Raw genomic sequence first — 54,618 nt, 5'->3', positions numbered from 1 at the left:
CTGACTGCTTTACCCAGAACTGCTCTGACCATACCTTTTCTGTTATGGTAGTCACATATTCATGTGGGTAAAGAAAGTTGTTTCTTTATAATATCTGATTACATAACTGAAAATTCAGACTATACATCAAACTTTTTGGTAGACTTTTAAAAATGCTACTGCATTGGGTGTGTGGGAGAATAGACTGCGTGAACAGCATTTCAGCAAAAAGGTAGGACCCCCTTGAAGTACTTACAGCTGAACAGCAAAAAAAATCATTGCTGCTGATTATAGTGACTAAATTGAAGTTTGTCGATTTTACAGAACAGCTGGCAAGTGTTATTGTGTCTCATTTTGTGTCTCCTGTATGCTCCAACGTGGGATGCACCACTCTAGCTCTGCACCCAGAGACAGTGGGTTTAGGCTCAGTCCCTTTGCCATGCTTAGTGATTCCATTATGTACTCTTTATTTTTTGTTGTAGTGTCATTGGTAAAGATAAACAGCAAAAGTCCTTGCAGCCTGGCATTTTTCTGGTTTAAAGGTAGATACTCAAGATCCCTGCACCCCTATTTAGAGTCTTTCTCTTAGGTTCTTTCCTTGTTTCTATGCATGTGGATGAAACAGTGCACCTGCCTAGAGCAAAGGATGCAGTATCTTTGCAAGAGAAAGAAAAATAAGAAAATTGCTTCTTGGTTGTAATTTGGTTTATCTGTTGGTATTTGCTTTTGTTCACGTTCTGGGGTGGGCTGCCAACTTCAACAAGGGACTGGGAGTGAGGGAAGAGGCAGAAGGTAAGAGGAAGCATGTGCCTGAGCCCAAATGCAACAGCATGCAGTATTCCTCTATATGCTGAGCAATTACAATGAGATTAGTATAGCAGCAGCAGCAGCAGCAGCACTGCCCTAATGTGCTCCATTTTCCGTACATTTCCCTTTCTTGCTTCTCTTTCCCTATTATGGCCTCTTACACTGTTTTAGTGGTTCCCCACACTCCTTTCCAGTGGTTACAGGGTTTGATGAAGGCTCTTGTGGCTGTCCAAATTGAAGTTATAACCTCCAAACTGGTGAATACCCCAAAGTCTTTGCTGTGTTTTCCCAAGTGATATCTTAATCAGTGGCAAGCCCTGGCAGGTATTTTATTTTGTTAAAAGAGATAGATAGGCTAGGGGATGTATGATCTGATTAGGATTCAGTAACCTGCTTGCCTTTGTAATTAGTGAACTCTTTTTTGTTTTCCTTTTAAGTTTTCGTTTTGAGATGCCTAAGAGCTTATATGCCTGTCATTAACATTTCTGCTTTTCCCACCATAGCTCTAGATGGGCTATGAAAAAAATACTTTTTATATATATGTATCCGCAAGTATTTGCAGGATGGAGTAGGGAGTTGTTCATGCACATGTGCCTATACGAGCAGGAGAAAACTGAAGTTAGTGTTGATCTGTCCAATTGTATTAAAGTGGCGACAGAGAGTTGCCACTTTGAAAAGTTGATTGCATTATACAACCTTAGCTTGGGCATTGTTAAAATAGGGACTGTATATTTGGAACAGGGAAGTTTTTTAGGTCTTTTTATCCACACACTTGCCCTTTGCAAGGTGTACCCTTGCAAGTTTTGCATCAGATGACTTTGAGTAAAACCACTACTGATCTTTTTTAGCTGTATTCATTTAGTTCTCTCTTCTTTCTGCAGCCCTAAAACAATGGCTTGTCTCCTTTTAGATTTCTGTCATTTGACTTTGTTTTTAATAAATGTCCTATCTGTTAATGAGAACTCCACATTGACTGGGAGGAGAGACAATGAGGCATGTGAAAGTGTGGCTGGGAGACTGCAAATCCCCCTTTGTCTAGGGGCATTTATGTACTTTTACTGAGAGCTGATTTCTTGGGGGCTGGGTGGGGTGGGGAGGGAGTTTGTGCTTTTTTGGTCTGGATAAGGCTTTTTATTTTTGCACTAAGTATGACTGCACTGCACTGCACTGCATTGCACTACTGAAATGTATTTATATGTGTTGGGATTGGAAGGGGCCAATTAAGCAGGAAGGGAGAAGAGAAAGGGATAGGCTCAGAAAACAGGATGTACCGTAAACCTGACCAGGTTGAAAGAGAAGTGAGGTTACGTTAATTTTAAGCAACTAGTCAGACACTGGACAGCTGTATTGGATACCTTCTGCTTAAATAAAAAAAATAAAGCACTATAATAGAAACTGAAAAGACATCACAAGTTTCTGGGTGCTACAGATCTTTTCTCCCCTTTTTGTAGAGAGTGTTCTTCGAGGCTGTGAGAAAGTTAAGGGAACTGCTCATTGTGTAAGCCAGTGTAAGGCTTCACTATAAAGACACAAATTCCCAGTTCCGATGTCAAAACTTGCATTGTTGGATATAAATCTCTTCCAGAGGTTTGGCTATGATTAGCATCCCTTCAGTAAAAGCAGGATCTCTGAGCTCAAGAAGTGAAGTCACAAAGCAGACTTTGCCGAAGTGGAAGGTCACTGAAATAAAGCACGTCTTTCCAAGGCTGTAATGGGAACAGTGCAATAAACAGTCATCCTGAACACTCAGTTACAGGTGTTCTAGTCAAGCCTTTGGGGTAGAGGAAGCAAGAGGGACATTTGGGCAAAAAAAGTGTGATGTGGAATTCAGTACATACAGAAATATTCCTGCTTAGGCAAAGGTGCTGTCTAGCATTTTAAGTTCTTCTCTGGTTTTTTTCCTTAAACAGATAGTCTAGCATTGTGAAAGCTTTCAGCTGGAACCAAATGGAATCCTAAGATGGAAAATATTTTTACAGTCAAGATGTCTGTTGGCCTATGCTTTGGTCATTGATTTTGTAACAAGCATACTATGAGAAAAACTAAAACAGTAGCAATGTGCAGCAAGATCCACCTCTGCTGTAGCTGTTTGTGATCTGTGAACTCTCATAAGTTTGTCTCGAATCTCTTCAGTAAGACTATAATTGCAACTTTAGTCAGATAGTAAAACAGGATCCTGAAAAATGTTCTGTAGAGAAACTGGGAGAAGAATGTAAAAATGAAGGCATCTTCTTTGGTCCTGTAGTGGAGGGATTGCCTGTCTAATGTACCACAGTGTTTCATGGACAAAAAAGGAGAGTAATTGGGGGACTAGAAATCTATTAATGCCCTGCATTTCGGCTTAGATTTGAAACTAAGGTATTTTGGCTTCTTTCGTACCAAGACATGGGTAGTACAGACCTTTCACAGAGTGCACAATGCAAAGCAGATTGCTGCTGCTCAGTCTCTTGGGCTGCCTCATTTGATAAGTGTCAAGAACTAGAGAAGGAATGGTATCCAAGAGGCAGGTGTTGGGTGGGAAGGAATAAATCTGGAACCAGGGGAGACTTTGGAGTTAAGGATGTGTTGTTCTGGTGAGCTTTGAGATTTCCACTCTTAGATTCCAGCCATCCTGTCTTGAAAGGACTAGAAGAGAAGAACTGGAGAGATGCCCTGATGTACTGTTAGATTAACTACTGAATGATTCTTCCCTTGAAAGCAAGTGGGACAGTGGAACATGCAGCCTGTTTCTTTGCCATCTGCAGGAACCCTCTAAGATGAAAAGCCTGGAAGGTCAACTTCCAGTAATGAGTCAGTGGACGCCCAACAAAAGCACAGTTCACTTGAGATCCAGCATAATACAGAGGCAGGAGAGCACCTTTATTTTGTAAAGTGGCATTTGCTTCCATAAGATTTGTGACAGCTACAGAGCTTTGATATGGGAGGAAATGAAGTCTGTCTGCTGGAGTTATTTCATGTAATGACCCAGTACTCCTGTTCTTTGTTTAGGTGAGTTTTTCTTTGTTCCCTTGTTTAAGGCAGCTGCATATATTGCTACTGTCAGAGTGGATTTGTGCTGTCAATGAGCAGTAGTGGATTGCTCCGGAAAAAAAGTGAAGCTGTGGGTTTACTGAGCCTGCTGTGTCCAGGGTGCCTTTCTTGCTGTGGTAAAATAAAGAACTTCTGTAGGTTGAGCTATTCCAGCTGACTGATTGCTGCATATTCCTCCCTTGTGGTGTGACCTGATGGCAACCATACTTGGACAAGGAGAGGAATACTGCATGTTTGCAATGCTGTGATAAGATGTCATTTGCACTAGTTTTTCAGAAGTACTGCAACCTGAAGAAGTGGGCTTTGAGCCATGCTCCAAATCTGGGTTTGAATTCAGCCTGTTTAAACCTGATTCCAGCTGACTCAGTTTCAACAGAGCTGTCTAATCCATGTAAACAGGAACCAAACCATTTTTTAAAAGCCAAATTCTAGTTTATGTTCCCACTCAGTTACAGTACTCAACCACACCAGTTCCTGGGCATAAGTGTGATTGTATCATTTCAATGGCTTTTAAGTAAGTTGTTCCTTTTTACATGGTCAGTTTGAAACTAGTTTAACTGGAACTACATTTAAATATAGCACAAACTCTTTTCTTATTTTCAGCATGGTATTATAGCCCCATGTAGACAGTGCTTGACTGAGAAACCAAGGATAACTTGAGGTTTATTTGAAGAAGCCAAAACATATGTTGCTGACTAGAGATGCCGCATAACTTAATGCCCTACTTTTTCTCCAGATGGAGAAACACTAACTTCCATAATTCTTCTCCATTTGTCATCCTGCTTCATTGTTGCACCTTTTCTCCTGAACAAAAATCCCTTTGGCCAATGGGCTAGATCCAAAAGAGAACTTCCCTGTACTTTTTGATCATCTTGTTTCTGTATGTTCCTTTCCTCAACATTGACAAGCACTACTGAGGATCAACTTGAGTTTTTGCTGGGAATGTGGCGTAGTTATGGTTCAACAAAATGCTAGTGAAATTTTCAGCATTATAGTAATTTCACAGCTTACCCTTGAGGAAAATTTTACACCTTAAAAGTTCCACAGAAAAAAGAAAATGCAGCTTCACAATGGAGCTTCAGTCACAGTGCTGTTGCCACTGTAGCCAGCTTGCTGTAGCCAAGTTTGTTGGGAATGCATTTCTGATGGCTGGCAATGCTGACATTTACAAAGGCAATTCAAAAGCAGCAGAGAACGTATCCATTCTCGTCCCTGCTGAACTAAGAGAATTTACACTAGTGGAATGATCCCAGGGTAACCTGTCAGTGTTCATCACTTTTCCCCTAATGGAGGAGGCAAAGCAACTGTCACATCACCTTAGACAGTCTGAGTTTGCTTCGAAACTGCTCCCCAATGACCTGTCAGCCAGATGCCCTCTGTCACTGATCCTGGTGTCCCACTGCTGAGGATTTGTCACATCAGCCAAAGTGACCAAGACATAGAGTTGGTCTCACCTAGGAGCCTTTTACCTTTTCTTTTTGGTTTTCCATTGAACCAGGTGTGCATTTAGTGATGATGTATATATCAGGTTAGCTGTTGCTCCAGATGACAGGAATGGCAAAGCCACATTGCAACTCAGCTACTGTTGTCCTTAAGGACATTGGTAAAGGTGAAAGACCAGGCTCTGGTTGGTAGTGTAGTTGTAAACCTACATCTTCTGCTGCTTGCCCATCCAAACTTGTTTTGGTCAGCTATGCTGTTGGCCTCAAATACACTTTGTGCGTGAAAAACTGAATGCGGTTGTTCTGTTGTCTGTCTTCTTTCTTCTGCATCATGGATGTGGCACCAACTTACTCTCACAACAAGCTTGAGTTTTGTTTTGATGTTGTTATTAACATGTAATTCTACTGTAGACCAAAAAATATGAAAAGGAAAAAAATCAGTTTCAAGACATAAAAGACCAGTGAGTGAAAGTTGAAAAAATTTAGGAAGTGGGGTGTGAGAGAAGCAGTGGTTAACTGTGTTAAGTTAGAAATCTCAGAATAGCCTTATGTATTTCTTAACCAATGCTTACCAATCATCCAGTAGTGGGGTTAGATAGCTTTCTTGGCTCATTTGTACCTGTATCCTAATATTTTTTTTAATTATTATTTTTGTTTCTTTGGTATTGCTGTTGCACATCATGTTGTCTTTTATAATGCTTGATTTTTATTGTATTGTACTTTATTGGTCTGTTTTGGTTTTGTTCCTTTTGAAGGATGGGAAAAGTAATGTTTCCTTTTTGTTTTGAATATTTGAGAAAAAAATGCACTGGAAGTAAACACAAACACATTTTGCCATTTGAAAAAAGGAAAACACACAGCCACGCAGTGGAAAAGGCTAAGAAAAGGCTCCTCTCTTCCTTCTTGTTATGGAAGCATCCTTTAAAAGATATGCTAGAAAGAAAACAATCTCAAACAGAAGAAGAGAGAAGCCTTTTTGATCCTAGCTCTGCCATCTGGAGTATTCTAGCACAGTTTTTTACAGGGTTGGTTTCCTACATGGCCAACAGGCATAAAATCCAGAACAACATGGGACAAATTCATCCCTGGTGCGAGCAGATGTTATTGCGATGAAGTCAAAGAAGGTACACAGAGGATGAATTTAGCCACATGCATGCAAGATACAGCTGCCTTCCCCACAGTACCCAACCCCCTCACTGCTAGAGTTTATTGCTGTCAAAACAGTTGGTCTTTTGGCTGTGTTAATCACATAATATCCCTTGAACATTGTTCAAGGTAGGCAAAACACTTTCCCACTGAATAAATCAGTTCTATATGCACCTTGGTGTGACACTTTTTGCCTACCAGCTTTCAGCTGTTACCCACTCCCAGCCATGAACTGATGTGATCTATCTCTGGCTTGCCTTTGCCAGAAAATGGACTTGACTATTAAGCATTGTAAAACTTTTGCATATGTAACTACTATGATCCAGAAATGGCCCTTGCACTTTTAAGGCATATGGAAACATCCTCTCTGTCTTTCAAAATGGAAAGAGTTCTTTGCAAGTGGAGCGTCATGTATGTGCACACACCCACATGTGGTCTCTGGGCTCCTGACCCCAAATTCTTCCCAAATCTTTCTGTGCCCGGCAGTGTCCTGTCTCCGTAGTGCCTGGTAATTTGAGTACAGTGGGGCAGAGACTCGTGTTGAGATGAAAGCAAAAAGCATACATTTTAAAAGACAGATGATTTTCCTATTATGCCCACATCTTCAAAACCCCATATCACCTGATGGGTTTCCCTAACCTGATGACTTTCAATCAGTTGTTGAAACATTGGCTTTTTCTGTTTTGTTTTCTAAGGAGGGAATGTGGTGTGGGGAGAATAATGAGGTGTTGTTTATAACTTCATAGTCCTGATAGTTGGTTTTTATCTTCCATATTTTATGCAAAAACAGACATTATAAGTCAATAAATAATTGTGCCCTTGGTTGAAAGTTAAGTGTTCAGGAAAGGAAAAAAATGGTTGGCATTTTTCTACATTTTTGTGAAGACTCTTTTGGAAAGGAAGGGTACATATTTTTGTTGTGTAGTGTTTTCTATTTTTGAATGCATTTTCTTGGTACAAGACTGTTTTGTGGAATTTTTTTTTCTTTCTGGTGGACGCATTATTTAAAAAAAAAAAAAGAAAAGAAAGAAAAAACTAATTGAAAAGTTTGCCCTTAAGGATATGCTGCAGTTTTGAGGTTTAACATTAAAAAAAAAAAACATTCAAGGCGCGTGTTAAAAGTTGGGGAATTGTATTGTTGGGAGTTTTTTTGTAATTGTTACAAGAAGAAGTTTGTAGCCACTGCTGTTTATTTTGTTTCAGATGAGTAAGTAAAGGGATTGTTCTTGTGTTATTCTTTAAAAAAAAAAAGTTATTTATGAAATGTCACAAACACTGGACTGTGAGTTTGTAGGGAAGCATTTTACCACCCTGTGTCTTCATAGAGCTGTTGGTGATCCTACTTCTCATTACTCTGCCTTATGATCTCCTGAGCAGATTTGGAGGGGATGGCAGGAGCAGGAGAAAGAAACTGAATGCGTTTTTGACTCAGAGACTTGGGGGAATATTAGGAAACAGTGTTTTGGAATTGTAAAGCTGCACCATCAATTCTACTCCTTCTCCTATCTAGGAATAAGAAAGGAATGAGAAAGGCTTGCAGTCACTGGAGGAGACAGAAAACGTATGGTACCTGGACGTTGCAGAGTGCAAGGGGAAAGTGGCTGAGAGATGTGATGCTCATAATGACCACTGTAAATGACATCTGTTTCTCAGTCAACAGCTCCCTTGGTTTTCCCTCATCTTGCCAGTGGCTTTTGTGAACAACTCACCAACCCCACTGAAATCATGAGGTTGGTTTCACTGATCAAGCCTACTTGGGTACCCCAGCAGTGGGAGTGACCAGCAGGGAATACTACTCAGTTTGATCACTGGTCTGGATTTGAGGAGGAGTAGAGGCTGAGGGTGACCAAAGAGGTGTGCCATGTTCTCAATGTTTGAAGAACAGGCTTAAAAGACTAAAGCAGTGGTCCAAGTATTCATGGGACTAGAGAAAAGGGAAAGAGGAAGACACCAACAGCCAAAACAGAAACTGGAGATATGTAACTGGGCTACATTTGAGACCAACCAGACTCTTTTCCTTCCTGAACAATAATGCAGCCAAATCTTGAGACTGTCAAGCAGACAGAAAGCTGAATGTGGCCTTCATTTCTCCTGCCTTTCCTTTTTATTCTCCCACTTCCTTTGCCCTGACATTTCTTCTCAGTGAGCACCTGCTCCACTGAGCACTTTTTTGCCCTCCACCCAAACTGCCCTTGCTTTCAAAATGTGGGTTCAGTCAGGACTGAGTAAAATCATGTGCCTTCTTTTTCCCCTTTTGTAATTATACCAGCTTCCTCCCCTTCCCCAGCTGGTTGTGTGAGAGACAACAGGAGGAGGCTCTTTAGAAGTGCTACTTGTCTATAGGTGTCAGGCAAAACAGGTGGTGGTGAGAGGAAGGGGAGCTGGGAGATACTATGAGCTCCTTTCCCTTTCCACACGTAGCAGGTCTTCCCAAGGAGACACCCTCCACCACCACCTCCTCAGATGCTCCTCTATCCTACAGTGCAGCTGTAGTGAACATGTGGTGGCTCTTCTCTCCCATTTCAATCCTCAATTTGTGAAGCACTCACTCAATTTCAATTCATGTCATTTTCAAGCAGTCACATTGACAAGACAAATGCAGTTTGTGGCCTTATCAAGATGACTTAAGTCACTAAAAGAAAAAAAAGGCAACTAATTTCCTTCCCAAGGTTTGTGTCACTTCTAAAAACCCAGTCCATAGCAATCCATAAAGACTCCTTTAATCTCAGTCTATTTTGATGATGGTGACTAAAGTGACTAGTCTAGAACTTAAATGCTGGACTATCTGGTCTCATGTTTTCTTCGCTATTACCCCTACTGTCTGCTTGCTTTTCTCATTTTCAACTACCCTCTGCTTAATGAGGCAGCCTTAGCCTTTGGTGAAAGGTGAGGAGAGCCAGTGGGATCCTGGCACAGGGAAGGTAGTTCATGGACATTTTATCAAGAGGATATACTGGCTGCCACAGCAAATGCACATTATTATGGGTGCAGTGGTTTTAGGGCAAATTAACCCCATCCAGTTACTGGAACATCACTTGTTCCCAGGTCAGAACCGTAAAGAGAAAAGAGCACATTGGCACAATGGAAAAGCAGCTTGCAATCCACAGCTGCTCATGGGCAAAGACAGGGACCCAGCTGCCACCCAGCTTCTCTGTGCACTTGGCCACTGCATAGTCAGTGTCCCTGACTCCACAGAGGAGCCAAATTTGCTGGAGAAGCTTTTCTTTGCACCAATTGTAAGAATCAGTTCAAAGCAGCCCAAGAGGTGTCTGTTCAGCAGGCAAGACCAAGGGTAGGTGCCCACCTGTGCTGTTTCCCTGCAGAGCAGGAAGCTCCATGCAGGCTTTCCTGAAGCTTGCCCTTCCAGAAATCCACCTGTAAAACCTGTAGCACCTGGTTAGTGGAATGAAAAACCCCTCAGTTCCATAAATGATCCAGTAAATGTAAACATTGTGGATGGGGTATTGGAAGTTTGTTTTTTAGGCTCATCTTTAAAGCCTGGGAGGAAGCAGTATGGGAATGGTGGTGTTATTCCCCCTCTCCCAATTAACAAGTCTGCATGTGTGCACACACAAGAGAAAAGGTGCATTCCTACTCATTTTTGGTGCTGATGGACTTAAAACATTTGTCCAAAGCCTACTGTTGACACATTTAAAGAACATAAGAATAGAGTCTTATCACATGCAATATTTCCACCCAGAAAAGGGAAGGAGGGGGAGATCAGCAGTGTGGGCAGTTGGGATTGTTAGGGTTGGATTATTTTGCATCTTTTGTAAAACTGTAATTTTAACAGTGCCTTATTCCTAATAGATGCTGGCACATGGGACACATACATATGATAAAAGACAGAATTAGGGAGAGTCAGATGGGTGCATCCATAAGAGGTCATTAATCATCATAAAGGAAGCTGTATTGGGAATGACATGGCTGTGTCAGAATTGGAAACAGTTTAAATATTCAACCTCTAAAGCAATTTCCCTTCCACCACCTCCTGCCTTCCCTCCTTGCCAATGGTGCTGCCCAAGAATAGCTGCCTACACTGAGGCCTGTCACTTCCCCATTTGCTTTTGGCATTGTCAAGTCCAAGGAGTTTAGCATGGTCATGCTTTCCACTGCAATCACGTTTTCCATGGGGTATGTGAATGCCAGTTCTTTTGCTTTAAATGCACTTTAAAAAACAAGAAATCAAATCAAAGCTCCAGACTGTTTCAAATACATAGGGGAAGACAGTGCATATGTGTTTGAACCCAGTTGACTTTATCTCCAGTTCCAATGTACTCCATGCAGTGTGTATGTATAGAACAATGTGTATGCATACAAACACACATGTCAACCTTAAATATCAGCAGAGTAACCTTTCTCCTTAAGCTCATGAAACCACAAGCACAGCAGCAGTAGAGGAATTATGGTTGGGCTCTTGAAACAGATCACAAAAAATAAAAACAACTATTTGGTCCTTTCTGTACATTCAATAATTACAGAAGGAATTGGGTTGTAACCAGAGTAAAAAGGAACGGTGCTAAATGAATGAATGGGCAAAAAAAAAAAAAAAGAAATTAAAAAAAACCAAACCCAATAACACAGTTAGATTTATGCTAATTCACACATTGGGTTGGTTTATTACTTTTTTTTTGGTTTATATGAAAATAAAATTGCATCTAAACTAATCTACCACAAAGATAACAAAAAAAAAAACCAACAAAGCAAGCAAACAAAAATGCATCCTGCCCTATGGAAGTGGTTATTTATGGAGGATGTTAGAAATCTCAAAACTCTCGGCCTTGCTCTCACGTACCACATGCTCAATCAGTCCTTTTTTAAAAATGTCTGAAACGGGAAAAAAAAAAAAAAAAAAAAAAAAAAAAAAAAAAACAAAAACAAACAAAAAAACCTTTTTGAAGCACCTTATGTGGCTTCCCATTCCAGGAGTGGGGGCTGCCTTTTTTTCTTTGAGCACCTTACTGATGTGTTAATGCTATCTGCTGTCTTTTTGTTTCCCGTGGGCTGCTGTGAGCACGGGCAGGGCTGCAGAACGCTGCACGGGCACACCCAGGTGCATCCATCTACATTCCCGTTGCTTGCGGTGCTGGCTGGGACCCAGACAGAAATTTCTCAGTTGGTCTTTGCTCTGTGGCGTGGATGGGAGCTAAATGTTGGAGTGGGGAGCACACACTCTTGTGTGCGGATGTGAAAAGTAAAAATTGGACATTTTCTTCTCGGGGCCAGAGGAATTCCCAGCAGTCAATAGATGCTGAGTGAATGGGAAGCTGCACCCAGGCCTAAATTCTGAAGTCTTTGTGCCCACAACCAGTGACAATGACCTCGGACATTGTCCTGCCAAGGTGAAGACTTCAGGATTTGGCCGCAACTGGCAGAGGTCGCCGTGCAGGACATGGATCTCTGCCCGTGTGATGAGACAGCCACCCACCTGCACAGCCCTGCACACACCACTGTGCGCACACACACACCCCACAGCTGTACAGGCATCTCTCCAGAAACATGGTTTGTGACGATGTGAAGAGCAGGTCGAAAGTTTTGAGGGGTTAAGTTCCTTTTTTTTCTCTCATTATACTCTGTAAATGGTATGTCAGTTATCAAAAACAAGCAAATAGAAAATTGTTTTAAAAAAAATAACCTTGCATACGCCTTTTCTATCAAGTGCTTTAAAATATAGAATAAATACACACATCCTGCCAGTTTTTTCTTACAGTGAGAGTATCCTTACCTGCCATTTAATATTAGCCTCGTATTTTTCTCACGTATATTTACCTGTGACTTGTATTTGTTATTTAAAACAGGAAAAAAAAATAAAATTAACTGTAGCGCTTCATTATACTATATTATTATTATTATTATTATTATTATTATTGTGACATTTTGGAATACTGTGAAGTTTTATCTCTTGCATATACTTTATACGGAAGTATTACGCCTTAAAAAAATACGGAAATAAATTTTACAAGGTTTCTGTTTTGTGTGGAAGAGTAATTGATGTTGCTAAGAATGATGTTTGTTTTTTTGGGTTTTTTTTTTAATGTTACCAGCACTTTTTTTGTAAGTTTCACTTTCTGAGGTATTGTACAAGTTCACACTGTTTGTGAAGTTTGAATATGAAGGAATAATTAAAAAAAAACAAAAAAAAGGACAAAAGAATGTGGCCGGTGTCTTTGTGTGTTTCTTTGTCATGGAGAACATGGAAGGTGGATGGCAAGTGTGGACCTCTCTTAGCTCTGATGGGGTGTCACAGGAGTTCTGCTGGCACCTGTCTGCAGGGTCAGCCACAAACATTGCCATGTTGGGATCACTGTCAAGGCTGAACATCAACAGTAGTTGATATTGGGGCCACATACCTGACAGTCCGGGGTGCTGGTGTCTGAGATACTGCTCAGAGATAAAATTAGAGTCTTCCCATTCTTCTGATTTTAAGCAACTCTGCACCAAGTCTATGAAAGCAGGACATTCCACTTGCTCAGTCCTTGCCAGCCTCCTCAATACCAGAAATGTTTTCTGCTGGTCAGTTCAGGCCCTGAGAGAGCAAAGTGTTCCTTGGGAGCAGTGGGATCCACACCCACTTTCAGAGGGTCTCATGTGCCCTGGATTTCCACTTCCTGACAATGACCAGTCCTCTGTCTTCCAGTTTCAGTATTTTTCTTTATCATTGCAGCAAGTTTTTAAACTTTTTAAAAGTTACAGCAAAAGTGATGTGCGATGTGAAAACGAGGGCACAGACACTGCCAAGTTTGGGCTGCTGAGGCTGACAATTAGTACTGTTGCACAAACCAGAACTGAAAATGCTGCTGAGTGCCTGATCACTTCCAAAACACTGTTCTCACTTAATCAAAACCACGTTGGGTCCAGAAAAGTCCCTAGTTTTGTCTCCAGGTCATATTTCAAACAGGAGCAGAGTGAGACCCCCTGAGAGGAGACTAGAGAACCCTCTCTTAGCTCTTTCTCCCTGTGAAAATTAAGACCAAATTTGGCCTTTTGTTTCCTGCTGCATGAACTGCATGTGAAACAATGATCTTCATTTTCCATAATGGATGACGGACAACTATCCCAACAGTCTTCTGACCCATGAGTGTTAGAGGGAAAAGGATTCTCCCTGCTGGGAGAAACCATGTTGGATAAACTGTTGCGTGAATAGCTACAAGGGAAGTTTCAGCATGGAACTAAAATGTTGTTTGTAAGCCCCCTTTAGTAGAAATGCCAAGTTATCACATGTCTAACTCTTCACACTTCCCTCTGAGTCACAAAGGCAAATGCACAGAAATCAGCTCTGGATACTGAGGTTTGCTGGGCCACAGGTCACAAGCCACAGCCTTGCCAGGCAGATCCCCTGTGTGTTGCTGAGTGGCCACTTTGGGTGGGCTGAGACATCAAGAAGCTGGTCTTGGTACTACCTGAGCTCTTACCACCAGAGACTTTGCTGTCACCTTCATTTGTGACAGACCTGGGAGGAGCCAGAGATGCCCAGGTACAGCTCATGCGAGAAACAGCAGGGTTGATCTCACCTTCACATGCTGTCCTCTCTCAGCCTCACCTTCCTCCCTCCTCACCAAACCAGCCCATTTTTGTTGTAATGTTCCCACTACTGACCAGAGTTTCAGTGAGTTTGGGAGATGGGTTGGTATGACCACACCAAGGGTTTTACTGTCTCTGGAGGAGGTTTGAGATGGGAACTCAGCAGAGGAGTTAGAAGGGAATGGAACAGAGGTGATGTGGGATGTGTCTCTATACCAACCCATAGGCTGGAGTGCTCCTTAGTGGTGTCATATACAGTCGGTGAGGGAGAGGCTCCTACAGGAAACCTGTCACCACTTGAGAAGGAAATAAAGTCTCCCAGACTGTACCCTCACATTTGGTCTGTGGGGGAGAGGTTGTTCCCCTGTGGCTTTTCTGTGGGACAGGGTTGATCCAGATGTAGGATATTCCAGCACACTTAGACACACAAGATAAGTCTAAAATGAGAATCCTGACGAGTTTCTCCTCAAAATCACATCTGTAGTAGCTGGGAGTAGGAAAACTGGGAAAATGCCTAGAAATAGGCTTCTGAGGAGCCACTGCATGTCCTCAGTAAAGACTCAGAAGGATGTAGGACATCTCACATGGACACTTACGGTTGTGCACATGCAGACATTCATTTCTACCATCGCAGAGAAGTTTCCCCCGGGGACACTGAGATGTAGCCTTAGCTCAGCCATCTTGGGGACTTGGACCTCACACCACCCCAGACTCTATCCGAAGATGCAGTTGAACACAGAAGCACAACTTTAGGGTGAGTTCAATATCCTCCTTCAGAGTTGCTAAGGTCAGGAACTTCTGGTCAGGAGACATTTGTTTTAGTTTTAAATGGTCAGCCAAGAGCCCACTGGCAGGGCTATGCTCCAGCTGCCTGCTAAGAGCTGAAATGGCAGGGTACCACCCCAGAGAGAGCAGCTATGACTTGGGTGTGCTCAACCAGGGTCTGGGCTAGTTCCTTGTCCCCCAGCACAGTAAGAGTCATGTGACTGCATGGTCTCCTCACTTCACCATGCACTTCCCTCAGTCAGAGGCAGGTGGCAAATATAAATGAGTCCTATATTCTTGAGTTATTTCATGATTATAATAATCACAAATGGGCTGGGCCATGGCCAGAGCTCTCCCTTACCTGCTGGAATGAAATAGTAGCCTGAATCTACCAGCAGTGTATGTACTCTCTCTCCAGACTGCAAGACTGTCCAAGGAAGTGCAGGATTGCTTTCCAAAACTAAACACGGTCCCAAGAATGTTCCTTGCAGGCCTTTCTCCCAACCCTCGGGCACCTTTCAACCATGGAACTGGGCAGTGGATGTTATTTTCAGTGGCAGCCTCCATCCTTGAAACCTCAGTTCCCCATGTGTGCCTGGCACCAGACATGGCTTGACAGCACAAGTCACACGCAGGCCTGTCTGCGCAGACACACAACAGGAGGGAAGGAGAGCTCAGTGTGTTGATATGCAAGAGCTATACATCCAGCCAGGTGATAAGGCAGGGGCCATGACCAAGAGCCCCCTCCAGAGTCATCATAAGCAGCCCAGAGCCTGTCCCACCAGCAGGGAGGTAAAGCTGCACTGCCAGCTGGCAGAGAGGCTGAGCTCTGTCAAGATCAGTCTTGAGTTGCTGTTGTTTTTTTTTTTTCCTAAAGACCCTTCACTGCAAGAGTCAATAGCTAAATTGCCCATGAAGGAAAAAGATTAACCACCTTAATGTACAATAGTTTACAACATTAAGAAAGAAATGCAAGATCTGTACCTGGAGATTTGTGGTTCAATACTCAGGCTACGGCACCACTCCCAAATCAGGATTTTCAGGAATGCATATTTAAAGCTTCACCCTTGCATATCTCAGAGTATGGAAAATGGAATTTTTTTATTTTTTTTTTAAATACCAGGAAACTCAAATTTTTTGGGGCCAACATTTTCACAGAACTAGAAATGCCTCTTTGTGCCAAAATGAAGATTAATAATCCCCATAAGAAAATGTGGAAAGTTCAAGTAATTTTTATTAAACCTGTAACTTTTTGTGAGTGCTGATTCAAAAAATAAATTAAATTACAGTCAAATTTCATTTAAAATAGTTTGGTTTTTTCAGAAGGGCTGTAGCCCTAATGTTCCCAGCAGATACCCATGGGATTCAGAACAGTTGCAAACAGTGATGTCTGGAGCCCATACAGATTTATGAAGTGCTGCAAGGTCAGGTCCATAGGGACAGTCCTGTGACTCTACAATAGCTCTGTTTCAAAGGAGGCAAAACATCTACACAGCTCCTCAGAGTTGAGCTCCAATCCCTCTTGAAAGTGGGATGTAGCTGCTTTTGCCTTGCTTGTTATTGCTTTCCTGCAATGTTCCTTTGCTGACCTATTCACTGCTGAGTCTGTGCACTGAAACCTAAGGCTGAAGGACACCAGGAGAACAAGATATTTCACCAAAGGAGCAAAAAATGTGATTTCCTTTGTGAAACACAGGAGGATGCCCTTACACAGCTGTGTGGAGAGAGACCAAATAAATACTGCCATCGGTGCCACCACTACACATCTTTTTGAGGATCAGCCACATTCCCTTGTATCCCTGGTGAAGTGGGGTTGACTATGCTTCAAGGCCTTGACATAGGTGCTTCCTTTAGTAATGATCATTATCCCCTTCCTCATCATCATCAATGAAAACTCTGCAACTCTCATACAAATATAATGCAATGTATCCTGCAGACCAGTCATTATTTAAGAAGGGAGGGAAGACATAAATATCAGTAATCCAAGGAATTAAAAGTGTCTGTAGAAACTCAGTTGTACCAAAAAAGCTCTCTGTGCCTTACAAACTACCAGACAAGGGGCTCCTTACCCACATCTACCCTACTGTGGGCTTCAAACTCAAATGCAGGTGGAGAAAAGTACTCAGCTCACATAGCCCATTTGTGCCATTAGAAAATTGCAGACAACAACATTTTAGCACTTCTTTCACCCAGGGACTGTCCTTGTAGCACAGCACTGATGAACCCCTCTCCAAAGCATGGTTGAGCCTTTCCCCAGTTTTAAATTCCCTGGCTGTCTCACTGGGATTTCACGCCAAGCTTTTCTGCCCAAGCCAGAAAAAATGTGTGATAACAGCACTGGCAGTTTCACTGACCACAGTCCCATCTCTCTCATCTTGTCTCATTAAAATAAGCAAGCAAAGAAGAATTCTGTTATTTAGACAAATTCTATTTTCCATATAGCCACATTGTCCATCATCAATTAGCCTGATGAATGAAGCAGAGCCAGCTGTCTGGAAAAGACTAAAAACAAAGCAATCAAAGGAAAGAAAGAAAACAAATAAACAATCAAACAACAGGAGCCAAACTTATCCAGACAACAGCACAACCCTGCTTTTTTTTGAGAGCCTGGAGCATTACGGGACAGACTGAGTGATAAAAGCAACTTGTTCCCACTGCAGATGAATGGCTTAATTTCAGACAAACCCCAGGATTTTTCCTTCTCTGTCTGAACCTCAGGAAAGCCATCATAATCCAGCACCCTCTTAGAACCATACCTGGACCAGCAAGCATGGATGTGCTAGTCACATATCAGCACAGCCCCTTGGCAGGAGCAGCCAGGCCACTCTGCCACCAAGCCATGAAAGCAACAAGTGATAGCTCTCACAATTCCCCCCAGCTATCACAGAGAGAATTTAGGAAATTATTTTAAAAGCTATTCTCCAAAATAAGCATAAACAACCATGCCACCAACCTGCAGCCAGCTGCATATGTCTGCAAATGCATTTCTAGTCCCCAGTTTAGCAGTTACAGGGAGGAAGACAGCCCCTTCTGTATCCCCTGCGGTGGGTAAGCCATAAGGAGATCACTCAGATGATTTGCTGGGGAAAGAAGGGTGGAGAAGCATATGCAAGGTCATGGCTTTAATGATTATGGGAGGAAGAAAGTCTCTCAGCCCAACTGATCCTCATGCTCTGAAATTTACGACCTGCCACCCTATGTCACAAAGCTCTGGGTTTTGTGACACCTCTGTGCCCACCCCAGCTCCCAGCAGAGAGCAGCTCTGCAGCCCACAGGAGTTCCGCCTACCCCAGGAATTTGGGCAGTAGCTGCCTTCCCTTTGCCTAAGTCCTGGCCTTAAGCAAGCTGGCAAGGCATCTCTAAAGTTTGCAGCTTCTTGTGTTTTCTTGGGTCTTGAAATTCCCTCAGAGCTTTACAGAAGAAAAGCTGTTGGCACATCTCTGCTAAGTCAGTCACACAGCTGAGCCCTGAACACTTGTGGCAGCCCTGCCCACAGCCTGTGCTTTGAGTCCTGCCTGGAAAGGCTTGCTCTGGGCTGCCTAAAGGCAGTTTTTCGAAACTTTCGGAGAGTGACCACTGCTTTGGAGGATGGGCTTGCCAGCTGGGAGTTCTCCAGCATCAGTCTAATTATATTTTTTTATCACTCCAATTCTCAATCTACATCTCCTCTGATGCATTCACTCCCTCATGCTGCCAAACAAGCTCCAGGACAGGAAGTTGGGGAAAGCCATGACAGTGGCTCCTTTGGTCCTGACAGCAAATGCAGCTTTTGCTGTTCACACCTCTCACCACCTCCTTCCCCAGCCTTAACAGAGCACCAAAACTTCATGTGCTCTTAATTTTCCTGCTCTTATTGTTTTTATCTCTTGCCTGCACAAGCTTCTTTTAAAGCTAGACTGTCTTGCCTCCAAAGGGATTTACAATCCAGTTCACTGAGGTCAATTAGCTTGACTTCAGAGCTGCTTCGGCTTCCAGGACCCTCTGTGGCCTTCACAAGCCATGGTGTGACAGCGTAGGGCTGAGGTCTCCCAAGTGCCCCTTGGCTGAGAAATGCATTAGCAACTTGAGCTGACCATAAATAAAGGCTGCTGAGTTTATGATCTCATGCATAAAATGAACTTCAAGGCATTTAAATCCTGTTTCTTCTCCACACTTTCCATAGGTTTTAGATAACACCTACCTCAATCCATATATTTTCCCATCCACTCCTTTTCATCAGACCTTTCTTTGGTCCATTTTCAATCTGTTTACATGGTTTTTGGGAAGATATTTTAGTGACTGTGTTTCATGACAGTGCTCAGGATTATTTGGGTTTATGTCTTTGGACAGTCTCCAAAGGACTTCATTCAAGCAACTTAATTAGTAACCATTAATAAAATATATAAACAGATGCTCAGGAGAAAATCAGATCATAATCCCAGAATTTTAACAAGGCCGTTAGTGTGCAATTATATGTGAGACAGAAAAATGTTACAAAACCATCCTGCGCCAGCCTGGGGTGATGTTTGAATAAACACCAAAGAAATTTAGGTGCTGGCATCCTCCTAAGATCCTGGCACTGATGGTGGTACTGCAGAGCTGCTGCTCTTCTTGGTGCCCTCTCTCTTGAGTGTCTGGACTTAGGATTTCTGCAGGGTCTCAAGGGTGGAAAGCTCACATTTGTCAGCTACATGCATGGTTCGTAAGCCATGGACCCTGTGAGGCCTGGTCTTGAAAGCATTCCTCTAAAAAATATGACTAGGTATGCTTTGTTTGGAAAAGGCCACCAAGAAACACCTGTCTTTTTGCAACCACTCTTGAACTATCCTCCAGCCAAAACATCTATAGACTATCTGGCCACCCTATGAGAGTGATCTTTGTTTGATGTGCACATTGAACATAGAGCTTTAATTCCCCAGTTGCCCACTCATTGGTATGTGCTGGTTGGAGCCAACAGCTTTCTCTTCCAGCAAAAAACCCAACAGGGTAGCAGCAAAGTGCCATGAGTTCTTGGGGAAAGCTCCGTCTTGAGCCAACTGGTGTGGCAAAGTCCAGCCTCACATCCAGCCCCATCCCAGACAGGACCAAAGCACTAGCACCTCTTCCTGACTGCAACAGGAATAGGTCAGCTGCTGCTCAATCCCATTTTCCCCCTTTGGAGGAGCCTCTTCTGAACCTAATATATATTTGTTATCTTTATCAACTACATCTCCTTTGGTTTCTAAACGTTCATGGTGAATTCTCTAAAGTAATATCTCCTCTTTTCTGTCATTATAAATCCATGTCAACAAATGACAGGAGATCACCCCTCACTCCTATGCACCAAAACATGTATTTCCTTTACTGCAAATGTCCTTAGTGCTTGAAATAATTTAAACTTTCCCTCTAGCATGTTGACATGCTTTCAGAATCTGTAGGGAAACATACAGATGGCAAGAACTTTTCTGGAAATATTTAGTATCCCAAGGAAGGCTTAAGCAAGAAATTAATTACTGTGAGTGGCCCATAGTGACAAGCACTGACCCATTGAGACAAGAGTAGCTGGCAAGCAGGATGAGTAAGAGCAGTTTAGTTCTCTCCAGTCCCTCCCAGAATGAAGACCAGTCTTGCAAAGTGCTGCAATAAACTCTGGACATTTAGAAGTTTATAGCCTTTTGTTTTACTGAAGGAACAGCTCATGTGAAATTTCCATTGTGGGGAAAAGAAATGGAAAAAATGAAAAAAACCCCCACCCAATAAATAAAGCGCTGAGGATACAGCAAGGCTTCTACTCTGGCATAGAGCAGGGACCTTGCTGAGCCCTGGCATGACAGTCCCAGGCTGGGGTGCAGGACACCCCATGGCCTCCCAGCCCAACTGTGCCCCAGGTGTCCTGCACAGCTGCAGAGCCATGGTGGGACAGCTGTGTCACTGGTGTGAAGGAGCTCTGGACCCTCCCAGAAGGCATACTGGCACTAACTCAGACATGGACACTTCTAATAAGGGATTGAGAAGATTAATGTTCTGCACTGAAAGAGAAAAGGTTAGAAAAACAACTAGTTCTCTCACTGTATTTGGTGTCTTGCCTGACTTTTTGGGATCTATTTATAGTTAATCAATGTTGGAGCTTTTTTCCTGCATATCTGAAAGTTTCTTTCCTTTGACTAACATGTTCATCCCATAAATGCAAAGCTCCTCCATGCAAACATGCTATAGCTAGTCCACACCTTGCTTGGAACAGGAACATAAGCACAAGGCAATGGGGCAGGCACAGAGGAGCATTAATATCATTTTGTGTCTCTCCTATGCCAAGGGCAAAACCACATAAAACTAGTATTTTTATTTCCTTATTTCTGCCTTTTGGAGTGAAACTGTAATCACCCCACTCCAGAACAGGAATTTAAATTGGACATGGGGCTTGAGCTTGGGGAACTAGATGATCTTCAAGGTCCCATCTGACCATTCTATGATTTTATGGCTGCCTGGGAGGACTGGCTGATCTGCAGACTGCTGGAGAAAGCCAAGTGGACAAGCCTGTGGGATGAACAGCACCTGAAATGCTCTTCAGGCCCTTCATGTTACAGAGGGGGCTGGTTCTGAAAGCACCAAAAACATTATGTCCACCAGAGACCAACCACAGGGAAAGTTTGTGAGTAGCCAGATCAGAAACATGCATCATGGCATGTGCTGGCTTTGACTGGGGTACTGTTAATTTTCTTCACAGTACCTGGTATAGAACTGTATTTTGGATTTATGCTGGAAACAGTGCTGATAACACTGGGATGTTTAAATTATTGCTGAGCAGCTCTTACACAGAGTTGAGGCCTTTTCTGCCTCTCACACTTCCCTACCAGTGAGTGGGTTGGGAGAGGACACATCTGGGACAGTTGACCTCAGCTGACCACAGGGATATTCCAGACCAGATTGCATCATGCTCAGCATATAAAGCCAGAGGAAGAAGGAGGAAGGGGAGCCGTTAGAAGTCATGGTGTTCATCTTCCCAAAACATGTGATGGATCCCTGTTTTCCTGGGGATTACTGAACACCTGCCTGGCCATGGGAAGTGGTGAATTAATTCCTTGTTTTGCTTTGCTTGCATATGCAGCATTTGCTTTACCTATTAAACTGTCTTAATCTCAACCCATGAGTTCTCTTGTTTTTTCTTCTGATTCCTTCCCCGTTCCACTGGAGGGAAGAGAGTGAATGGCTGTGTGGCTCAGTTTAGGCTGGGGTTGAACCACAACACAGCAGTGAGAAAAGACCCCTACCCATAGTCCAGTGATGATTTCTTGAGAGCTGTGCATACTGATCCCATTCCTGAGAAAACCTCTCTTCAAGGATATTCAGTGGCATTAATCTTCCTTCATAAGAAGACAGTAAAATTAAAAGAGAAAACACTCAGCGCTGACAAAGATTGTTTTTTAAACACCATCATTATCCTGTGTGAGTCACTGCCACACTGTTATCATTGCTACCAAGAAGTTAGATATCGATTAAAAAAAAAAAAAAAAACCACATGATGTTTATATGAGTCAGAATACTGTACACAGCTGTGTTAGACAGGGAAACCAGTGCAGGATACCTCTTTCTTTCCTTGGGGCATTGGTCATTAGTAGGATTAGGAACTTCTTCTGTAATTCTGCATTTTCTAAGTTTCCCCACTGGCTGAGCCACAGGGTTGCTCATCGTGCTCCCACCCAAAGGGCTGGGGTTTGCTCTAGGGCAGCTGCCAGGATACAGCAGGGCCAGTCCTTGGAGCACAGCCCTTATGTGGGGCCTGGCTGTCCATGGGTTGCGGGGCCAGGGCTACTGACACCCTCCCAGTATCCCAGGCTGCCATGGGCTGTGGGGCCAGGCTTCTCAGACCCTCTCAGTGTCCTGTTTTGCAGCCATGTGCTGCAACTTTGTCCACCACCATCAGCAAAAGGCAGAGGTGCTGCTCCAAGAGGGAATGGGAAGATGCTGCTCCAGGGCCACCCACTGCCGTGGGACACAATCCAGCCTTGCTGCTGGCAGGAGGGACAAAGACAGGAGGTTATATCAAACACCACAGAGCACCTGCTACATATAAAATCTCTTTTCAAATATTTTTCCAGAGCCATTGTGCATCTGTTCTCAGTCTGAGCAGCAACACCTTGTCCCCTCACATCTCTCAGACAGACCTGTGGGCTGTCATCACTCCTCTGTGCCCTGTGCCATCACTCCATGTGCCCTGTGACAGCCTCCTGGGTCCCCATTTCCCTTGCCACCAGCAGGAACAAAGTCTCTGCCACTCCAGCTGCAGTCATCCCACGTTGTAGTTCTTGCCTGTGTACTGGGAGATAGGTTCCTCTTACTCCAGGTATGCCCAATGCCCAGCTCAGGATCAGCTCTGGGCTGGGACACATCAGACTAAGCCCTACCTGAGCAGAAAAGGACTCCTCCTGCAGGAATTCCTTGTCAAATTTTGAGTATGAGCTCTAAACCACAGGAGATTTCAATTTTAAGGGGCAGCGTTTCAATGAAGGCATTGTGTTCTCCTGTGTTCTCATTCCAGTTTAACACTTCTGAAAATGTTCAGCAGGAATCAGGCCACTGGCATGGAAGGGTGCTATGTGCAGCATAATTAAAAGGAGTGAAGAAGAAGGCCATACCTTCTGCAGTGGCATTGGGCAAATGATCAGTAAGTGCTGCTACAAGAAGAGGACAGTGAAAGTATTATAGGCGTTCAGATGTTTGAAAAAATATTTGTTGCTCATCAAATCTAGCAAGCCAGATGGTCTGGGCTCTTGGCTTTCAGCATTTTCCATGGTGAGACATTCTCTCACAAAACCCCATTGCTCCTCTTCACCAGCCACTAGCCACAAGGAACCACTCCATGGTTTCAAGGAGCTGTGGTGGCCCAGCTACCTTGGCACCACAGCCCTGGGCCCACAGTACTCACACTACAAATAATCCCTGTGAGAAAATGGCCCCAAAATTGAAAATAACTGCACACAGGAATTTCTGATTTCTATCTTTAGAGACTTGGCTTAATAGAAACAAATAAATTAGCCTGGAGCTACATAACACTTGTGCAACTGTGAGTGCACTGCAGATTATTCTGATGAAGGTGTTGCCTACTTCTTCAGGAAAAACACTTAATGTGAGGTTTTAAAACCTGAGTAGCATGTAAATGGCAGTGAGACAGGAAGATGCTGTTTTGAGCAACACCTTACACTGCTACGCATCTTCTAGTGCGCTCCAGGGATGCAGGGGAGAAAACCAGGGAGGCAGCAGCAGTTCTCAAATTTTCTGTCCCAGCAGACAGCCCAGAATAGAGGTTGGCATTGAAAAGTTCACAAGAAACCATAGGTAAAGCAAAGTTCACTGAGGCAAGTAGATGAGTAAGACTCATCTTGAGGGGGTGAAGGAAAGTGGGGAGGCCTGGAGGAGGTAAGACTTCAAGGCAGACAGAAAGCAAAGAGATTTCAGTTCACAGCCAAGGAAATGCATAAATACTGCATCCACCCCAACAATTTTCACTTGATATCACTTCATAGTGTGTCTGTATATAGCAGTTAAAGTACCTCTAAAAGCTATAAGGAAGAGTACCAGAATGCAGCTTAATTTCTTGGCTCACTGTTGGGGCCATAATTTTGTCAGCCTTGCCTCAGCTCAGCATTCCAGTGCTTTTAAGTAAAAGCGGTTGAAACATTTTTAGCTTTGTCGTCCTTTGAAGGAAACATGACTTGTGAAATTGAACCATCTCAATCATATTTTAGAAAAAACTTTGCGCCCAGTGACCCAAGTCCAACAGTTGTAGTAGCAGCAAACCTAATGAGGATGACATTACTCCAAGGCTCACGCAAACCAGCAGCATGAGGAAGAAAAAGCCAGCAGCCCAGGCTCCTGGAACAACAATTTCTGGGGGAAAAAAATGTGGAAATGGAATCTTCTGCTGTCTTTTTTAAAATAGAAACAATCTCCTGGAGTGTTCTTGCAGTACTCATGGGTCATGCCTCCAGGCTACAAAGTCAAAATTTGGCACAGGCAACACTCCTGAGTGAGACTTAAGTGCTTGGTACGTACTGTGGGGTACCCAGGCATCTCAGTCAGAGGCAATTAGGACTGTCCAAGTCCATTTAGAAAGCTTTGGGTCTCCCCAGTGACATCCTCCCCAGAGACTCAGATGTCTGCTGCTCAGTCACACCACGGCTGAAAGAGGAGAGGTGGCCAGTGCCACTGTCTGGTGAGGACAGTCTGTGAGGTGACAACACTGCACCACACAAAGTGGGAGGTAACTCTGGTGGACACTGGACCAGAGGCCAGTGAACGACAGAAGGGAGTCACATCCCTTTCAACTCACTTGCATGCACGTGTGTGCAGACAGCCTCTTGTCTCAGACAGAAAAAGAGGATTAAAGATGCCTGCTAGCTGTGAGATGAGCATATTCCTGTCACCAGCTATGCAAACACCCCTGAGCCAGACAGCCAGGTTGGAGCAGGAATCCCAGATGTACAATAGAAAGCATCAGTACTGATGATGCAAGGACCACAAAAGCCCTTCAGGATAGAGGTGGTGAAAGGGAAGAAGAGGAGCACAGACAACACAGAAAGAGCTGATGCTGCAGCAGACTGTTGCTAAGGAGGGATCCTGTTTGCTGAGGATCCTCAGGCTGAGGTGGTGGGGGAAAATGGGAGAAGGGCGGGCACGGGCTTGAGAAGAGCGTTTACATTTGGGTTTGGCTCATAGAATCATAGAACCCCTCCTCCTGTTCAAATTGAGCAACTATTCCCACAGCCAGCCTTGCCTCCAGGATGCTTTTCCTCCCTTCCAGTAGTGCAGAGCTGTCCAGTAGTGCAGAAAGAAAAGAACATCCCCTCTCTTGCCCCCAGAGGTGTCTGTGGCAAGCACTGAACCAGCCTCTCTGAGATTTAGGGCCAGTTTGATGAATGATTTTTCAACCCCAGCTACTGAAGGGCTGTGCCTCACAGGAGGGCATGGCGAGAGCCCAAGTAGCACAGCTCCCCACAGAGCAGACAGATCATCTTCTGGGGAAGGAAGGAGGGACAGGGATAATGACAGCCCTGTTGCTCCACAGTATCTTGGCATGAAAATATGAATGGGTTACTCTGAAAAGCATAATGACACTTTTGAAAATTGATGCCCTTTTTCTCACAGGGATATTTTTCCTCTCCTATCTCCTGACACTGCTCCACCCAGATGAGCCCCTTGAACTCCTTGTGCATGGCGCAGTGCGAAGACTGTGGGGAGACCTCACAAGATAAGGTATGGCAGTATGATCCTCTGACCTCCTCCACAGCCCTTGCTCTGTCAGGCTCTGTCCCTGCACAAGTCACCCTCCTCACTTTAAATCCCCCATCTCCTCTCCACATGGGCAGCACCAACTGCCCAATGCTGACGCAGAAGAAAACAATAGTGGGATCCATCCTTCTGGTGACAAGCTGCAAAACTTGTGTTCTAGCATGACCAAAATTCAATTAAAGCAAAACACGATCAAACCAGTAATTTTAAAGAGGAATTTGGCAGGATGCTGGATTTATCCAATCAGCCTGCTTTATGGGATACAGTGCCTGAAGTCACAATTCTGCCAGATAGAGAGAGCTCCTCTACACTAGATTATGCCTGAAGTAAAGCAGGACTTGGACCTGAAAGTTCCAGTCTAATACCTAACCAGCAGATGAGAGAGTTATTATGTTACCACCCACCCTTGGAGTCAGAACGTTTTGCTGTATAAAATCCATTGCAGATGTGATTTGCATGGCAAAAAAATCCCTGCAGACTAAGCTCACATCTCTGTGGGCTGTGCAGGTTTGGGATGTGCCACCTTTTTTCCATACTGCTGGAAGAGGGGACAGGGAAGATGAAAGCTGGGCAGAGGAAATCAATATCAGCAAGATCTGAATCTCACGTGAATCTTATTAGACATGAGCTGCGCTAGCTTCTCCAAGGAGTCTGTACTGATTCTGCAAGCTGCTGTGCATAGATAATCCTGAAACTGACTGAATTCCATTTTGGCCACCACTATGAAAACAGGTGAGTTTTATAAAAAAAATAAAGCTACTGAGGCCAAGCAGGCATATCCTACTTATATGGCATGGGTATGAATTAAAGTTTTTTTGGAAGTTTGCAGGTTGTGCCAGCCAGAAATGTTCTGTTTACTTCACATCCAGCAGGCAAGGTTATTTTCATGTCAGTGTAGGATAAGTCAGCTTGGGAAGAGTCCCCAGCAGGTGTCTAGTCCAGCATCCTGCTTCAAACAGGGACAGCCATGAGCTCTTTATGGCCATAAATTAGGCCTTTATGCAGTCAGTTATTGAAAAACCCCATGGATACAGAGTATTTTAACAATACTGTTATGAGAGCACCCTGGCTTGCAGGAAGCAGGATGAAAGATTTCTTGCACCTGAGTGACACATTTTAGACACTGCACCTCAAATATTGGCTGTAGTGACAGCAACTGTGGTGTGAAAGCACAATAAATACCATTTGCAAACAATCCTTTAAGCTGCAGAAGTGGAGGGGATAGCAACTCAGCCAGAGATGGCAAAGTGAAGAGTGAGGAGCTTGGGAATCAGCAGTAGTAGGGAAGGACAAACAGGTTTGGGAACTGTACAGAATGCTGATACTGTGGCTGGAAACCAAAGGAAGAAACACGTGCACAGGCTGGAGAGATGCGTGAGGGAACATCAGGACTGATGGGCAAGGAGGTGGGGGGATATTAGGAGGGAACACTGGCATTTATCCAAGCTATTTGAAATTTTTACCAAAGAGCTAGAGGACACATAGGACTGAAAAGAAGAATTAAGGAGCTGGTGTTGGAGGCAAAGAAGCAGGCTGGGAATGAACCAGGTCTGGAAACTATAGTACCTCTCCCCTTTCTGCACATGAAGGAGTGGGAAAACAAGGAGTTTGTTTGAGCAATGAAACCTGTTGGTATATTCTTTCATTTTGAGATTCTAGCCACTTACTACTGACCTGTTTTCTCTGCCATGTTGTGACAACCAACTGCAACATGTCTAGTGTTTAACAAGGGCAAATATACACTACACACTTGATTTTGGGGTAGGAAGAGGGAGAGGATTTTATGAGAGAGATATTGCACTAACCACTGTATTAAAGAAGTTGTACTGTTAATAAAACCCACTGCAAATATCACAATCTAGATTGCTTATGCAAGTTTAATTCAGCCTTGCTTCTGTGTACAGTGAAATCTATTCTAAATTAAATGATCACATGGATTATTATCTTGCTCCACAAGATCTCTGCTGCAAAGCAAACACAAGTAAGTCATTATGTCCCTTCCCCAAAGAGCTTCCAGTCTTGGGAAAACCAGACAACGGGGTGTGAAGGGAGCCATTCCAGGAAGGAGGTGGGGAGGGAGCGCTTAGGATAATGAGCTTCAATAGAGTAGAAGCATTTGCAACTAGATTATTTTTGGAGAATAACATTTGGACAAGAGAGGCTTCCATGAACATCCCAGTGCTTCCATGAAGCCTTCCAGTGCCTAAAAGGGCCTACAAGGAAGATGGAGAGAAGGGACACATAGTGACAGGACAAGGAGGAACGGCTTTACACTGAAAGAGGGTAGGTTTAGATTAGATATTAGGAAGACATTGTAAGGGTGGCAAGGCACTGGAACAGGTTGCCCAGAAAAGCTGTGGATAACCCATCCCTGGAAGTGTTCAAGGCCAGATTGGAACTAGATGAGTTTTAAGGTCTCTCCAACCCAAACCAGTTTATGATTCTGTGAGTTTATGAATTATTTTTTTCCTGGAGTAATATTAAGAAATGAGATAAAAAAATAATTAAAAACAAGATACAAGTTTCAAGGGAAACACAACCAGGCGATCCACTGACACACAAGGCAAAGCAAAGTTAGGTTTCAGCACTGGAAGATAAAAATGTGAAGCAAAACAATGGTGGTTTTGTGGTTATAGCAGTGCATTCCCCCTGATGCATCTCCCTTATCTTAGACGAGGGCCAGGCAGTGTCTCTTTATCGATCTGTGGTTAGCTGCTACATCGAAAGCTGGCAGCAGCAAAGCCTCTTGCTGTTATGCCTTGTGGCCCCATCATCCTAGAGCCACTGTGAGCACCTTGCCAGCCACAGTCCTTCGGGAATTGACCACAAACAAACTGCATTTAAAAACTGCTAAAAGGAAAATGTCTCCATCTCTCTGCCAGTCCCCCTGTGAGGAGTCATGTTCCCTAGGTTGACTCACACACAGCCCTCTCTATAGTCAGGACAAGCATCCCGGTGTGCACTTTCCCCCCTGGCTGTAGCCACGTAAGTGTGTTGGACTCTTTCCAAACTCACAGCTAAAAAGCCTCTTTTTAGAGGCTTTTTTAGAGGCCGCTGACCATGGACTTCCTCCCTTCTTTGACTGCCCCAGGCACGATTAGAGAGTGCATTTACCCAAAAATGAGCAGTACGGTTCAGATGCTGGCAGAAGTTCGACTGTACAAATCTAATGCGAACATGGTAAATGCAGTCCATGTCACGCCGTTTGGGGGCTCCCAAGGGAATGAAGGGGCTGGAGAGCCCTTCACGGGTCATTTGGTCTCATAGCCTAGCAGCTATGTCCTCCAGCAGGACTCGTGTGAATGTGTTGCCCTAGGGACTGCTAGTGACTCATCGCACTCCCCCAGTGCCATCCACGGAGCTGCTGTGGGGCAGTCACAGCCTCGGTTAAAGGCAGTGGTGCTGATTAGTTCCATCAGATCCTGTAAGGGCACTTTCACCATCCCCGGGCAGGCCAAAGACGTTACTCTCACCCCTTGCACCTGATGGGTATGAGGGATTTCTACAGCACCTTTCCCTTCGACCACTCTCACCCACAAAGAGATTAGCCTGCAAAGCTGCAGGCAGGAGAGGTGATCCAGTCAGCCCAAGTCCCAACACATACTTGTGAAGTAAATTCTTAAAAATAGCTAGATAAACTCTGCTCTCTACAGGATCTCCTCTTTTCCTTGCCCACATACAAGCCAGCCTGTGGCCACCCGAACCTGTGGATGCATAAAGAGGAAGGGCACTTTGTCTCATCCTGCTAGGGCCACAAGTCATTGTGCAGCGAAGGGAAACCTCAGCCCTTCTGCTGAGCTTCCTGCATCCTCCTGACAACCCTCTCTGCAAGCCCCATTTGCTGTGCCAGAGTGAGGGGTGGGCACAATCCAGGCTCCAGAGAGAGACAATCCACCGGCATCACTCGTACCCCAGTGACTACAGTCTGAGAACTGTGCCTCAGAGACTCGATCTCAGACCTCAAGGGAAGCCACATCGCAGAGATGTGGCAAGGGTTTGTAGCCGTGCCCTGGCCATTCGTGCTGTGCCTACTGGCAGTGGTCCCTGGAGAAGGATGTTTCGCAATATTAGTCTCCTTTCCAGCTTCCTCCCCGTTTATCCGCACTCCTTCATCTCAGGTTTAAGGTAGTTTATTTAAATATATTTTTTAAACCTCCCCCTTCTTAAAATCATCTCTGCTTTGATAATTTTTTAAACTGTTTTTTGGGTTGTTTGTTTGCGGATTTTTGGTTTTTTGTTTGTGTTTGTTTTTTTGGGGTTTTTTTAAGTGACAACTTTCTGTCTGTTGGGCAAGTAGCCCCGGTCGAGGCATCTCCCTGCGCTCGGCTGCAGCACCGGCGCCCCGGACTCCCAGCTCCCCGCTTCGCCTCCGGGCAGGAGCAGGTCCATCCCTCAGCAAAGCACGCCCTTACTGCGGATCCCGGCCAAAATTCGCCCAGACACCTTCGGCCTCGGCCCTTTGTCAGAAGTGCAACCTCCCGGTCACCTGCGGAGGACACGGGGAGCGGAGCCCGGTCCCTCTACCCCTCCCGGGCACCACGGGGTCCCGGGGCAGGGGCGGGCGGGAGGAGGTGCCAGCCCGGTCCCGCCCCGCGGCTCCGCGCCGGGAAGGCGGCTGAACGGAGCGGGTCGGTCCGGGAGTCAGCGAGACCGGGGACCAGGGCTGGGACCGAGCCCGGCTCGGCGGCGGCACGGCCCGACGGGCCGGGGTGAGTCCTGATTGCTGCCTCCGGCTCCCCTCCCGCCCGCTGCCCGCAGTCCCTTTTCCCGCAGCCCCCCGCCTCCCTCCCTGCCCGGCTTTCCCCAGCACCCCCGGCCCCCCACGGCATCGCCGGGGCACACGGCAGCGGGGCCGGTGGCAGCCCGGGGAGCGGCGCAGCTCCCGCTGTCCCTTGGGTGCGGGAACAGCGGAGCAGCTGGAGACGAACCCAAAGCCGCCGCCGCACCTCGACCCTGCGCTCGGACCCCGAACCCTTCCCCGCACATGGACCTGCCACGCACCCGGGCCCCCTCTGAAGTGGAGACCTACGGGAGGAGTGTCCCTTTCCCCCCCTTTCCCCTCCTCTGCTCTTCCCCACGGCTGCGACCCTTGTCCCCATGGCAGTTTGTCACCCCATTACCCAGGGAGGTGGGTGTCCTCTATGAGGGTATCCAGGTAGACTGGTACGTGCAGCACCCTGGCCAGGTGGAGTGAGCAGGACTGGGGGGATGGAGGACAGTCCAGGGATGAGGGACCTGGCAGGGCTGGCAGTGATGTTGGTAGGAAAGACTACTTTGGGATGAGAGTCAAAAATAGTAGTTCATGGAGAAGACAAGACAGGAACCCACAGCCAAACCGTGTATTGAGATGCCTTATGGTTGTATATATTGTGGGTGATGTTTTGTTCGTTCCCTGTTCTTGATTATCACCTAGGCAGCTGCTTTTTCCAGCACTACAGAATCAGCCTTCCCTGGCTCCAGATGATACAGAATTCCCAGAGTGGGAACTGTGTCCGTGCAAAAGACACAGTAAAATGAATCCTGTCCTTGGATGGCTGCAGCTCAACTGTTTTGTGAACAGTCTTGAACTCAGCAGCAGCACTCACGCTACAAGAGATCTTTGTGATCTGGTGGAAGGCTTAACTTCTTTGTCAGGGTCAGGCAGAAGGAAGATAGAGGAGACAAGCAGAAGCCATCAGAGAGTGTTTTATCCCTGTTGTGAGAGATCCATGTTCACAGGACATGGGGAAGTTCAGTTTCGATCTCATTCAGCCCTTGTCCTCTCCCAGCTACAAAGCATCAGGGGAGAGTCGCACCAGTTTTAAGGATGAATATATCCCAAGGGGCTGGAGCAATTTATACCTATTGCACAGCTACTCTTCCAGGACCGTAGTTGTGCAGCAGCTGTGCATCACAGATGCTGCTGTTTTAGGGGTGAAGTGAAACAGAGTAAACTGGCACTGCAATGTTTTGTCCTTGCTTTTCATACCTGTCATACTGATGATGAGTTCAGCAACAGGAGCAGTAGCAAGGAAAAAAAGATACAAGCCATTAAATGTCATGGAACAACCTTGGTACAGCAGCTTTCATATTTCTGGAAAAAAAATCCTCCTCTTAAATCAAGGAAGGGTAGGTTACTGAGAACAGACTTGAATCTATTGTAAGAAAAAGAAATGCAGAGTACCCTGCAAGCCTCTTTCCATTATTTCATCCCAAACATCAAGCTGGTTTGCTTTTCAGCACAGGAAACATCTTTTGGCCAGGCATGGAAAACACAGAGCACAGTATGGATGGAATGGGAACAGCACCAGCAGTCAACCTTTTACATGGCAGGAAGGGCTTGGGACATGCTGCACAAAAGGAGGAATTCTGGAGGTGGTGCTTGCTACCAGGCTGCCAAGCACTTGAGTGTGTGAAGTTATTGATAACATTTTTTGATGAGAGAAGGAAGAGGATACTTCCCAGAAGAAAAGATATAAGTTCCAAATATTGGCCACACTAGTATGTTTGGGTAACTGTGTTGGGTCTTCCTCATCATTTCAAATTATTGTCTTTCAGGCTGCACTCTTGCCCAGCTGACTGTAGTGTGACTTTGGTGCATCTCAAAACCATTGTCCACTTTCCAAACGGCTGTATTGGTTGTTAAGATCCACCTATCACATGCACAGAGAAAGTGAAATATTGCATTCTTCCCTTGGTTTAGATTCAGTGAAAAACAGAACAGGCCAAGCAAGTCTTTAAGCAAAGCTCTGCCCATGTATGAACAGAAAAAAGACCTCTCTGAGTGGCTTGAAGGAGAATTCATAAGGAAAGTACAAAAATCATAACAGTACCCAAAGGGGGTACTGTTCTCCACAATTACTGCAGAGCTCTGATTTTTAGTCCTCTCTTTCTTTCTTTTTGCAGTGGCAGCTCCATGGCCCTCTTCAGCAGAGGCAGCAGCCATCCTAATGCAACAGATCCAATTCCCTGTGGGGCAAACAGCACCGCAGAGCCTGAGCTGCCCCATTCACACACCTACTATGCCCTCTGCTACTGCATCTTGATTCTGGCCATCATCTTTGGGAATGTGCTGGTCTGCTTGGCTGTGCTGAGGGAACGCACCTTGCAAACCACAACCAACTACCTCGTGGTGAGCCTGGCAGTGGCAGATTTGCTGGTGGCTATTTTGGTGATGCCATGGATGGTGTACCTGGAGGTGAGTACCTCTCAGGAATGATTAGCAGAATTTTGCCACACCACTGCATGCATGGTCATGTTCCTAATGAAGGCAGCAGCACCATTTAGACTGATCTGTGTGAAACAGCCCTGGAGCTGTCCTGCAGGCTATGTACTGCTTGGGTGTGCTTGGAATTATTAAAAAAAAGGAATAAGAGTGTGTGTGTGTGTGTGTATGTGTGTGTGTGTGTGTGGGAAGCCATCCCAGCAAGATAGAATTAGACTCTTCAGTTTGATTGCAACTAAAAAATGTTATTAAAAGTCAAGTTTTATTATTTCAGACTGGAATAGTCTATCAGTTCAAGTGCATTCCAATCCTTAATGAAATCACATTATGCTTTGCTTTAGAAAATACTTGGCATTCACTTTTGCTGTGGACACAGTGGGACTGAGGCACATCTGTGGAGCAGCCTCTGCCCCACACAATGACTTGTTCATGATTTGTGAGCACAACAGTAGGTCTATTTCCTAGTTGTGTTTGTAGACCCATTCAAGACTAATTTCTGTCTGTGGAGCTTGGATAATCAAAGCAGCTGATGCAAGAGTCATCCAAACAACAGAGGAAAGAATTCATACGCATCCCAAACCTGAACTACCAATCCCGGCATTGAGCAGGACTGTAGGACTCCAGCAAAACTAAGATTTTTTAAAAACAGCCCCAAAAGCCCCAAAGTTTTTTCAATATTTGCTGCTGTTTATGGATCAGTGATGCCATCAATGAAGCAGAAATGGCATCATGCTTCAATACACCATGAGCATGAAAATTGCCAAAAAATCATTCAGTCCCTAAAACAGGTATAGAATACCTATTCATCTACTGAAGGTTTGCCAAACCAGACTTCAGAACTGGCCCTTATTTATGGAGAAGCTTAAGGTAGATGAATCCCTCAGATTTAAATGCCACTTGTGAAGTGTGTGCTTTACACTCCATTTTTAGAATCATCAGTGACCATTAAATGTGTTATTTTATCAATCATGCCAACCAGAACTGTCTCTTTCTGAGAAATCTTTTGGGAAGGCTGTGACAGAGCAGCAACAGGAATATTTTATAGCCTCAAAATCCTCATCTCCACTTAAGGAGGTTTCTGGCACAGAAGTGCTATTCAGCAATGTGTCTAGCAATCTGGGGACCAACATGTAGGTCTGACACACCAATAATTCTGCCCTCTACTTTACTGATCCCTGGTGCTGTGGTTGCTGAAGCTCACCAAGTTTGCCAAGAGAGCAGCATCAGGGTATCCTGCCCGCTGGAGTTTGAGGGCACTAAAAACCATCATGCCTTGTGGTCATTGCATAGTTGGAGGAGGACATGGAGCAGCATGGCTGGGAACACCCTCCTCAATCTTCTCACAACATACAGTTCTACCTCCAAAGGGGAAGAAAACTTCAGGAGAAGGTTGTCACTGAGGTCTAATCTGCTGAGACCATGTGGGAGTCACACTGTCTCCTCATCTTGTCTCTCACACGGGAGCAATGAGACCTAAGCTTCTGTGAGCTCCAGGAACTCTACTGGACTGGTGTCAGAGGGAGGACAGAACTGAGTTACAGCAGCTCAGCAGTCCTGACCACAAGAGACTCTTTGTACTCCCACCATGCAAACCCACAAGCAGCTATCTCACAGCTGCAGAAGCCTGCAGCTGCCCTGAGCATCAGCTCTCAAACACAAAACCCTTCAGGGAGCCTGCTTAGATGTACCACTGCTTTCATGCCTGCCATTGCCTGATGCAAACTGGTTTCCTACTTTCCCATCCATGTGCTCTTCAATGTGGCATCACCATTCATATCTGAATTGGGGAGATTCTGTTGTTTATTTTAAGAACTCAAGAGAGTGGTGGATATGCATAAGTTAAAAAAAACCCAATCATTGTGCATTCGTAAACTGAAAAGCTTCCTATAGAGTTTGGAAGTTAAAAATAATAACACTACAATTTTGTAGATAAAGCAGACTGGTCATCAAGGAAGATTAGGCAAAAACCTGACCAGAATAGTCTATAGGGATCTTTAGCATTGTGTTTGATAGAGCCAGGATTTCACCCTGGACGCTTTTCTGATGCATGATCACTGAATGGTAATGAGAGATTGTACCAGCTCATCTCTCTATAGTTTGCTCTTATCAGCTGTAAGAGAATAATATTTGACCATTCATCTCACCCAGGCAGATGTGAGGATTCATTCAGTTAATACCTGGGATATCCTTTGAGATTCCTGGACAAAAAGCACCAGAGGGATAAAGAAGAGGTACCCTGCCAGCACATGAAAACCAGAAATGCAGACTAGCAGGTTCTAGCTGCTGTAGCAAAGATGATTAGAACAGAGCAATAAAAGGAAGAGCAGAAATAGAATTTTAAATTTTTTGAACAAGGCATATAATAAAAAGGCTCTTCTTCACTGTTAAATTCTGGAATAAATTCTGGGTTTGTATACCCCATAGGTAAATATTAACTACTTCGCCAATTCCAGCAGAGCTACTCCCATTTTAGAAGTGGCAGGTGGAAGTGAGAATGGATTTTAAGCCCAAACATTTTGATCTGTCAAGCATCCTCTTAACACAAGCTACAGTCTAGTATGCAGGTGGTGTGATCTGATAGCATCATCCTGAGAGGGCTCACTTCTGAGCCATCCCCACCAGCACCTTCTTCAGTTTTAATGGTTCACATTCTTGAACTCAGCATTTTAATGTGCTCAGGACCTTGGAAACTCCTTAAGTTAAGTGCTTGCTTATCTGCTGGGTTAGCAGCAGCTGGCTTTCATGTGAACATCTGCCACTGGCTTGGTGAAATATTCTTCAGACTCCACAGCTCACACAGAAACTGCACTGCCTTTTGCCTCAAAGTGCAGAAACATCCCTTACTGGGTCCCACTGCAAAGGCTTCCAGAATTTTTATTTTTATATATTTTGAAGTAGTCAAGCAGATCTCAAAATCTGAAAGTAAAACAAGTGTAGTGTTTCTTTGGAAGCTGAATCTGCCTATTAAGGTCCCCAATCTCAGATGGACAGTCTTCAGTTTGCATGTCTTGTAACTCACCTAACTGTGCAGAAAAGCTCAATGGTTTTGGAATTACTTCTTTTTCCCCTTTTCTTACTTTTTCATAAGAAAACAAAGGAGCACCACCATTATCAAGAGAACTGGTGAAGAAAGCACAGTTCCCGTCTGCATTCTGCAAGCCAATTCTCATTTCCCTCCCCTGCATTTATTCAGGGTCAGAGGGTCTAATGGAAGACTGTCCCGTTCAATATCTGATTTCTGAAATGTAGCAGCTGGGTCCAGCAGAGAGCACCCTAAAGACACAGCTCACCTCAGGAAGTTTCTGTGCCTGTGAGTGGGAATGCTGCCTCTGTCAAAACCATTTCAATTTCTCAGGATTCTTTCCTAAACAATTCTCACAGAATTTTGTATTTATACAAGTGCTTTTCTCTGCAGGGGGATGCATCCTTCCTAGGCACCAACACTCACAGGTCTGACCCACTGCCTGAGAAGCCAAGCTTACTTGTGGCTTACCCTCTCCAGTATGGTCAGTAATTTCACGATTATAAGCCGCACCTGATTATAAGCCGCACTTCCGTTTGCAGCGAGGATACTTGCACAACTTTCACAAAGTTGCCAATTAGTAACAGAATCACGGGATCGCGGAGTTTACTGGCTTGGCTCGGGGCCGTGCGGGCTCGGATCAGCCCCACTTTTCCCCCGCCCAGGGCTAGGCGGGCTCTGGCTCGGTGCCATGCGGACTCACACTTCTGGTTGGCAAATTTCTGAACCTCATCAATATATTGGCCGCACCTGATTATAAGCCACACTTCTGGGTTCAGACCAAATTTTAGTCAAAATGGTGCAGCGTATAATCGTGAAATTACTGTATTTTTGAATGGGTTTTGAAAACCTCCAAGGATGGATCCTGCAGACCTACCAAGCAACTGGCTCCACTGGCCCTGTAGTCAGAAAAGTAACCTTCATAACCAGTTTGCACCTTTCTTCCAGTTCATTCCTGTTGCCTCTTGTCATCCCACGACATCATTGCTGTGAAAACCCAGCTCCATCTTCTTAGCAACTTGCCACCTTCAGCCTTTTCAATAACCTCCTGTAAGGGCTGTTAGTTTCCCACCCCTCAAAGCCATCTCTTTTCCAGACTGAAAAAGTCTTCCTCCCTTAGCTGGTCCTTCCAGCTGCCCCAGCCCCCGTGGATTGTTTTGGTGGCTCTCCACTGGATTCGCTCCCATTTATCAATGTTTTTTCCTCTACTGATGCCTCAAAACCAGGTACAGTATTCTAGATGTTGTCTAAAGGTAAGCAAAGACACCAGGAACTAGTGTCAGTTTCTGATAGCTTCCCAGAATCCAACTGAAACAGCAGGATCTTGAGGGCTGAAGGCCAAAATCCAAGCTCTCTCCCAAGCATGGACTTCCTCCTTTTTTCTCTCCTACTCCTCCATTCAGCACAGCACTGGGCTCATTTGCAGTTGAACAAGGAGGCAGCCTGCCTTCCATCTACAAGGAGCAGGCACTGAGACAGACTGCCTCCCTTGGAATCAGGCTGTCATCCCAACCCCAAGGAGAGCAGGGCCACATCGTGCTTGGAGCATGCTTATCAATCAAAAAGGCCATTGTCAAGAACTTGGTGGCTGCTCCAAAACCCACTTTTCTCCATCGCTAAGACTGGCTGCGGCTGAGCTTTCACAACCACACACTTCAGATTAAAAGTTTGAAACAACCAGAAGAACAGCTTGGTAGCAACTCAAGCCCCTTTATTTGAGTAGCCTGTGAGTTCTCAGATCTAATAATCAAAATCTGTAACTGAGATAAGAATTCAAATAAGGTTTTTGAGAAGCCTCAGCCTCAGATCTCAGTTTCATACATAAATGCAAAAACTTGGCAGCACTTTTCCGGCTCACTGCCTGCAAGAGCACTCTGGCAGCTAAGCTGAGAAAGACTTTCAGCCCTTAGATTTTCTCAGATAATCATTAATCAAATGATAAATACAGTGATATCAAATTTAAATCAATTTATCATGCTAGGCCTTGAGAGAAGTGATAGCTGCTGTTTCTTCTCCCTGCCTCCCTCTGCAAGAGCAAATAAAGGATTTATTTAAAATTAAAGTGAGGCTCCTTCTCCCTGACCTACCTTGCACACAACACAGGTTCCTCAATTTCCCTCTTCTCATCACTGTGGCTATGAACTCCTCCAGCTGCTGAGATAGTTGGAGGAGAGCAGCTCCTTACACATAACTTGTCAGGACCTGGTGCAGAGTAAGACTGACAGTTTTGTGTCACTGGTGCAGGTGACCGGCGGGGTCTGGACATTCAGCCGTATCTGTTGTGACATCTTCGTCACCATGGATGTAATGATGTGCACAGCCAGCATTCTAAACCTCTGTGCCATCAGCATTGACAGGTGAGACACAATAGCATCCAGGGGGACAGTCTGGATATGGGGGTGAGCCCTGTGCCCCAGTGGGGCAGGAACAAAAACGTGGGGTGAGCACAGACAGCATCAATGTCTTCAGGACAACAATTCCTGAAGGCCTGTCCCTGCTACTGCTGCTGGCAATGTGGTTCCGCTCACATTGTGCAAGAAGAGGTCTGCACTGGAGGGCAGGGAGACACAAGCAATAAAACATCCCCAGTAAATAGTCAACCACATCCTTGAGCTTTTGTAAGGCAGGAACCACAACTGGTCATTCAATTCCCACTGAGTGTCAAAGAGGGTTTCTCCTGGACATCTCACTCATGAAGTTTTCATAAGCAAAATACTGCCATATACACAGGGAGAGATGAAGATTATTGCTGTGTAATCTTGAGCTTTGCTCTGGTTTTCTGCATTTTAAAACTGAGACTATTTTAAGCAATACTGAGGGCTGGGAGCCAAGACCTTGGCACATGTGATTCTACGGGGACTAAGGAGTGGGAAAAGGGAAAAATACTGCATGCTGTACCTTTGCAATGTGTAATAATTATGTGTAATGTGTAATAATGTGTAATGATAATAATGCAAGGCAGCTCTCAATGCTGCATTGGTCTGGTGTTCCCTCACAGGAATCTGTATCCCCATTTCAGTTTGGCTCTGTCTGCAAGGACCAGCCCCCAGGCTCTCCTAAAGATTCCTGTGCCTTCCAAATCCTTGCCCTGCTGAGCTGCATCGTCTGGGGCATGCTAGCAGCTGAAGGTCCTTGACACCTGCCCCTGGGCAATCTGTCTGTCAGGCTAACACCAGACCAGGCAGCTGAGACAGAGTTTAGTGGTTTGTGGTTGCTCCAGAGAGTGCTCTTTCACAGCAGTGCCCATATAACTTTAGAAGCTTGAGAGTTAGGGATTTTCTGGGGTTTGTTGATCCATCTGGTAGCCCAAACCTTGTAGCTTTGCATGCTGTGAGTTCTGCTGAGCATTTCTCTGCACTGCTGCCAACTAACTGTGATTTCCTCTGTTCCTCCCCCCAATGTCCCACTTACCATTTCTACAAATTGCTGATCCCATCATCTGATTTTCTCTACTTTCCTCTTCTATTTCTTCACCACATTCATCATGTTCCCTGCACCGCTTTCACTTCTCCTTTTAAAAACCTGGTCCTTTTCCTCCCTCCTTCCTCCATCTCCTCTTCCTGGAGGAAATTGTTTGGTCTGCAGATACACCGCAGTGGTGAAACCAGTTCAGTACCAGTACAGCACTGGGCAGAGCTCCTGCAGGAGGGTCTCCCTCATGATTGTGATAGTCTGGATGCTGGCATTCGCAGTGTCATGCCCTCTCCTCTTTGGCTTCAATACTACAGGTAGGTGATATCCTGAACAATAGCACACAGGAGGGGTTGGCAGTAGAGCTGCCCTGTTTTTAGCCAAGTCATTTAACATGGGTCCTGCAGATTTGCTAAGTTACAGGAAATTTTAAGGAACTGGAAAGCATTCTATGAAGGGAGAGAAAAATCCCCATGTGCTCTTGTCTGTAAACTTGCCATTTGCTCAGGCAGACACTGACTGTTTCCCTAAAGGGCAAACCTGCCTGCTCTACTGCCAAATCAATGCCCATCAAGGTGTCCAAGTCTTCAGATTCCCATCAATCAATTACTTTGAGCACACAGAGCAAAACGTGCAGCACATACAGCACATGCACACACCAGACTTATTGGCATCTTGCCAATATCAACAGGTTCAGAAGCACGGTTTTGACTGATACAGAATACATTCCTAAACAGCAAGAGCTGCATATTAGCATTGCTTGTTAGAAACATCCTTCCTATCCAACTGGCTGTCTGCTTCCTTAACTAATCCCTTGAGGAGGGCAAACAATTTAGCCTCCACCTTGGAAGCAGGTTGGTCTTTTTCCTTTCCCTCAGCTAGGGCAACACAGTCTCCCTGGAGGCAGAGGAGCAGGGGAGCTTTCCTTCCTACTGAGTCAGAAGCCTCTGCTCCCTATCCATCCTCTCTGCAGCACCTGAGGCAGGAAAAGCATGGGAGTGGGAAATTCTGCTGCCCTACTCTGCCTAGTTCAGACAGAACCAGTGAATGCACACTCTGCATCTAGACAGCTCAGAGGCTGTCAAAGGAATAGGAGAAAGGATGGGAATAGACATGAGAGAACAGAACTTTTGGCCAGAAAAGCAGGCAGATGCCCTGTGTTGAGTTCGTTTTAAGCATCACTTAGGTAACTGGGTAAGCCAGAGCATAATCTGCACTCCTTAGACTGCCTTTGCCCTCAGCTACCTTTTGTCTCACTTTGCCAACACACCAGAGCCTCCTTGTACTAAACCAAATCAGCTCAGCCACTCCTCTCTTTCTGTCTTCTCCTCCCCAGGGGATCCCAGTGTCTGTTCCATATCCAACCCTAGTTTCGTCATCTACTCCTCTTTGGTGTCCTTCTACCTCCCCTTCATGGTCACCTTGCTGCTCTATGTCCGGATTTACCTTGTGCTCAGACAGAGGCAAAAGAAGCGAACCCTCACCCGGCAGGGCAGCCAGAGCGCCAGCACCAAACCGCGTTATGCACACCAAGTAAGAGCCACATGAACCCAATAGGAGCTGTCAAAAAGGACAGGAATGTGTCATCCCTTCTCCTCAAAGGGTTAAAACACAGAACAGAAAGCATAAGGAAGGACACGATGTGTTTTCATCCCATCCCTTGCTCATCCCTCATGATATTAGAGGCACAGGAGCTCCAGTTAAATCCTTTTTAGACCTCTAGAAGGAGGATATTCCCTGTGTATCTCTGTGACAAGTAGAAAAGAACACAGGCTACTTCCATATTTCTTCAGAGTAGGGTTTTCTCAGACATGCATAAGTCTGGATAATTTCTTCATTTATTGATTTTAATGTCTTCATTTATTGATTTTTGCTTTATGAAGCTTCATTCTCAGGGATTTACAGGCTTTAACCTCTGTTGTTAAAAAACCCTCTTCATCTGACAGACTTAAGAGGTCAAAATAGTCATGGTACATGCAACATTTGTTCCACTAACCTTTCTAGATGAAATTGTCTGCGACCATGGGAACAAACACAACAGTGGGTCATGCATACCCACTCCTTTTACCCATTTTTGTAGAGTGAAGCTGCATTAAAAGGGTGGGGATGCTGAGAGGAGAAGGGCCAACACAAAAATACAGATGAGAGGTTAGCAGAGCAGGTATTTCTGCTCTTACTGTTCTCATGCTTCTCCTTGGTGGGGTGGAGACAAAGAGTTGTCAGCTGCTGGTCACCCCCAGGTCAGTCCAGAGGACATGGTGCAATGTAAGAGGCAAGTGATGCTAAGGATAACTCCTACAGCTTCCGTCATCATCCTCTGGCCCAGTGAGCAGTTTGGATGATTTCCAGTTCCTTTGTGGCATCCTCTTTTGCAGGAACACACGGAGAGGAAAGCTTTGCCAAACAGATGCCAAGGCACATTTTCCCCCTGTCTCTCGCTCAAATGCACAGGCCAGGAGATGTCTACAAAAAGGAGGTTGCTGACTGTCTTCAGCCTGCAGCAGTACCGAAGCTTCTGCCATGAGGCATCCCTCACCAAGGCACCAGGGACTACCCAAAACAGCAGGTGGGAAGAGAGGAGAAGGAGCATGAAGGCAGGAGTGGAGGTACAGAGTCTCAGCAATGGTAGAACCATCAGCAGCTTGAGGCTGGCACAGCAGCAGCCCCGGCTGATCCAGCTGCGTGAGAGGAAGGCTACACAGATGCTGGCAATTGTCCTGGGTGAGTGAGAGCCATTCTGCCTGTGGGGTGCATGGGGTGATGGTTTGGGACTTCCAGGAATACAGACTCTCGTAATACAATATTGAGATTTTTTTAAAAATGCAAGCTGGGCCTTGGCTTCAGCTGTTGCTGCTTCACAAACTCAGGAGAGACAGTAGTGGGATATTTAGGGAACTACAATAATGCTCCCAAATGTTGATAGCCACCTATGTTAGTGTTTTATTTACTATGTTTTGTTACCCTTGTGTTTAAAATCAGTAGCCAACAAGACCTACTAGAAGGAGCAACAGCCAATATCTTTGCTTTTCCTTTGTTTTACTCTTACAAGGCTGGAACAATCCTAAGTTTTTATACATGCAGAAGCTCTTAGGTCCAATTACAGAAGGGGAAACTGAGGCAAGGAGCTGCAGAGGAACCAGTTCATGCAGCTGGGTAGAGAAGCCAGGAGACTGGTGTCCCTGTCACCTGCTGTGGTCACCAGATGCACTGTTCCCCCATTAACTCAGTAGTAGCATGGAAATAAAGCAGCTCTCATCCAATCTGATTAAAGCAGCTAAGGCTTTCCCTCAAAGTTGTGGCTATTTGCTTTTGTCTGTCATCAGACCACTTCTGAAGCCACATCCCATTGGTCCCAAGGAGCCCAAGCTTTTGCCAAATCCCTCTGTGTCAGGAATAAATGTGGCTTTCAGTGTTTGTCAAATACAGAAACATAATGGAAATAGGGAAGAGGTGGAGGGAGAGGCCACCAGTGCAAGCCTCTTTCCAAATAGTTGCTGCTCTAAACTCAGGGGTTGTTTTCTGCCTCTCTCTAAACCCAGGAGCATTCATAGTCTGCTGGCTGCCCTTCTTCTTGATTCACATCCTCAACGCCCACTGCCCATCCTGCCACGTGCCTCCAGGGCTTTACAGTGCCAGCACCTGGCTCGGATACGTCAACAGCGCCCTCAACCCCATCATCTACACAACTTTCAACACTGACTTCCGCAAAGCCTTCCTCAAGATCCTCTGCTGCTGACTGTGGGGCCACACCAGGCTGCACAGGTCTGCAGCAGCCCCCTGGGAGGAGTAAAAGACAAGCCAGCGAGTCCCTCAGCACTGGGCACAGCCCTGGGTGTGCAGCAGATCAGCCAACACAGTGCATCACTCCTGGGAGCTTGCAGGGCATACGTGACCCGCACACAGAAGGCATCTCTCATCTCTGCTGCTGGAAATGCATTTGCCCTCCCACAGCTGGAACCTCAGCCTGCAGAAGGCACCCAGCTCATGCACAGTAAGAGGACAGAACCTGACCTCTTGGGTAAGGATCCTGATCTCTTCAATCCGGAGCTAAGAGTGAAAATTGGACAAGGAAACAGAAAAGGAGCACTGATGGAGAAATAACAACTTTCCTGTTGTTTCCATCAAAAGGTTTGCCTGTAAAACTGGGTCAGTCTAAGTGCTTGAGAAAATCGCCCTAGTTGCAAATGTGCTGCCAGCTTGTATTTTACTGGTCCTTGCAAGGCAGAAGTGGCTGCCCTCCCTCTGGAAGGTTAGCTCACATGAGAAGTGCAACACTACCCCGGGCTCCCCTCTCCTCCTGACTCGAGGACCAGCGATAGATTGGCCACTACTTAACTACCACGCACCTCAGTGACTGACTGTGGCCACTAAGAGAACAAGGCTCTTGATACCTGCCACAGATTCAAACCTGTTTTTTCACCTGGTTGCATGCCCCCCACCTCAAAATTCGTTCGCAGTATCTTTGGAACCAATCTTCACCTGCGCATCTCTCCTGACAGGAGCACTGCTAGATTTAGGGTTTGTACCATCTGGTAGCTGCAATAACTCTGGTCACAGCCCATACCTGGAGGAGAGCTGTTTCATAACATTCCTCACAGTAAGAAGGGACAATTGCCTTGGGATCAGCCCCAGGACTCTCCTTGACACCCCTTACCAATACTCTTGTCATCACATACGGCATCTGTGTATCCCAGCATCCAGGAGCTGGCCGTGGCCTCCTTTCCCAGCAGTATTCTGCAAAGCCATCTTCAGTAGTTCCTGGATGAACAAAAGAGACAAGTCCTGATGTAGCCAAAGCTGGTCTCGTGTAGCCAAAGCTGGCACTCTAATGCTCTTCCCCTCACACAGACAAACCTGGCACGGGCCAGAGAGCCTCAACATGATTCTCTCATTTCGCCCCCTTGCTGTACTGGATTAGAGGCTTCAGCTCTTACTACCAGGACTTGGCTTAGCTGTGTTGTCAGCCATGCTCCTTTGATAGCTTTGGGCATAACTCTGTGTGCTGCTCCTGCCTGTGTCCATGTCACCGCTTCTCTTCTGGGAAGGGATTCCTTTCTTTCTTAATATGAAACCAGAGCCATTGTCCTCTGCCTCCAGAGCACACAGCAGAGCTCAAGCTGCTGCTTTGGTTTGTCTGGGTTTTTGGGAGGAGGATCTTGTGGAGCGCATGTGTCATTTGCCTGGGCAGGTGCCCTCCATACTGCATTGTAACTGCCTTAACCCAATAAAACACAAGTGTGACTGGAAGTTTTGGTATCTTTGTGGTGAACGTACCTTCTTCTGTCACCTGTAGCCCTCTTAACACTTTCCCTGTAAAAATTTATCATCCACCATCGCACAAGAACTCTTTATTATTACTTGTCTTTTCCTTGCAACTGGGAAAGAAATCAAAGGCTGCTGTAAGCACTTCCAACAGATGAATTCTGGAAATACAGTCAATTAGTTTCCCAGCTATGCCGGGCAGACATGCAGTAGTTTTACTCCATCTGCTCAAAGATGCTGGATAGTACAGGAGGCACTCAGCACACAGGATGGTGGAGGCATGAACCAAGTGAACCAACCTGACTGATTGCCACTCAAGGAATTCTCATCAAGATGCTTCGTAACAGAGATCACCAGTCCAGTTGCTTTATAAAAGGAGGAAATTAAAAGAAAAACCTGTTAAAGGAGGAGTAGGTCCATTTCAAGACCTGGCCTAACACCTCTCAAGGGTCAGTTTAATCTTACTTGAATTTGAACCAGTTCTTCAAAGAGCGATCCCCAGGATAATTCAGGATAGAGGTAATAGCAGGAGATGTGGCAAAAGACTTAGCAGCATTTTGGTGTCCACAGCTAAAAGGGATGGGAAAATTCTGTATCTAAACATATACAGCCCTTTCTTTACTAAGATCTGAACTATCAGATCACAGAACTGACTAGGGACAAAAAAAAAAAAAAAAAAAAAAGAAAAAAAAGCACAAAACCCTCACACAATTACAAAAACTCAACTCCAAACTAAAACAATCTCTGTCTCCCCCTTCCTCAAGTGGTGCTTGACCACCATGCCCAGTTTTACTCTGTCAATATGAACATAGGTGACCCCATAGAAAATGCCAAGGAACAGAAGCAATCAAAGGTGCAAGCAGTTGATGCCCCTCCACCATCTCCAGAAAGCCAGAAAGCCCACTCATTATTTACAGCAGAGTAATCTGCATTCTCCTTTTCCAACTGCTCAATATCTCCTACTAATCTTAATTTTCTACATTTTCCTCCTTGATGTTTTGTTTTTCATGACTCCACAACTGGCTAGGAGAGGTGAGCTATGATGCTGTGCTCTGCATTCTGTGGGGATTCATTTACATGCTGATATTCACATTAGAAAAGCCTTTGGACATTGCAGAAACCTCCTCCCTGCAGAGAGAAGGGAGCTCGAAGACAGCCACAGGCTGCTTTGACAGCAGGGCTGGGCAGGTGCAGCACGGAGCCCTGCAGCCTGTGCTCACCTCCCCCCTGCCCCAGCAGGCAGCTAGAATGGGACACCTCAGGCCCTCTGTTCTGGAAGACATTTGTAAACAAGCCAGTGGAGAGAGCAGCCAGGAAGCAGCTCCACTGAAACTGAGGAAAGTTAAGACCCTTTGGAGATGAAGGAGAGCTGGCAACACACACTGGGAAGATCAGCCCCCCTATAAAGTACAAGGCAGCCATCCAAGTACTGCCTGTCTAGACACATTTACAGCACGCCTGAGAAATGGACTGCAAAACACCATTTATCCCCTGCATCCACCATCTCCCAGCTCACAGAGCCATAGGCTCCGGCTCAGCTGCAGGAACCCAGATGAATGAGCCACTGAGCCCACATATCCCACAGTTTGCTATTCCACATGTGCTGGGGCTCCCCATCTGTGACATATGTGCCACATGCTGCATGTGTTAAACTTCAGGTCTAGGATGAAAAACACAGATTACCCAAGTTACTAAAATCCTAAATGGTACCAGGCACTGAACTGAAGCCATCCAGAGTTAAAACCAAAAGCTCTTCTGTTGAGTTTTACACTGTAAATTATAAATGGAGAAGAAACCAGAAAACACTCTACCTTGTCAGAGGCAGCAACAGGCACAACAGGCATCAGATCATACAAGAATCCTTAAGCAGAAGAGCACAAAGGTCCATGGGGCAGAAGATAAAACAATCTTCCATGAGAAAAAAACTGATTCCTGGCAAGGCAAGGAAGCTATGGAGGAGGTGGGTTTCACCTGCCATCACAGACTAATGCTCTGCAGATGACACTGCTCAGTGACTATTTTGCAGGTACCTTGCAGCAGCTGTTGGACATGTTGTTTTAAGAATCCCAGCTGCAGTCAGATATTAAAATACACATTTGCCAAACTATAAGGACAAAGCCTTACAGAAAAATCTCACTTCCCCAGGTAACCCTCTTTAGGGGCTGACCTGGCCTGGCCAGATATTCAGCTGAGCTCAGCTAGACACCAGTGTGGGGCTAAGTACAGGAAGAGGAGGGAGTACACATGGAGTCTGCCTCTGAGGGGGACTGGAGTGACAGGAAGTTCTCTGTTCCCAGTTGAGACCAGCACAACTTGCTCAGGATGGCAGCTCCCCTGGAAGACAGAGCTTGGCTGCAGCTTACTGCTGTTCCTGATGTGATGTTTTCTGAAGAATGTCTAATCAGTGCCAGCATTTCAAGGAAGGATCAACAGCCTGCAGGCTGCTGATATGGTGACACTCAGGAAACTACAAATAAGAATTGTGGACAACCCAGAGGACACTGGTAGCAGTCTGATTAGTTTCAGCTAAGTATGTGATGGTTTGGTCACAAAGTGACAGTCCCTGGCAGCCTTCAGTCTGCAAACACACCTGGCTGTGAGGTGTCTCATCTACCAAGAAGAATGGGCTCACCAGTTCTTTCTCTGACCAATGCAAGTATCCCAAATCTGCCTGAGCCTTTGAATGAGCCATTGAAGTGAGTTTTCCTTATCTAATGGTAATAATGAATTAACATTAACATAACAATGTCATCTCCTGTCAGTATTTTCGGCGTTTTACCACCTGACTCGCTGCCTTAAGAGCAAAGGAAAGCTCAAGAAAAAAGCACAAGACTGTAGGAATTTCAAGGTATGAGGGATTAAAAACTGAATGACTTCTTCAAAGTCAGCATCAACTGCTTATGTACCTCTTGCTGAATGACATTGAACAGGATGTAAAAGATGTATCCCAGACCAATGCTGCCTTTCAATCTCAAAAGTCACTGATCCAGTTATTCTGTTACTCCCCAAACAGTCAACCTCCGAACATAGTAGGGACCTTTCTTGTTATGCTTTTGTGGCATCACTCATGCCACCTCTTTTTGTTCCTTACTGCCTCAAGTGTCACATCAGAAGCCCACCAGCTCTGATGCCAACCACACATTTCTACAACATTTTCACCCAGGCCAGGAATTCTCTTGAGTTTTCTTCATGATTCTGGAAGTGAATATCTTCCTGCCAGATACTGGGCTCATCTTATCCCTGAATGCCTCTGGAAATGTGAGGCAAAGAAAACCCCTGGGGCCAAAGAAGAAAATGAACATAATTAATAAATTAATTTCAATATAATGATTGAAGCATCTCAGTGAGACAAGCATCAGACTGTTGTATCTTTGGTGATGTGGGGAAAACCTTTCTGCCTTCCTGCCCTGGGGACTCTTGTCACTTTTAGTAAGTTTTACCACACAGCTATGAGGATGGCAAATTGAACAGCCCAAATGAAGACCACTTTTCACTGTAAAGAAGCACAAATACTGAGGGAATCACATTTCTTTCTCCCATCCTGTGTCATGGTAGAAGGGCTGTGGTGCAGGTGGATTGCTTACCTTGCTATGCCCCAGCTGAGAGACAGCAATACTTTTGTCTCTCTGGGAGTGTCAGGTCAAGGGACATGAGCAGATGGTTGATGCTAGAGGACTACCTTGAATATTTGTGACGGCAATGGCTGTGGGCAGCAGGGGAGCCAGGGACCAGGGGTGAGTCCAGCACTAAATATCCCTGTCAGCCTCAGCTCTGAAAGCTACCAGCATTATTCTGTGGCCTTTTGCAGCCATTGCTGAATTCCCTGAGCCACAAGAGAGTGCTTATTTCTCCTCTAGGTGTGCACAAAACTAGAGATGGAAAAAGGCATGTGCCACTGGCTCCTGTAATTTGATGTTGGCAGTACTACCCATGGACATACTACAGAGCTCCCACTCCTGTTTTTTTGCTGGCCTTGCCAAATCCTAATCATTCTGTTCGTCTATGTTCCTTCCTCCCAGACGCTCCATCTCCTGTTCCCTTTCTTGAAGAGGCTGCATCTCTTTAAAGGCTTTGGCTGCTTGCCAGTCTGTTCCCTCTCATCCCATTTCCCTCAGCTTTGTCTGAGGAAAGCATCTGGCTTTCCTAAGGGCTGGTTTCTTCAGCACATAGTACCACTGAAGTTGACACTACTTTGTAGATGCTTCCATTCTGGCCCAGGAAGGGCAGTATTAAAAAGCTTGACAGATTTGTAGACTGTTGACTTCCTGCAAGATGCTGGCTGCATCAATACCTCCCCTGATTACCTCATCAAAAGGCAAACCAGATGTTCTTCTGTGGAAGGAGGGAGCAGGCAGGACAAGCATTGCTACAAAGTCACCTGTGTGTCATGTGTTGCAAGACATCCACCAGTTCAGAAAGCAGCCGGCTCAAGAGCACAAGGTGTCATACACAGGGCACAGGAATGGGTCAGGAAGTCTGGCCAAGGACCTTGGAACCACTTCTTTCTTTGTCAAAGTCTGTGCTGGGCCATTATATATAAGGGCCATAGTTTTTAGATCCCTTCTTGATCAGCACCCTGCAAGTCAATCGACTGCACATACAGGCTGTAAGATACACCTTATCCTGCAGAGCCTCTGTCCTTGCCTTTCCCAGTGCATTGGCCTCTCTCTTGAGCCAGAAAATGTTTGTACAGTAGCAGAAGGATAGAAAAGATAGAAAGCTGGTTAACCCTGAGCCGTCGGGCTTATGCCCTTATTTATCATTCCTTTACCTTTGGTCCTTACAAAACAGATTCCTAGATTTTCAGACTTCAGAAGTTTGAAATAATCCTGGTTAACCACATAACCCCTTCTCATCCAAAACTGCTTCCTAAAGAGCTCTGCAAGATGTTCAGACACACAAATAGCTGTGAACAGAGCAGGCTTTCTCCACAGATTTTGTAGTGATGGGGAGTAAGCAAGGCCAGGAGCTGGAGCAGCTGTGTCAGAAGCATGACAGAACATCCCACTGTGTTGCACCTTCACCTGATCAACGTAATTAAAACATACAGATAACAGATGTAGACTTAACCAGGCAGTTCATGATCACCTCGCTGAAGGCAGGAAAGGCGTTGCTTTTCCAAGTCAATGTGTTCCCAGGGAGGAGATTGTGTACTTTGACAGACACCGTCCACGTTTGCAATATCAACAGGGAAGCAAGAACATTTTGCTGCATCATTTTGTCAGCACTAATTTTCCCAGTCTAGATCCAACTTCTCAAAGGGATTTATTATTTTTGTTTGAAAAGTCCTGTAATACCTATAGAATGTGCATAAGAAAAGATGGCAACATGTGTTTGAACATCTTTAATAGTCTGAAGGAGTGCTGCATTACCAGATGAGGTCCCTAGCAAATTATGTAGATCACTCCAGAGTACTACAAATAAAACTATTAAACTGGCCTGCACCATTATCTATTTCATGCATGCCTTCCACATCACAGAGGAAACAGCTCTGAAATTACTGAGAGAAAGGCTTGAACATTTTATTAGAGCCCTTTGTCTACCACCTCAGGTTATGAATAAAAAACCAACAGGGTTTGAAATGAAGAAAAAAAAGAAAAAGCTACTCAATGCTTAAAAGCACCTCTGAAACACACCTTGGACTAATTCTTCTATGCATAAAAATCCCATGATCTGAAAACCCTCTGGAACTCTGAGATGCAAAAATAAATTGAACACCCTGCTGGAACACTTCCAGTCTTGGGCAGCTCCTATGATCCTGCGAAGCCACAGAGGAGCAGACCTAGAATCTGTCAGACAAGGATGGATGTACACTGTGTGTGTCTTGGACACTGTGTCCTAATGATTTACAGGATGGGGTAGATAAACAGTGGGAGGGGGGGGCAGGAAATTACAAACGTGAAAGAATGGAAAAAACCTTTTTGTAACAAGCCAATTGGATTTTTTTTCCTTAATACATTTCAAAGCATACCTTTGAAACTGCTAAAGAGTCTGCAACACTAAAATAGCTCTGGAAGGAGGAAGTTACTGAGCAGAATACTGATGAAGTGGTCAGAAAGGTACAGGCCTTAACATGAGGCCCTGACAGTTATTCTCATCAGCATGAAAGGTTTTTCTTTATTAAGGGGAAGATTGCACTAAAAGTTGCTAAGAAAAAGATATTCAAGGGTCTAATGTTTTTGTAACACATCATCTCTTCTGTATTCTGCTCTGCTCTTTCATATTCTGCCCTTTGGGGATGGATGGCAGTCAAGGATGTTTTTGCAGTCTTCTGTGCTTAGTGAAGTTAATGTAGTACAGACATTTTTCCACTCCTTATTAATTTCAATTTTCACTTCACCATGGAAAGTTTAGCTTTCTTTGTGAAATCTTCATCCCCATATTAGGGCAAGAATTCTGTTTTTGAAATAAATTAAGTCTCTGCCTGGAAATAAATTTTAAAACTAAGTTAGCATGAAAAATGTTGCTGATTTTTTACAGTGTGAACTAAGAAGACTGACATGTTGAGAAGTTGTACAAATACAACACATTAAGATGGTTTCATGGTAAATGATGTTTGTAACTTGTTTGTTAAGATACTGTATCATGTAGCTGGTCAAATTCTCCCCAATACAAAATGGTTTACTTCGTGCAGCCCTGGCACACATGTGCACACATAAAAACTAAGCAAAGAACTATAACAGGAAAGCCTAATGGGTAGAACTGGGAAAAAAACTGTAACACAGCAGTATGGAAGAACTGGAAAGCCAGAAGAAAAGAAGGATTATTGAGAATATCATGTTATTGGCACTTAGCTTAGCAAGCCACTAAGATCCCAGTACAGCTACATTAATCTCCTGAGGACATCCAGGCTGGGAAATAAAGAAAAATTAATAAATCTGAATGATTCACAGAGGTGGGGCAGGATGGGGAAACTGACTGATCACAAGAAGCCCCCAAAAGGTATGAAACAGCACTTCCAAAACTAGCAGTAAAGTTACCAACCTAAGAAGTATGCAAAAAATGTGAGGAGCACAACCACCAGCACTGCTTGTCCTCTGTGTCATTGCAGAGCATCCCTGACTGACCTGTTGGACATAACCATAGTAGCACCCAGTGCTGGGATGACTCAAGCGTTTTCAGGATTCAGTATGTGAATACAGGAGTATCAGTGAATGAGAAGTTTCAAAACCTGTCCCCTCCCAAAATATTTTGCACAGGCAGTTGCAACATTGTAGAAACAGGCACTGCAGAAACAAGCAATACAAGGTCCCACGCACCACCACTGCATTCCTCTTGAAAGAAGCATAAACCATTTTTGTTTCATTAGAATTCCTGCCCCTTAAGTTAGGCAGACCTTCTACCTCATGCTGTATACCCAGGACACCATCTCCAAGTTTCCAATGCTGCATCAATGTAATTTTAACAACCACAAAGTACTACTTGGAGCGAGGACGGTAATTCTTTCATGTCATTTCTGTGGCTGAATCATTCTCCGTAATCTCTTTGAAGACAACAGTAGAGCAGTATTTGCACCATTTCTTTAGGATCCTGTGGAACAGAAGCGTAGTTAGCGCAACAGAGTAAATAAATGGAATGGTAAAAAGGATTATGACAACCTTGTGTAGCTGCCCAAAGAGACAGGGAAACTAAAAATCCCTTATACTCTATGGCAAAGTCATTCTGATGGGAGGTATTAAAATCTTAAAGCACTGCAGAAATTGTGAAGACCAAACTACACATTAATCCTTAATGGCTTAAGGCCATTAAAGGTAGTATTTCTTCAAGCTTAATAAAGGTAGTAGAGTTCTTATGGGGAGAGGGACAGGCAGCTGTCTTCAACACTTCTAAGTCTATTATGACATTTTTTTGAAGGTAATTACAGTAATTTCCCAATTATAAGCCGCACCATTTTGACTAAAATTTTGGTCCGAACCCAAAGCGTGGCTTATAATCAGGTGCAGCTTATATATGGACAAAGAATGAAAAGTTGCTGTTTTAGTTTGGAGGACAGGTGTCTGCTAAGAAAGGCAGGAGCTTCTCTTTGAAATGGAGAATGTAAACCCCCTCCCTCCAAATTATTATAATTTTGAAATCAAGGGGCTTTCAGGCAAAAATATGGGAATTAGGAATAACAGTTCTTTTCTAGGGAAATTAAAATAGAAATACAGTATTACAAAGAAACAAACTCCAAACTCTGACAAAGTCAGAGTACAACCTGACACCCCGTCAGGCAGGGTGTTGGCAGCAGTTTGATTAAATGGTGGCTGCATCCTCCTGCAGTGACAGATGTGATCCAGTTGAAGCAGTGTTCCTGTACAAGGTGCAGTTTCCCTTTGGAGGTCCAGTGGTGATGTGGAGAAATTCAGTTTTCCTCTGGAGTCCAGTGGAGAAAGGGGCTACCTTAGGGTCCCAAAACCTCTGTTTTTATCTTGGTAAAAAATGTTGGGCTCTTCCCCCTGGCTGGAGCAACTTCCAGTGGGATGCAGTAATTTTATCAGTCCCACAGTGGGACTCAATGGGCCATTAGCAGAAAATGACTCTCTGGAGGAAGGATGGGTTGTGAAAAGATAAAGAACAATGCCCCGCCTGGTTTCAGTGGATGGCCCATTAGCAGAATATCTCCCGCAGAGATAAGGACCACTGCCCCCACCCTCAACAGAGTGTGATAGAATAGATACCTTTTATCACACTCTGTATTGTAACATGCAGCTTATAATCAGGTGCAGCTTATGTATGGACAAAGAATGAAAAGTTGCTGGCATCCGGAAGTGTGGCTTATAATCGTGACAAGATCCTACTCCTAGATAATGTCCTCCATTGGGCTGATAGGTCAAGTTTTCAGGAGACATCTTCTTGAGTTCAAACTCTCTAGTACACCACCTCTGTCACACATTGAGGAACCAGTGCAACAAATAATAAATTTCTTTTATTGTTGCTTTGTAATATAAAATTATTAAATCCATGATTCCACACTAAGGGATAGTAAAAAACCCCAACTGAATAAGCAGAATGTAACATAACTAAGTCATATTTTAAAAGAAGGAGCCACCATAATATTTTCTAGAAGTTCTTTCCTGTGACACTTCCCTTCCACAGCTCCATCTCACAGTGACATTTGTTTAGCCTGCTCTGTGACCAGTGCTAAGGTGGCTAGAAAGAATGGTAGTGACATTGTCACCCATGCACTAACGCAGAAGTGAAATCTGGAAAAAGTGCACAAAGTTATTAAAAAAAGCTCCACAGTAGGACATGAATAAAACACTTTTTTCCCTCTCTGGGTCTAATGTCACTGAATGGGACTCCTGAGGCAGGGGTGTTCAAGGTCAGGCCAAGGTGGCAGACTTCTTCCAGGCCCAGAGAACATTCTGCACTGCAGGTGGCCTGAGAGAGGAGTACACATAGCCCCTTGTGCCACTGGACACAGCAGCATTTCCAGCCAGTCCTTTCCAAGGACACAGATGCTGACAATGGCTGCAAGGACAGTGTGTTAGACTGAGATGGGATTTCTCACCAAGGAGATATTTGATGAGAGATTAGAACCACTAGGTTCTTCTAGAAAAAGAATTACTGTCAGGTATGGAATGAGAGTCCCAAGCAGCTACAGAGTCTCCAGGCAGCTGAATTAATTTTAAGTATATGGCCTGCTTTATCCTCAGTCACAAGTTCAATTACAGTAATTTCACAAATACAAGCCACACCAATTTGACTAAGACTTTGCTCCTAAACCGGAAATGCGGCTAATACTCAGGAGCACCTAATATGTGAATAATTTTCTGACATTTACAACCTCAGAAGTGCCAGCC

At 44.8% G+C, this 54,618-nt stretch overlaps 1 protein-coding gene across 2 annotated transcripts; it reads left to right on the top strand.

The window, feature by feature from the left end:
* The first annotated feature begins 25,824 nt into the window (after positions 1-25,824).
* DRD3 (dopamine receptor D3) lies at positions 25,825-45,411 on the top strand. 2 transcript variants are annotated; one of them, XM_033053075.2, is made up of 7 exons: positions 25,825-25,898; positions 32,820-33,111; positions 38,405-38,517; positions 39,746-39,888; positions 40,908-41,104; positions 41,947-42,292; positions 43,111-45,411. In XM_033053075.2, the coding sequence occupies exons 2-7, from the start codon at positions 32,830-32,832 to the stop codon at positions 43,305-43,307; spliced, it is 1,278 nt and encodes a 425-aa protein (XP_032908966.1). In that variant the 5' UTR covers positions 25,825-25,898; positions 32,820-32,829; the 3' UTR covers positions 43,308-45,411. The 2 variants fall into 2 exon arrangements, with proteins under 2 accessions (XP_032908966.1, XP_032908965.1); XM_033053074.2 differs by lacking the exon at positions 25,825-25,898 and adding an exon at positions 30,545-30,643.
* The last annotated feature ends 9,207 nt before the right edge of the window (positions 45,412-54,618 follow it).

Source organism: Catharus ustulatus, chromosome 2 (assembly GCF_009819885.2).
Source record: "Catharus ustulatus isolate bCatUst1 chromosome 2, bCatUst1.pri.v2, whole genome shotgun sequence".
NCBI classification, from domain to species: domain Eukaryota; kingdom Metazoa; phylum Chordata; class Aves; order Passeriformes; family Turdidae; genus Catharus; species Catharus ustulatus.
This window is presented reverse-complemented; position numbering and strand designations above follow the sequence as displayed.

Bases quoted from the DNA above. Each gene is read 5' to 3' on its own strand.
- DRD3 (XM_033053075.2), top strand. From the start codon at position 32,830: ATGGCCCTCTTCAGCAGAGGCAGCAGCCATCCTAATGCAACAGATCCA. The intron at 33,112-38,404 runs GTGAGTACCTCT...TCACTGGTGCAG, and splicing joins CATGGATGGTGTACCTGGAG to GTGACCGGCGGGGTCTGGAC. The intron at 39,889-40,907 runs GTAGGTGATATC...TCTCCTCCCCAG, and splicing joins CTTTGGCTTCAATACTACAG to GGGATCCCAGTGTCTGTTCC.